Below are 72,089 nucleotides of genomic sequence, written 5' to 3'. Positions count from 1 at the left end.
GCAATAAAATTTCTGTTTTGGAATCTTTTTCAAGCTGATACAGAAATCGCTCTGCTCCTGTCAATGTCAAGCAATTACACTGTGATTCTCGTTTACGACTGGGAAAACTTTTCCCGTTGGCGGCCGTTGTTGCTCATCAGTCCTGCAACTGACAAACAATGGTGCAAGTGAGAAATAATCGCGGACGTCCCCTGTTGGGACCGCCGAGGGCACGTAATGCTGAGGCTGCTTCTGCGAAGCCGCCCTCCCCCGCCCGCGCCGCCTGAGGGGCAGATAGCAGGCGGCCAGCAGGTGGCTGTAACCCGAGCAGGCTGGCTGGCTGGCCGGCTAGCTCGCGGCCGCCGCTCACCCACGCTCACGCCTGCCTGCAGCAGACAGCGCAACGCGCAGACTCTCTTTCACCTAGCCAGTAGGCGTGACTCCCTGCTTACCTGCCCCTGACGGATGCGCGTCTTTTTCATGCGCCCGTTATTAACTGCACAGGTCACGGGCAACGTACATACGCGAGCACCGGTCCCCATATTGAGTCAAAGAGTCAATGACCTCTCTGACTACATTTCTTGCTACACACATTATCCGGAAGCGAAAGAAGCAGAAAGGAGAACACTTATCTCTGTTAATTCTTGCCTAACACATCGTCCCACATCCTGCAGAAAAACGATGGCAGTTGACAAAAACTGGTGGCACTCGTCACTGTTAGAGGCTCGAGGCACTCTTCCTGCATTTACAAACCAATCTTCCATTGTTAGATAAACACACAGGAAAGTACTTCGACAAAAAAAAGATAGAGTTGCGTGATTAAATGTGTACCCAAAAAAGCCTTTGCAAATCCACACCACCGTCTCATTATTGGTTTATGTCCAATGATGAAAGAAAACGCTACTTATGACAAGACAATAAGAGTTTAGAGACATTAAACTAGATGCTGTAAAGCGCGCCAGTAGTAGTAAGCGTTACATGTCGGAAAGCGTTCAGAAAACCACGATTCCTTGCCGACAGTAGAGTGGTTAACACAATAGGTTCGTATTCTCATGAGTACGAAAAGCAATCGGCTAAATTTCAGTTACACGATAAATCACACAGATGTAAAGGCTATAAATTCAACTAAATAGTCAGGGATTACAATAACGAATAACTTAAAATGGAACAATCACACACAAAACGTTGTGGGGAATGCAAACTGAAGACTACGATTTGTTGCAGAACATTTGTAATTCAACAGGTCTGCTAAAGAGACTGCTTATACTACGCTTGTCGTTCCTCTTCTGGAGTACTGCTCCCGCTATGTGCTGGGATCCGTATCAGATAGAGTTGACGGAGTACATCGAAGTAGTCCAAAGAAGAACAGCTCGTTACATATTTTCGCGAAAAAGGGGGGGGGGGACTGCCATAGATATGATACGCGATTTGGGGTGGCAATCAACTAAAACAAAGGAGTTTTCCATTGCGATAGAAACTTCACGAAATTTCAACCACCAACTTTCTATTCAGACTGTGCAAATATTTACATATCGCCCACTTACATAGGGAGAATGATCATCATAATGAAATAACAGAAAGCAGAGCTCTCACGGAAATATTAAATGTACGTTTCCCCAGCGCGCTGTTCAAGAGTGGAACGCTAGAGAAATAGCTTGAAGGTGGTTCGATAAACTCTCTTGCGAGCAGTTAATTGTGAATTGCAGAATAATCATGTTGCTGTAGATGTAATCGAAAAACGCTGATCACTAAAAGGAATAATACATTAATTCATACTGGATGCAAGTACGAAGAAAAGAGATGTTGCATTTGATAGTTCTTCTGCCTAAAAAAATGCTGGTATGATAAAATACTGTTTTACATCTGCACTTGTGGTTTACAATTGGTCATGCGAGTCGATTAAGGAAAAAACTCAATCGTGCAGGAAGCTGAATGAGGGATATTGACGTGAAACTTCATTGTTCCGCAATTAGCACGAGGGGTAAAGCCTGGTAAGTACAGCCGATAATGAATGGGATCGAGGTTCAATCCACATTGGAGCTGCGATTCTTTTTAACGTAACATTGTCGGTCAAAAATTACAAATGAGAGGAATGTCAAATCTCACACTAAACTAAAATAGTAGCTTAAAATAATAACAAAAATTGAAGGAACATACTTGCAGGCTTCACAGGCTTACAGTTAAACATACGCCACCATAATAGCACAGGCAAGTATAATCGAAGGCTAGGAGTACCTCCTAGAAGTACATTCCCATGCGGCCTAAAAAAATTAAAAAGTAAAATAAAGACGACAATTTCGTTTACTGTATGTGCCAGAAATTTCTACATACCTGCATCCATTGTTTAGACACTTACTGTGTGGGATTAGCTTTGATATACCGTTATCGCCGTCTTGGTGGTCACCGACTCGGGACAATTACTTTCGTTCGGCATCACTACGGGTATGAGTCATTCACTAATGCACGTACCGAGATACAGATAGGGATGACAAATCACGGACAGCCTTATCAGCCTTGTAATGACATCGAAGCCGTATGCTTCGTTTTCCGTAAATATTCTCAATTTCCGTGTTAAATGATGGCACCCGTACATGAATCATTACTCCACATATTGCGTCGCCCCTGTAAACCTGATTGACAGGGAAAATGTCTAGTGCTGTCATTTTGAACGCCTAAAATAGTCTTATTACTGCTCACTCTCGCATTTGACGTCTTTTTCCATTTTCTTTAATGTTATAAACGTTTCTTACTACGTGAAGACAGCGAACGACTAAATTTTAACATACACTCCTGGAAATGGAAAAAAGAACACATTGACACCGGTGCGTCAGACCCACCATACTTGCTCCGGACACTGCAAGAGGGCTGTACAAGCAATGATCACACGCACGGCACAGCGGACACACCAGGAACCGCGGTGTTGGCCGTCGAATGGCGCTAGCTGCGCAGCATTTGTGCACCGCCGCCGTCAGTGTCAGCCAGTTTGCCGTGGCATACGGAGCTCCATCGCAGTCTTTAACACTGGTAGCATGCCGCGACAGCGTGGACGTGAACCGTATGTGCAGTTGACGGACTTTGAGCGAGGGCGTCTAGTGGGCATGCGGGAGGCCGGGTGGATGTACCGCCGAATTGCTCAACACGTGGGGCGTGAGGTCTCCACAGTACATCGATGTTGTCGCCAGTGGTCGGCGGAAGGTGCACGTGCCCGTCGACCTGGGACCGGACCGCAGCGACGCACGGATGCACGCCAAGACCGTAGGATCCTACGCAGTGCCGTAGGGGACCGCACCGCCACTTCCCAGCAAATTAGGGACACTGTTGCTCCTGGGGTATCGGCGAGGACCATTCGCAACCGTCTCCATGAAGCTGGGCTACGGTCCCGCACATCGTTAGGCCGTCTTCCGCTCACGCCCCAACATCGTGCAGCCCGCCTCCAGTGGTGTCGCGACAGGCGTGAATGGAGGGACGAATGGAGACGTGTCGTCTTCAGCGATGAGAGTCCCTTCTGCCTTGGTGCCAATGATGGTCGTATGCGTGTTTGGCGCCATGCAGGTGAGCACCACAATCAGGACTGCATATGACCGAGGCACACAGGGCCAACACCCGGCATCATGGTGTGGGGAGCGATCTCCTACACTGGCCGTACACCACTGGTGATCGTCGAGCGGACACTGAATAGTGCACGGTACATCCAAACCGTCATCGAACCCATCATTCTACCATTCCTAGACCGGCAAGGGAACTTGCTGTTCCAACAGGACAATGCACGTCCGCATGTATCCCGTGCCACCCAACGTGCTCTAGAAGGAGTACGTCAACTACCCTGGCCAGCAAGATCTCCGGATCTGTCCCCCATTGAGCATGTTTGGGACTGGATGAAGCGTCGTCTCACGCGGTCTGCACGTCCAGCACGAACGCTGGTCCAACTGAGGCGCCAGGTGGAAATGGCATGGCAAGCCGTTCCACAGGACTACATCCAGCATCTCTACGATCGTCTCCATTGGAGAATAGCAGCCTGCATTGCTGCGAAAGGTGGATGTACACTGTACTAGTGCCGACATTGTGCATGCTCTGTTGCCTGTGTCTATGTGCCTGTGGCTCTGTCAGTGTGATCATGTGATGTATCTGACCCCAGGAATGTGTCACTAAAGTTTCCCCTTCCTGGCACAATGAATTCACGGTGTTCTTATTTCAATTTCCAGGAGTGTACAATACGTATGTACATACGTATGACTCCATACAATACGTAATCACTGGCGGTTGCATCCGCGTGTTGCCAGTGACTATCGAAGGAGTTCAATTTAAAGATCACGTATAGAAAAAAAAGAGGAAAGTAACAAATTTGGTAATGCGTAAATGGAAGCCTGACATTTATCTATTATGCAGCTCACTATCGCGCTGCAACCAATAAAAATACACCAAGTAGAGGTGGTGGATGCCTATTGGAAAAAGTCTCCGACATTGAAACACGCTGGGCATTAGCATGACGATACGTTTCAGAACTCTATCCATATTGAGCTCCTACACGAGACAAAATCTACATAACCGAAGGAATAACTAGTGTTTTGTCAACTCGAATGCGGGTTGTCTCATTCTTCTACGATTACATCGTAGTAACCGCATTTGGGATCTTCTCTGAGCTATCTTTCATACTTCCGCAAATTGTTTCAAAGTAATTCAATAGTATATTTCTTGTCCTGTGTTTTACAGACACAGTCACTGGGCCGAGAAGTTGCGATGCATCATTCAGCCAAGGCTGGCAATATTCACAACTCGGGGAACCTCTATGGTCCTTAACGAGACAGGGAGAGTGGGCGACCACGACTGGTCAAGAGGGATAACGTTTTTTGGGTGAATGAGGTTTCGTTCACGCGACCACACTGCTCTGTACATCGTCTGAGGATCCTTATAAGCGGACACATCTTCTGCGGGTATCACAGTTTGGTGTCTAAATACAGAATGGGATTTTTTTCCTCTCATATTAAGCAGAAAGAATTTGCCTGTTGTTCCGAAGTAGATTGCTTGCTTAATTGTTCAATTTTGTGTCACTTCTTTGTGTACTGAATCAGGTGGGTTGTATGTCAGCAACTTGAACCACAAGTGTAATAAGTGCTTTCGCAGTGTCCTTTCTTTCTTTCTAAATGCTACAGAGTGTTTTGCTTGCTATTTTGATGTAGACTCCTGACTTAACTGTTCAGTTTTGTGATACTTTCTTTGTATGCTGAACAAAGGAGAACCACTTGCATGAATATCAATAGCTTTGATGGAAACTCAGTTCTAAACAAAGAAGGGAAAGCAGAAGGTGGAAGGAGTATATAGAGGGTCTATACAAGGGCGATGTACTTGAGGACAGTATTATGGAAATGGAAGAGGATGTAGATGAAGATGAAATGGGAGATATGATACTGCGTGAAGAGTTTGTCAGAGCACTGAAAGATCTGAGTCGAAACAAGGCCCCCGGAGTAGACAACATTCCATTAGAACTACTGACAGCCTTGGGAGAGCCAGGTCTAACAAAACTCTACCATCTAGTGAGCAAGATGTATGCGACAGGTGAAATACCCTCAGACTTCAAGAAGAATATAATAATTCCAATCCCAAAGAAAGCACGTATTGACAGATGTGAAAATTACCGAACTATCAGTTTAATAAGTCACAGCTGCAAAATACTAACGCGAATTCTTTACAGATGAATGGAAAAACTAGTAGAAGCCGACCTCGGGGAAGATCAGTTTGGATTCCGTAGAAATGTTGGAACACGTGAGGCAATACTGACCCTACAACTCATCTTAGAAGAAAGATTAAGGAAAGGCAAACCTACGTTTCTAGCATTTGTAGACTTAGAGAAAGCTTTTGACAATGTTGATTGGAATACTCTCTTTCAAATTCTGAAGGTGGCAGGGGTAAAATAAAGGGAGCGAAAGGCTATTTACAATTTGTACAGAAAGCAGATGGCAGTTATAAGAGTCGAGGGGTATGAAAGGGAAGCAGTGGTTGGGAAACGAGTGAGACAGGGTTGTAGCCTATTCCTGATGTTATTCAACCTGTATATTGAGCAAGCAATAAAGGAAACAAAAGGAAAGTTCGGAGTAGGTATTAAAATCCATGGAGAAGAAATAAAAACTTTGAGGTTCGCCGATGACATTGTAATTCTGTCAGAGACAGCAAAGCACTTGGAAGAGCAGTTAAACGGAATGGACAGTGTCTTGAAAGGAGGGTATAAGATGATCAACAACAAAAGCAAAACGAGGATAATGGTTTGTCGTCGAATTAAGTCGGGTGATGCTGAGGGAATTAGATTAGGAAATGAGACACTTAAAGGAGTAAAGGAGTTTTGCTATTTGTGGAGCAAAATAACTGATGATGTTCGAAGTAGAGAGGATATATAATGTAGACTGGCAATGGCAAGGAAAGCGTTTCTGAAGAAGAATAATTTGTTAACGTCGAGTATTGATTTAAATATCAGGAAGTCGTTTCTGAAAATATTTGTTTGGAGTGTAGCCATGTATGGAAGTGAAACGTTGACAATAAATAGTTTGGACAAGAAGAGAATAGAAGCTTTCGAAATGTGGTGCCACAGAAGAATGCTGAAGATTAGATGGGTAGATCACATAACTAATAAGGAGGTATTGAATAGAACTGGGGAGAAGAGGAGCTTGTGGCACAACTTGACTAGAAGAAGGGATCGGTTGGCAGGACATCTTCTGAGAAATCGAGGGATCACCAATTTAGTATTGGAAGGTAGCCTGGAGGGTAAAAATCGTAGAGGGAGACCAAGAGATGAATACACTAAGCAAATTCAGAAGGATGTAGGCTGCAGTAGGTACTGGGAGATGAAGCTTGCACAGGATGGAGTAGCATGGAGAGCTGCATCAAACCAGTCTCAGGACTGAAGACCACAACAACAACAACAACAACAACATGCTGAACCACGGTAGTTTTAAGTCGGTTAAACTCGTCACGGACGGCACGAGTGTCTTCATAGCGTTTCGTTTTCCTTTCAAAATTCTATTGGAAGCTTTGCTTGTTATTATGATGTGGATTTCTAAGTTAATTTTTCGTTTTCGGGATATTTTTTCTGTGCGGTGAAGCGCAAGCGCGCGCGCCGGCGCCCGCGCGCGTATATATATATATATATATATATATATATATATATGTGTGTGTGTGTGTGTGTGTGTGTGTGTGTGTGTGTGTGTGTGTGAGCATTTCTCTCTCTTCACTGAATGCCACAGAGGAGAATTTGTCTGTCAGTCTAGTACAATTTATGGGGTTAGCTGATCGGTGCTTGCTTTGTCTGGAAGTCCAGATGGATTGCACCACGTAGTAGTCCCCGTATGAGGCCATGGTCCTTTGAATTCTAATTCACCGACAGGCTATCTCGGTTCATGTTGAATCAGCGTAACCATTGTGTGTAATATGTCATCTGTACGTCAGCCTCACCCTATGTTACTATAATGAGTCATTACTTCGAACAACGCCGTGTAACTAAGAATCTCAGCAGGCTCTTCTACCTCAACTTTACCTTGCACGTCTGGAGCCCGTATTGTCCCACTCAAACTAAGAGGAATCCTTCACAGGAATGTTTTATTATTTGAATTTGTTTCTGGTTTCTTGTATACACTGAAGCGGCAGGGAATGTGAGATTCCTATACAAAAAACGGCATGAGAGTGTCCTATGTTTTACTTGTTTCGCAAATCCCACCGCAGAGTCCTGAAAATAAACGCTGATCACTGTTGCTGTTACGATTGAGTTCAAAACCACCACACAATTTCAGAGACTTGTTTCATACAGATATGATTTTATGTATGTAGACTGAAGCGGTGAATGGAAACTTGTACCAAACCCGAGAATCGAACACGGGTCTCCTGCTTACTAGGCACGTCCGCTAACCACCAAGCCACCTTGGCACGGCAATTCGCACAACTGCATGAATTACCCTGGCGCGCCTAAAACATGGAGAGCCTCGGCAGTTCTATTCGTGTGTAAGGGGGAATTTAACGTAGATCGGGGCGGCAGTGAGAATTTGGATCGAGGAGGAAGGCGTGTCTGGGTAATCCATGCAGTTGTGCGAACCGCTCTGCCAAGGTGGCTTAGTGGCTAACGCACTTGCTTAGTAGGCAGGAGACCCGGGTTCGATACCCGGCTTGGTACAAGTTTTCACTCGCCACTTAAGTCTATGCAGATGAAACTTATTTCATATCCGCTGTTGATGAACGAGGTAGAAGCAAAGTGCTGAAATGTATATATGTGATATTAGCACCATGTATCACTGCTTTAACCTGTAATCTGCATAATGATTCCCTTTGCCAAAATTTCATTTAATGTAACTGCGAAGTAACTTGCGTATCATCTTTGCTTGCCCAGCTTTCTCCCCTTTTTTTTCATTTATAAAATAACGCAAGCTACTTCTAATGCTATGTTGCAAGAAAATGACAGCAAGCTACATCAGAGGCAAGGCGGTATTTGAAAATTTATATGCAATATCGGCTTTCGGTTTATCATTTCGTGGACGTCCGCGGCATTGAATCTATATGGGCAGCTGTCCATTATTTATCCTTTTAATCTGTTGAACAATGGTGAAAACATTTTTATGATAAATTTATGGCTTGGATAACAAATAATAAATATATTCCCAGAGGAAAGGTAGTTCGTTAATTTTCACCCAAGTCAAGCCGCCTCTAATATTTTTCACACTTGAAAACAACTCTTTGAAGACTGAATTGACCGGCTTAGAGTTCATATCCATGCCAGTAAAGCTCTTACACTACCGAAATTTACAGTCACAAAAGCGTAACTGAGGGAAAGATACGAGTGCGATTACCGCCCATTGATGTAAAAATCGTCGATGCGTAACTACCGTTCGGTTTTATCTGGCGCTTCCCGTTGGAAAGGACTTCAACCACTAATAGGGTGGTCTTTTTGTGAACCTGTATCGCCATAATTATGTCCGTCGCTTTTCTTCATTGCTTTACTACAGCAGCCTCTAGTCAAAAGTTCTTTTCTGATGGACTATCCTGCGACTGAATTATTCCGTTCTGTACGATTTTTCTGCAATTCGCCGACTGCAGTACCGAGCGTCATGTCTCCGTAAGCGTTTGATGGCTATATGGAAGCAGTCACTATTCAGCCACGACACAAACCGACATAGCGAATGCCAGTGCTGACATTACTTTCCACATTTTACTGCGTTTGTTCTCTTTGAAGCGCAGATCCTTCGTTAATCTCATAATTAATGCTAGAACAACAATGCTCTCACACCAATAAAAGTAAAGTATTGTCTCTCTGTTAGGAGGCACAAGAGACACCATTATTTTCCTCTACGCAGCATTCATTGTGTTTGCTGTGTAACTGAGACAGAAAAACTTGTTTCCAAATTCAACAACTTAAACGGAACCTAGGAAACTTTAGAAAGCTAACATTATTTCTCAGCTTGGCTTGCACTTGAGGGTTCCTTCCCTTATCTTCAAGGAACATCTAATGTACATAGCGTATAACATAAATAGTGAGGTAGCTGCCTTCTACCCCTTAATAAACAGAATGTCGCCTCTAAATAAGAAAAAAATTGACAGAGTGTTCGGAAAGTTGTTGTGCAGTTACAACATATGTTGGGAAATGACAAGGTTCAACACGATTAATTTCATTGGAAAACACTTTCTGCGGGTTTGATTGTGATATGCTTCTCACGTACTCAGTTATTTGTATTTTTAAGTCACAAAGCGTGCTTTGGCGACGGCGATACACTACATCTTTTGCTGCCCAAAAGGATAAAAATCCTGGTGGAGTAAGGACCGGCGAGTGAGAAGGCCGTTTGCTTCTTGAGATGGTATGACTCCCAAAAACTCTTTCAGAAAATGCATTGTATTATCAGCTGTGTGTCCAGTAGCGCAGTATTGTTGAAACCATGAGTAGCTGATTTCGTCTTCCTTTAGTTGCCAACGTAGTCGTGTTTCATTATTTAATAACGTTCATTCTTCACGATTTCTTCAAAGATTAAACATTCGGTAAATTGCCGTCTAGATATTGCTACTTACACTCCAATTTTACGATGATGCAGTGGCCCTGCGTGTACATCACGAGGATTTTCGAGGATTTCGTCAAATCACTTCTGCCTACCTGTCGTTTCCGCGAACGCCTGTGTCCCTGCTGTACACCAAGCCCAGTTTTGCGGTAGACCTTGCATCACCTGTCCTCAATCCATCATGTGTGCAATGCCAAAACTCTCTCAGAAAAGCAGAGGACAGCCGCACCCAGGCTAGATATGAAAATGCAACTTAACACAAGAAGTTACTAAGAAGCCAGTACATACAGTCACTGCAATCAAATTTACTCCTCAAAGGTGTTATTCTTAGAACCTGTCTCATCATCCTCTAGCTGAAATTTATTATCATATTGAATGAAACAGACAACGGAATGACTTGTTGCCTTTCAAGGATCTCAAGCTAACTTGCGGACTCAGAAAAAACCATGTCTAGTAAGGAACTGCAGCAAGAAAGCTGTGCTCAAGATGGGTGGCAATTCTGTGGTGGTTCCCTAAGCCCATTCAGCACATTCTGGAGATGCAGTTTGTGGGAGTTGATCCCTGACGCATAGCCGTGATGGTGCCTTAGACCTAAGCAACCATTTGAGATGTACCAAGTACCTATTCGTACCTATTCAGCATGGTTTTCCATTTGCTTGAAACGTGAGAAATTTAGCACCTTGTCAAAAGTGTTTTCTGTTCGGTCGATCCTGTGTATCGTCTTCCCTTCTAGATCCTGTGTATGCTTCATCAACCAATGGTAAAAGACGGGTCACATTTGGTACCAAACATAGAAATTTTATGCCGTATCAATGAAACGTTTGCAGCGTTCCGCCCTTCCCCCTCCCCATTTTCATGCTTCGAGGCACCTTTGCGTTCGTCATTTGGTCACATTGGCTACAAGCTTCCTGCCGCCCCTCCAAAGAGTGTTTGGATTTAAGACAGAAAACTTGTCATTCTTATCATTCGTTTCCTGGGAACAGTTCCACGCTATCATACGCTTCCCGGTTGTCGTCATGTGCTGGCTGCACAGTTTGAAGTATCACTTTTTGAAACAGCATGAGGCGTTATTTTCACACCTTAGAGACCACAAACTGAGTAGCTCGCATTTACCCCGTTATTTGTGCATCTTGGTTGTGGAGTTAATTTAGTTGTTTCTCTTGTTAGTTAGAAAATGCGAGCTGCGCAGACGGGAACTCTGATTTCTTCGTTTTTCTGTCTTACTATCGATGTATTGGAAAGCCTCACATAATTAGCTTCATTTTCATGTTAATTTTGTGTGTTTTTGTTTCCCAGGGGTAACAATGGAGTAAAATCTCATGCAGCTTTTAAATCTGAATAAAAATTTACTAATTTGTGCATCGACTTTCATTTATTAACCGTACTTCCTATGACACCTTCTACGAGTAAACGACTTTTATTTAACAAATATAATTAAGAATACACTAAGGTGTTATTTCGGCGTGATGGTGTTTCTGTTGTGCAAAATGGCCAAATTGTTAACGGAACGATGCGTAACATGTAAAGTTGTTTTGTTGTGGTGACTTGTGGGTAACGCTGGCAGGTTTTTATTTCGGAGTTGAAACCGTTACTAATGCAGGTTAGTTTCAATACAAGTAACGCTTAATCATGGCTGAGGACAGGTTCACGCATGTCTCCTTCCCTTTCCCTGTGCTCTAGTAGACGAGCCGCGGAGTTACTATCTTTGCAACGGTAGCTGCAGTCGAACGTCAACCTTGAGCGTGCTGGGTTCAACGTGTTAGTAAACGCTCAGAAACGATGCGACTTGTGCATGCAGTATACGCGATCGCAGCGCACTTCAGCTTGTATAAGTACATGACGAAAGACCCCCAGGATGCCGCTAAGTTAATATTTATTTAAGAACAAAATAAAAATTAAACACCGATTGAACGTAAGAGTTGGCACCGACGTTAATTGTGAATGCGCGGTGAGACGCAAACGAAGGGACTTTCATTCAATTATTTGTATATGATTTTTGTTTTTTTAGTCTTAGACACTCGTATGTAGGACGATAAAGATGTGCGACTTTAGATATGAAGTATTGCGAGCTTTATGCATCACATGTGTGCGTGAATAATATTATGAGGAAAAACATCAACTATTTTTTATTTATTGAAGTAAGTGAAGAGGAAAATTGCAGGAAGAGGGTTTTCGTGATTACGACAAGCGCCGGTGTTCCCGGAGTCCTCCGCCGCCTGCAGCTTCAAGTAGAAGGTCAACAAAGTCCGATCGCCAAGAAAAATTAAGATAAGCACAAATATTTTAACAACGCAGTTATATCTATTGAATTAAAAATTTTTTTATAATACAACCGGCGATTCTCGGCTGTGTCTGGCTCGCAAGTCACATTGATTACGAAATGAACGGATATAAAATTCCTGCGTTAGCTCAATCAAAACGCACATTTCCTCCACTGTCCACATGCTTGTGATGCCGTCCTGTCTATAGTATACATAAATAAAAACTTCAATATCCATGGACATGTTATATGGCAAAAAGAAAGTACCATGTCCATAAGGACATCAGATTATAAAATTTCCATTACAAGTATTGCGAAAAAAATTACAATAGTTCTCCGCATACGGTAAAAATTATTTCATATTTCTCACTTTTTAGCAAAATCCGGAGATCGTTCTCACTTGTTCACCGTTACTATTCAGCAGTAGAATTTTTACAACGCGTGAAGTACACAACGTAAAACAATGAAGTGCAAAATATCTTACTGCAAGTAGGCCAAGCTGTCTTGTAGGTCAAGCTAATCGAACAAACTCACTTCCCAGGAAGAGCGATCTTCTATTTACATAACATCGCATGTTATAAAATAAAGTGTTCTTCAACTAATAACAAAGCATCAGAACCGATCAGAAATTGAGAAGGATAATAAACAGTTTTTTGATGCAAAGGGGCTCTCTAACCAGCACCCGATCAGCAGTTATCTTACAATTCAACGACTCTGGCGTGACCATACCTTGCATATTACAGTTTCCTGAAAGCGTTAGTCGTAGGTGTGTTATTAACTGAAAGTTTTAATCGTAGATATGTTACTAACTGGTATTTAATTATAACAAATTGTAAGAACAACAATGCATTTTTATGGACCTTCGGTGTGCCGCCGCCTCGCTCGTCGTACTTCGCTATATGCAAGTTACAATAATTCTTTAACCACGAACGTGACGGTTCCCATCATTTTATTGCAACAAATCTTACAATTAACGACAGCTTTTCGAGAGAACCTGAATTTGCTGATGCTTAGAAATGGCATTTCAACTGAAAGCCAATGCGGCGTCCCGCTACTCTGTACTGAAGAGAGATGGCGTGCTTGTGACGTAGGTGGGGCTCTTCCATCTCACTGGTCAACGTTCAAACGCACGTTCAGAATATCTGACATGGTGCACGTCCGGAAAGACTCTCCAACGCGCATTTTCCACACTATGACGTCAGAAACTCGACACGCTCAACGTCTGAATGCACGGTCCGTGTGCCGACGGCCTTAGGACCGTACGTCCCCAGCGTGCAGCAAGCAGAAGACAGGAAGGAAGCGGACGTGGCGCCAGCGGCCCCTGGCGCCAAGGACGCAGGAAGCTGGTCCGCGGAACCCGACACATGTCTGCGCGCCGGCGCCGGCACGTGACTGCCATACGCGGCATCAAAGCGGCCGCCGCGACGGCTGGACTGGACCGGCGGCAGTCTTCATCCAGCGTGGCTTTCACCGCCGACTTGCGAGAGCCGGCCTCGAGTCGCGGTCGCACTGGCGCCGGTTCCCCAGACGCCAGTAATCCGAGATTTGCATCGGGCGCGCGTGGCGCTCCCTACCCTATCTCAATTAACGCCGGATGGGATTTCCGCGTCGTGCCCCGGATTACTCCGCCTCTGCCGCGTCAGCGCTCCCTGCCAGACAAATCGCCTAGCAGCTGCAGCCGAGAGGGGGTGTGGTCTACAAGGCTCACAGTGCAAAACCTGCCCGGGGCTCGGGAAGCGAGCTGCCAGCGACGAGTCCTGGCCGTAATGAACACGCGAGACGACAAAGCCCGCAGCGACGATGACGCCCGGCGCCAAGGAAACTGGGCCAGCTGATAAGTACACGCGCCCAGGGTAACTATCTTTCTGCGGCTGAATCATTCTCCTAAACCGTGGCGCCTGAACCATAAAATTAAGACAACCTAGTGAGGAATCCCAACGTCTAGAAGCACAATGAACACGTTTTCGTGCTTGATGATGATGAAGTGGTCCCATACTCCGAGGAGAGTAGGGAACGATGCTGGATACCCGCACCGCCGACTAAGGAAGGTCCTAGCGGAGGTGGTTTGCCATTGCCTTCCTCCGACCGTAATGGGGATGAATGATGATGAAGACGACACAACACCCAGTCATCTCGAGGCAGGGAAAATGCCTAACCCCGACGGGAATCGAACCCGGTACCCTGTGCGTGGAAAGCGAGAACGCTACCACAAGACCACGAGCAGCGGACTTTCGTGCTTGGACAGTACACAGATGTTTGCACGTGATTGTATTAACAGTCGAATCCCAAAAGCAACACTACGCTCCATGGTCGAGGCTGCTAACGCGGCTCTTGGACAGCAGGTAGCCTGTTCGGAGCCTGGAGGCAAAAGAAATTTTTTCACCAGTGCGAGGAGGAGTATTCATAATATTTCAATTACCACCTCAAAAAATAATCTTATGTACACTACTGGACATTAAAACTGCTACACTACGAAGATGATGTGCTACAGACGCGAAATTTAACCGACAGGAAGAAGGTGCTGTGATATGCAAATGATTAGCTTTTCAGAGCATTCACACAAGGTTGGCGCCGGTCGCCGGTGGCGACATCTACAACGTGCTGACATGAAGAAAGTTTCCAACCGATTTCTCATACACAAACAGCAGTTGACCGGCGTTGCCTGGTGAAACGTTGCTGTGATGCCTCTTGTAAGGAGGAGAAATGCGTACCATCACGTTTCCGACTTTGATAAAAGTCCGATTGTAGCCTATCGCGATTGCGGGTTATCGTATAGCGTTGGTCGATATCCAATGACTGTTAGCAGAATATGGAATCGGTGGGTTCAGGAGGGTAATACGGAACGCCGTGATGGATCCCAACGACCTCATATCACTAGCAGTCGAGATGACAGGCATCTTATCGCATGGTTGTAACGGATCGTGCAGCCTCGTCTCGATCCCTGAGTCAACAGATGGGGACGTTTGCAAGACAACAACCATCTGCACGAACAGTTCGACGACGTTTGCAGCAGCATGGACTATCAGCTCGGAGACCATGGCTGCGGTTACCCTTGACGCTGCATCACAGACAGGGGCGCCTGCGATGCTGTACTCAACGACGAACCTGGGGGCATGAATGACAAAACGTGATTTTTTCGGATGAATCCAGGTTCTGTTTACAGCATCATGATGGTCGCATCCGTGTTTGGCGACATCACGGTGAACGTACATTGGAAGCGTGTATTCGTCATCACCATACTGGCGTATCACCCGGCGTGATGGCATGGGGTGCCATTGTTTACACGTCTCTGTCACCTCTTGTTCGCATTGACGGCACTTTGAACAGTGGACGTTACATTTCAGATGTGCTACGACCCGTTGCTCTACTCTTCGTTCGATCCCTGCGAAGCCTTACATTTCAGCAGGGTAATACATGACCGCATGTTGCAGGTCCTGTACGGCCCTTTCTGGATACAGAAAATGTTCGACTGCTGAACTGCCCAGCACATTCTCCAGATCTCTCACCAATTGAAAACGTGTGGTCAAAGGTGGCCGAGCAACTGGCTAGTCACAATACGCCAGTCACTACTGTTGATGAACTGTGGTATCGTGTTGAAGCTGCATGGGCAGCTGTACCTGTACACGCTATCGAAGCTGTGTTTGACTCAATGCCCAGGCGTATTAAGGCCGTTATGACGGCCAGAGGTGGTTGTTCTGGGTACTGATTTATCAGGATCTATGCACCCAAACTGCGTGAAAATGTAATCACATGTCAGTTCTAGTATAGTATATTTGTCCAATGAATACCCGTTTATCATCTGCATTTCTTCTTGGTGTAGCAATTTTAATGGCCAGTAGTGTATCTGCACTAACACCTGCTACACCCTGTACACGCGACATGTGTTTACGCGGCTGAAACCACGTTAAAAAAATGTATTCTATAATTCACTGGAACATGTCGACCTATTACTTCGCATTTCCAGTTACCTACATGGAGTATGATTGACGCCAGCACTAGGCGCCTCGTGTTTGTGGGTGCGATGACCTCACTCTGTGATGCATTCTTATCCTCCGGCGACTGAAATTCCGGGACGGAGAGCGAAGCATTCTCCTGAATTCCGTCGGCACAGATTCCGGGACAAGCCGAAAAATGAGCCGTCTGGAATCCTTGGCGGTGCAGTTCACCCATTTGTTCCTCTAAGTGGAGACACAACTCATAGTTATTTAACTCGTGAATATGTACGTACAAAACCATGAAATTAATTATCATCTGACAGTCGCTGTTAATATTTTCCTTTAACTACAGTTTGTTTGCCGTATGTTGCGTTCTTTTCGTTAATCTGTTTGACGCAGTTCTGTACGTTGGTCTACAGTGGCACCACAAGGTACTGGCATACCTACCTTTACGTATACATTACAAACAAAAATGAAGGTGAAGCCAAAACACTGTTATATTTATTGAAATGTACAGTAGTAAACATAAGTTCCTTTCAGTAAAACCGGCTTCTCACAACAAAAATATTAGTTTAAAGACAGAAATTAGTTGCCCTACACATCAAACAAGTATTGCCACACTTATATAGAAATGAAGTTAAACTCTCTCTAATTTACGTTAATCAATGCTGGTGGGTGTTTGTGTACCGTTGGCACTGATGACAGCTTGTAGACGCCTTGGCATGTGAGTGGACCAAGTTGTGAATAATAGCTGGTGAGATCTTTGACCATTCCTTTACGAACACTGTTTAAAACTACCCCTTCCCTGTAGAACGACGTTTCCGAAGTTTTGTATCCAAGTGCAGCCAAAGATGCGCTATCGTGTTAAGATCATGGTTCTTTGGTTAAGTGAAAACCCTACTTGGAGTCAGAGTTTATCGTATTCATACAAGGTTCCTAGTATTTATCCATTTTGTGTTAGATCCGAAAAGGTGTCTGTGCCAGTACTTTTTGGTGCCACTACATGCTATAAAAGCCTCTTCATCTCTGCGTAACAAGTGCAGTGAACTTCCATTTCAACTGCCCACTGTAGTCAAGACTTGATCTTTTTACAGTTTTTACCTCTCAAGCTTCCTTCCATTACCATACTGACATCTCGTTGATGCCTCAGCATGTTTCCTATCAATGACTCTTTACTTTTAGTCATATTGTGCCACAAAGCACTTTTCTCTCCAGTTCGATTCAGCACCTCCTCAGCAATTATCAAATGTTCAAATGTGTGTGAAATCTTATGGGACTTAACTGCTAAGGTCATCAGTCCCTAAGCTTACACACTACTTAACCTAAATTATCCTAAGGACAAACACACACACACACACACACACACACACACACACACACACACACACACACACACACACACACACATGCCCGAGGGAGGACTCGAACCTCCGCCGGGACCAGCCGTACAGTCCATGACTACAGCGCCTAATACAGCTCGGCTAATCCGGCGCAGCAGCAATTATCCAATTTATCCGTCTAGACGTTAGCATTCGTCTGTAGCATCACATTTGAAAAGGTTCTGTTGTCCTCTTTTTGTCTGAACTGTTTATCATACCAATTTCACTTCCATACGAGACTAAAATCCAGATAAATAACGTCAAAAGGTTGCCTAATACTTGAAGTTACATCCAACGTTAACAAATTTTTCTTTGTCGTAACCACTCTTTTGGCTGTTGCCATTGTGCATCTCATGTTGTCTCAACTTCGGCAATCATCAGTTACTTTGTTATCAAAATAGCAAAACCTCCTAGTACTTGTAGTGTTTCATTTGCTAATAAAGTTCCTCAGTCTTATTATATTTCAGAGTTTTTCCAACTCCGCTCAGAAACTACGTGAGCCGTGTTACGCCAGATGCCCTTTTGTATTAATAACTCCAATGAGAACCCTTAACTTGTACAACGTCGTCAAGAAAATCAAAGCTCGTTTACAAAAGGACGTTCGTGTAGTGACAATACTTTTTGCAGTAAAATGTTTTTACAGTAAAACGAGAATTTCAGCTTGGAACCCATATTGGTTTAAAAGTATTTGAAAAATATTGAGTATCAGTGTCCATAAACCGCATCTCGTAAGGTCAGTCAAAAGCATGTATCGTGAAATAAGCCATTAATAAATACAGGAGAGGTAAGAACAAATGAGATAAAAATCAGAGTGTGAGACACAGGTGCTCTTTTTCACCCACTCATTCTACCCATATATTGACAATGTCCTTAAAAATCATGAGACAATTCAGGAATTAAATTAGGTGAACTAATCTCAGGGCATTACTGTTTGCAAATGATGAAGTATTAACAGAAGTGAGTGAAGATGACCTCTAGTTAGCAAAAGATCGGCTAGACCAAATATATACTGAATGCATCTTATAACTGTATTAAGTAAAACGAAAGTAATGGTATTTCAAGGTAAATACCTAGTACCGTCGAAAATGGTAATTAACAACGAAATACTCTAAAATGTGTCACTTATTAAATATCTATAAGGGGCAGTCAAATGAAGACGAGGCAGAAGGGAAAAAAAAGTGAGTAACCCGTTTCGTATTTCAAAGGTAATCGTCATAACTGTTAATACATTTAGCGCACTGTGAGACAAGGTGGTCAGTGCCTTCATGGAAATGTGTTTGCGGTTGCCTATGGAACCATGACAGTACCCAGGGGTGCACCTCTTCGTCCGAAGAAAATCGACTGCCATGAAAGTCTTTCTTCAGGACACCAAAAATATGGAAATCGCGTGGGAAGATCTGTATGGCCTTCCCAGCGAAACTTCTGCAGCGTAGGCGCAACAATCTTGGCAACATACTGGTCCACTGCTGAAGTTTCGTTGGGGAGGCCTCACACAACCTTGGGTGCAGTCATAGTTCGGTAGGAAACAGCAAACATTCTTCCATGAAGGCACTGACTGTTTAGTCGCTCAGTGCGGTAAGTGGATTAACAGTTATGGCACTTGCTTTTGATATAGTAAACTGTTTACTTATTTCTATATTTATTTATTTATTTATTTATTGTTCCGTGGGACCACATTTAGGAGAAGTCTCCATGGTCATGGAACGAGTCAATACATGAAATTATAACACGATTGTAGAAACAGATAAAATGAAATATAAGAAACATATTCAGGCGACAAGTCGTTAGTTTAAATAAAGAAAATCAAGAATGTAACACTGGAATTTGCTTAATTTTTTATCTCTTCCAGGAGCTCCTCGACAGAATAGAAGGAGTGAGCCATGAGGAAACCCTTCAGTTTAGACTTAAAAGTGTTTGGGCTACTGCTAAGATTTTTGAGTTCTTGTGGTAGCTTATTGAAAATGGATGCAGCAGAATACTGCACTCCTTTCTGCACAAGAGTCAAGGAAGTGCATTCCACATGCAGATTTGATTTCTGCCTAGTATTAACTGAGTGAAAGCTGCTAACTCTTGGGAATAAGCTAATATTGCTAACAACAAACGACATTAAAGAAAATACATACTGTGAGGGCAATGTCAAAATTCCCAGACTATTGAAAAGGGGTCGACAAGAGGTTTTCGAACTTACACCATACATAGCTCGAACAGACCGTTTTTGAGCCAAAAATACCCTTTTTGAATCAGAAGAATTACCCCAAAAAATAATACCATATGACATAAGTGTATGAAAATTTGCGAAGTAGACTACTTTTCGTGTTGAAGTGTCACTTATTTCAGATACTGTTCTAATGGTAAATAAAGCGGCATTTAGTTTCTGAACAAGATCCTGAACATGGGCTTTCCACAACAGCTTACTATCTATCCGTACGCCTAGGAACTTGAACTGTTCCGTCTCGCTTATAACATGCCCATCCTGTCTGATTAAAATGTCAGTTCTTGTTGAATTGTGCGTTAGAAACTGTAAAAACTGAGTCTTACTGTGATTTAGCATCAAATTATTTTCCAAAAGCCACGAACTTATATCATGAACTACATTATTTGATAATGTTTCCATATTACACACAAGATCCTTCACTACCAAGGTGGTGTCATCAGCAAACAGAAATATTTTTGAATCACCTGTAATACTAGAAGGCATATCATTTACATAAATAAGGAACAGCAGTGGCCCCAGCACCGACCCTTGGGGAACGCCCCATTTAACAGTGCCCCATTGGGACTGAACATCATTACCACTCTCAATATTGCGGAGGATTACCTTCTGCTTTCTGTTCTTAAAGTAGGAGGCGAACCAATTGTAAGCTACTCCCCTTACTCCATAATGTTCCAACTTCTGCAGTAATATTTTGTGGTCAACACAGTCAAAAGCCTTCGTTAAATCAAAGAAAACACCTAACGTTCGCAACCTTTTATTTAATCCGTCCAAAACCTCACAGAGAAAAGAGACTATAGCATTTTCAGTTGTTAAGCCATTTCTAAAACCAAACTGTACATTTGACAGCAAATTATGTGAATTTAAATGCTGCAGTAACCTTGTATATACAACCCTCTCGATAACTTTAGCAAATACCGATGGCATAGAAATAGGTCTATAATTGTCAACATTATCCCTGTCTCCCTTTTTATAAAGTGGCTTCACTACCGAGTACTTTAATCGGTCAGGAAACCGACCACTCCTAAAGGAAAAGTTACAGATATGGCTAAGTACTGAGCTAACATACGTGGAACAATACTTCAGTATTCTGCTAGATACCCCGTCATATCTATGAGAGTTCTTGGTCTTTAGTGATTTAATTATGAACTCAATCTCCCTCTTGTCAGTATCATGGAGGAGCATCTCAGGTAACAGTCTCGGAACACTTTTTTCTAAGAGCGCTATATGATTCCCTGTTGGGACTAGGTTTCTATTTAGTTCACCTGCTATATTCAGAAAGTGATTATTAAGTACTGTACATATATGCGACTTATCAGTAACACGGACATCCCCACTACGCACTGATTCTATATTCTCGACCTGTCTCTGCAGACCAGCCACTTCCTTTACGACTGACCATATGGTTTTAATTTTATCCTGAGACTTAGCTATTCTATCTGCATACCACATACTTTTTGCCTTCCTAATAACTTTTTTAAGCACCTTACAATACTGTTTGTAATGGGCTGCTGCATTTAGATTTTGACTATTTCTAACGTTTTGATATAATTGCCACTTTGTTCTACAAGATATTCTTATCCCTTTAGTCAGCCACCCAGGCTGCCTGTTTGTGCTAGTACCCTGTTTTGAACGTTCTAACGGAAAGCAACTTTCAAAGAGCACGAGAAAAGTCTTGAGGAAAGCATTATATTTATCGTCTACTGTATCAGCACTATAAACATCTTGCCACTCTTGTTCCTTGATAAGGTTTACAAAAGTCTGTAAGGTTTACAAAAGTCTGTACAGCAACTGGATCAGCTTTCCTAAAAAGTTGTAACTATATTTAACATGTGTTGCAGCACAAAAATCTTTTAGAGTTAAAATTTGTGCATCATGATCTGAAAGGCCATTCACCTTTTTGCTAACAGAATGCCCTTCTAATAATGACGAATGAACAAAAATATTGTCTATGGTTGTTCTACTGTTCCCTTGCACTCTCGTTGGAAAGAATACGGTTTGCATAAGATTATATGAATTAAGGAGGTCTACCAGCATCCTTTTCCGTGCACAATCACTTATACAATTAATATTGAAGTCACCACATATAACTAACTTTTTGTATTTCCTATAAAGTGAACCAAGAACCTCCTCTAGCTTTAGCAAAAATGTTGTGAAATCGGAGTCTGGGGATCTATAAATAACAACAGTAAGAAGTTTAGCTCCACTAAATTTAACCACACCTGCACAACACGCTTTCATTTGACTGCCTCTTGTAGGATGACGATAACGATATGGATGTGAAGCTGTACAAATTGAGAACAATAAAACTACAAAAACCGTAAAGGTACAAAAATTTAATTTTATAAAACTATAACTGTACCACTATTATTATGTGTAGAGGAGAGGTATGTAAATAAAAAGTAAGGTGACAGCAAAATAGAAGCAGCGGAGATGAGATTCTCGAGAAGAATAAATAAACGACAACATTCGAAATCAGTTAAATGTGCATACTAATTATGAAGAGACAGGGGGAGACAACATGTGAACAGAATTGGAGATGAAAGAGTATCCAAAAAAATACTAAAGTAAAACGTGAAATAATTCCAGTACCTGGTTCCAAACTGACTAGGTAATAAAAGTGAAGTGTCGGTAGAAGTGCCTCGACGATAAACGCCAATAGCATGTACTTTAGTCTGGACAACTTATTCAAGTAACGATTGATGTCACAAAAGAATACGATCCACCCGTATACGATACTCATACGGCCGGTACTTTTATATGGCTGTGAAACCTGGACGACATCAGCAATAACTGAAGAAGCAATGTGTGCCATCGAGAGGTAGGGACTTCGAAAGATCTATGGACACATCTGCAATATCATGGAAGGTAAATCAGAAGGAAGGAGAGACCTGTACCTGCAATTTGGAAAGCCACGCACAGGCCAAATGTTAGAACACAAGAGGGTACAGTGGCTTGGCCACATTCTTCGAGCTGATAGCTCCCTGCCATACGAGTCCTTCATTCTCGGCCTGCTTGAAAACGCCCAATGCGATGTCCAAGCACGAGATGAAAGTGTAGGGCATTAACAATCCTTAAAGAAGTGCAGTCGACAGTTGCGGAAAGTGAAGCTGAAGACCGGCGATGGACCACCATATGCAGTAGATATCATCTCTGTTGTGACTGACCTACCTCCTTTTTAGGGTTCCGTAGTCAATCAGTAAAAACGGAACCCTTATACGATCACTTTGTCGTCCGTCCGTCTGCCGTCCGTCCGTCTGTCTGTCCGTTCGACTTGTCAACACTGTTTATATCGGGAACAGGTCGACGTATTAAGTTAAAATTTGTGTCACATTTCGAGGTCTACAGTCTCTTGGCGATGTAAGAAAGTGAAGCTTCTAAATCGGTGCAATCAAGAGATACAACTACTTATCTCATAGTTTGACACTCGCAAACTCACTCGTCAGAACTTACAGGGTACTTTCCGTTGGCCTAGAATCATGAAATTTCCCAAGAACCGAAGTTTCACATTACGATTGAAGGCAAAAATCCGATAAGTGTTGATTTATAATTATTCCACGCGGAACAAGTTTTTGCCTTTTGTTATCAGAGAGTCAGTCTGTCTGTCTGTCCGCCTGTTACGACCTCTTCTTCTCACGATCGGGTAGACGAACCAGGATGAAATTTATGTCACATATTAGGATCTATGGTCCCTTGGCGGTATTATAAATGTTAGCTTCTAATCAATCAAAACATACGCTCATTGATGTCATATACAGGTTGTATGGACTAACTGCCGTCCATTGCAGGTGTAATGAAATTCATATTAAGACTAGACGCATTTCGCAGCTGGCCGCTGTGGCCGAGCGGTTCTAGGCGCTTCAGTCCGGAATCACGCGGCTGCTGCGGTCGCAGGTTCGAATCCTGCCTCGGGCATGGATGTGTGTGATGTCCTTAGGTTTAAGTAGTTCTAAGTCTAGGGGACTGATGCCCCCAGATTTTAAGTCCCATAGTGCTTAGAACCATTCCAACGCATCCGCTTTATTCTAAAACATCTTCAGTGAACACTGTAATAATATGGTTCTTTCATTTATAATTTTCTTTGTGATGGTCATGAAAAAACAGGCCGAATCGCCAAGATGGAAACGTGTTTATGTCCCATATTTTGACACCCGCAAACTCCTTATCAAAATCGTGTAGGCTACTTCCCGTTGACGCATAATCACGAAACTTGCGAGAAGAACGGTTTCACTGTACAGATAAAGAAAAAAATTCGAAAAATATGGATCTGTAATTATATCACACGAAAAACATATTTGGATTGATTGATAGTTCCGTCAGTTCTTGGTAGAACACCACATACATTATGAATGAAGGTCATAGTTACAAGGTGAATCGAAGAAGAGCCTATAACATCACATACACAAACGAATGAAAATGAACCATCTTGAAATCTGGAAACACGTGTCCATCACCCCATGATTATTACTGAATCGCCACGCGGTTAGGGGCGACATGTCACGGATTGCGCGTCTCCTCCTGCCTGAGGTGCGAGTCCTAAAAAACAATGGTTCAAATGGCTCTGAGCACTATGGGACTTAACATCTGAGGTCATCAGTTCCCTAGAACTTAGAACTACTTAAACCTAACTAACCTAAGGACATCACACACATCCATGCCCGAGGCAGGATTCGAACCTGTGTCCGTAGCGGTCACGCGGTTCAAGACTGAAGCGCCTAGACCCGCACGGTCACACCGGCCGGCTGCGAGTCTTCCCTCGGGCACGGGTGTATGTGTTGATCTTAGCATGAGTCAGTTTAAGTTGTGTGTAAGTCTAGGTAACGATGACCTCAACAGTTTGATCCCTTCGGAATTCATACACATTTGAACTTTTTAGTACTGAATGACCAGACACAGTTCCCTTACCACTTCTACCTACTGATACTACTCATAATCCCATCCAGGGCATGTTGTACATTACCTCTTTTACTCACATCGCCCATTTCCTTTATTTCAGTTGTTATAATTTCTCTCGTTGTGTTAAAAAAATTTTACTTTGAGTTATCACAGCTACTTCAGTCACGTGCTTAATATCACTGTTGTATCTTATCTACATGTAATATAGGCTCTATTAAAGAGAAGATTATTTTGTCGAGCTACATATTTGGAATATGTCACGAAATTTTACTGTTCCGTTATATTATCCTATGTACAACTGTTGTAATTTGTCTATAGTTCAGCGGGCCGGGGTGGCCGAGCGGTTCTAGGCGCTACAGTCTGGAACCGCGCAATCGCTACGGTCGCGGGTTCGAATCCTGCCTCGGGCATGGATGTGTGTGGTGTCCTTACGTTAGTTAGGTTTAAGTAGTTCTAAGTTCGAGGGGACTGATGATCTCAGATGTTAAGTCCCATAGTGCTCAGAGCCATTTTTTTGTCTATAGTTCATTAGTTAATGTGTCACATATATTATCTCAGTAAAACAATCTTACATCGAATTTACACTATACTAATCCCGCTTGTTTTTTTCCTAACTCTAAAATTAATGTTTCTCATCTCTGTAAATAGATACTCTGTATGTGCACTAGTATAAAATCTTTGATCCAACAAAATTTCACAGCACCACGTACTTATTTTCTACCGGATGATGGAGTAACAGCCGAAAACCACTTGGTGTAACAAGTAATAAATATTGTAGAATAATACACCAGTCAACTTTTGTGGTCCTGTCCTCCTCAGTTGCGCGTAATACTACGGTATGTTGATGATTTTCACTTATGGACCGTCTGACAGCAACTGAATAAAACACAATTTTAGTGCCATATGAGTTTCGCCTTTATTTTCTGCAAGGCATCATCAGTGGCAGGTTGCGTAGACAGTTTCTTACATATTACGCTCCTGTTGCATTTTTGGTGTTGTTCTTCTTCCTATGAGCGCCAATTTGCTGTTTTTTCCACATTCCACAGCACTATGCACTGAACGCTTGTTTTAATGCCAAACATTATGGCATTAAAACAAGTGTTCAGTGCACTATGCAAACATTATGGCATCAAAACAAGCGTTCAGTGCATAGTGCTGTGGAATGTGGAAAAAACAGCAAATTGGCGCTCATAGGAAGAAGAACAACACCAAAAATACAACAGGAGCGTAATATGTAAGAAACTGTCTACGCAACCTGCCACTGATGATGCCTTGCAGAAAATAAAGGCGAAACTCGTATGGCACTAAAATTGTGTTTTATTCAGTTGCTGTCAGACGGTCCATAAGTGAAACTTATCAATATACCGTAGTATTACGCCAGTATTTTGATAGTTTCATTCATAACATTTTTTTTGTCATTTGCTTTCCGACTTCCAAGTTGAAATTAAAATGTTCTAGAAAGTCTTGGAACCCCTCGGACCGATATCTTGCCAATACCAGTGACGATAGCAGGAAAACATCGCAGAGATCCTCGACTTCTAGAATGCATAAACAGTGTGTGTACATAATTATGTTTGTACGGAAAACACAGTGCGCGAGTCCTAGTCGCACCTGGCCAGTTTTTTATTGTGCTTTTTGTAATGTGGTCTTCTATAATTCTTTTGTAGAATGCTATTTTTTCTCCTTTGTAATTTGGTTATTTCTTTTGTTTTCTGCTGCAGACCCTAAAGGCCAACTAATTCAATAAATGATGATGATGAAAACCTGAAAGGAAGGAGATACCTAGGCTGACCAAGGAGATGATGTACATGAACTGTGTGAAGAGCGAGCAAGTAGATCCCCAATCCCCGTACGACAATTTTAAGGCAATCAGTGTTTATTTCTAGTGTCTCACGCAGCATGACTCCGCCGCTTCACCCTATGAATGAGGATGTGGGCGGTGATGGAGAGGTTGCTTACTCCCCGAGCCGGGGCGCCGGTCAGCCAGCGGTAGCGGGCCATTACGGGCGTTGTGTGTTTGTGTGCAGTGGCCTCGCGAAACAGTAAACACGCTGGCTAGGCGGGGGGCGCCTACGCCGGTCTAAACAGCACGCCCGGCCCGGGCAGCCGCGCTAATGTTTTGAGGGCCCTCGGCCGCCGCTGTTGGCTCAGCGCCTCCGGAAGGGTTTGCCTTCCGCAAACACGGCGCCGCCGCGAATACTCGCCTCTTCCTGCTGCTCGCGTTACACGTCAGGCCAGGTAAGGTCGAGAGCGAGGGTGGGCCGTACCCGCCGCTGATCTGATAAACCCATCAGCTACTCCCTTCGTCGACATTGCCCTCAACGTAATCAAACCATAACGTTTTTTCACATATTATAATCATATAGCACAATTCATGGTCAGCCCGTAATGTCGCGTGCGGTAGCGTTCTCGCTTCCCACGCCCGGGTTCCCGGGTTCGATTCCCGGCGGGGTCAGGGATTTTCTCTGCCTCGTGATGGCTGGGTGTTGTGTGCTGTCCTTAGGTTAGTTAGGTTTAAGTAGTTCTAAGTTCTAGGGGACTGATGACCATAGATGTTAAGTCCCATAGTGCTCAGAGCCATTTGAACCATTTTTGAACCGTAATGTCGTGTACTTCTGTCTTTCTGCGAGTCCAGTAGTAAGCATACTCTGTAATACCGCTGCCTATCCCTCAGTGGCATCGAAAAATACAACAGAGTAATTGTTGGAGGGGGGAGAGAGGGAGAGGGGGGGGGGGAGAGAGAGAGAGAGAGAGAGAGAGAGAGAGAGAGAGAGAGAGAGAGAGGGGGGGGGGAGTCGTGCCTGCATAGTTTCGAATAGCTATATTTAATGAAAATGTTTAAAATTTTCACCACGAAAATTATGTTCAAATGGTTCAAATGGCTCTGAGCACTATGCGACTTAACTTCTGAGGTCATTAGTCGCCTAGAACTTAGAACTAATTAAACCTAACTAACCTAAGGACATCACACACATCCATGCCCGAGGCAGGATTCGAACCTGCGACCGCAGCGGTCACGCGATTCCAGACTGAAGCGCCTTTAACCGCACGGCCACACCGGCCGGCGAAAATCATGTCTCTTGCGTCAGTTCCAATTAGATTTGCACTCTAGCAAAACTATTCTTCGGTAGTTTTCGTACACTACACAAATGATGATGTAAATTGTAGTGTTACCGGTAGTACTCACAGAACTGGTAGGGACATCTACATCTACATCTGCATCCATACTCCGCAAGCCACCTGACGGTGTGTGGCGGAGGGTACTTTGAGTACCTTTATCGGTTTTCCCTTCTATTCCAGTCTCGTATTGTTCGTGGAAAGAAGGATTGTCGGTATGCTTCTGTGTGGGCTCTAATCTCTCTGGTTTTATCCTCATGGTCTCTTCGTGAGATATACGTAGGAGGGAGCAATATACTGCTTGACTCTTTGGTGAAGGTATGTTCTCGAAACTTTGACAAAAGCCTGTACCGAGCTACTGAGCGTCTCTCCTGCAGAGTTTTCCACTGCAGTTTATCTATCATCTCCGTAACGCTCTCGCGATTACTAAATGATCCTGTAACGAAGCGCGCTGCTCTCGGTTGGATCTTCTCTATCTCTTCTATCAACCCTATCTGGTACGGATCCCACACTGCTGAGCAGTATTCAAGCAGTGGGCGAACAAGCGTACTGTAACCTACTTCCTTCGTTTTCGGATTGCATTTCCTTAGGATTCTTCCAATGAATCTCAGTCTGGCATCTGCTTTACCGACGATCAACTTTATATGATCATTACATTTTAAATCGCTCCTAATGCGTACTCCCAGATAATTTATGGAATTAACTGCTTCCAGTTGCTGACCTGCTATTTTGTAGCTACATAATAAGGGATCTATCTTTCTATGTATTCGCAGCACTTTACACTTGTCTACATTGAGATTCAATTGCCATTCCCTGCACCATGCGTCAATTCGCTGCAGATCCTCCTGCATTTCAGTACAATTTTCCATTGTTACAGCCTCTCGATATACTACAGCATCATCCGCAAAAAGTCTCAGTGAACTTCCGGTGTCATCCACAAGGTCATTTACGTACATTGCAAATAGCAACGGTCCTACGACACTCTCCTGCGGCACACCTGAAATCACTCTTACTTCGGAAGACTTCTCTCCTTTGAGAACGTAACTAACGAAAACATAAATGAATGTGAAAGGGAGAAAATTTAAGCCCACGACTTGTCTCTCTTTTTTCGCTTTAGCACACAACTAGAAACGCACATTTTTCAGTGTTAATCCATCGTGTATTTTCTATCATTGCAGAATACATGGCGTTTCTCGGCGAAAACAAGTTCTCTGCAGGACCTGAGGACTGTATTTCATTTGTGCGTCAAGTAGGAATCTTAATGAAAGAAGTAATAAAGTAAAATCTGACATACAATAACGAATACTTGTTCGTGGTCTATGCGTTTCTATACCACGCATCCTACGACAGTGAAGGCTCATAAGAGTGGGGGTGCAGAGGGAGTGATATAGAAGCTGATTAGAAGCTTAGCTCACGAGCTTCATTATCGTGACCACCACTGCCAAGAATCACGTACAGTGGCTTCTGCATTATTGCAGAAGGAACATCCAGCTTCTCGTAACCCCGCTAAACGACTAGTTCGAATTCAGTGACGTGTTGACAATGACATCTTTGTCGCCTTAAAGGCATTCTTGACTAACATGAACTCACCACGTCCAATCTCAAAGCTAACTAACGCTCACTATCGTTACAGCGTGTATTTGAAACAAACCTCATTTGTATCCTCTTATTGGAGCTATTAACGCCTGTTTTACGCGACTGGCGAGTACTTGAATACACATCATGTTTCAGATGTGGAAACACTCCTAGCAACTTTCGTTTATGTCTAACAACTCCTCTTTGGTGCTGCGATTTTTTCCGTCAGTGCATGATGGCTGTTATAGTGCAAAGGAATTCTGTTATATTCGAGGCGCCGTGAGAAATTCCTTGACTGTCAATATTTAGATTCTGAAGTAACTGATGCTATTCGAAGTAGAGAGGATATGAAATGTAGATTGAAAAGCAAGAAGCGGTTATCTGAAAATGAGGAAATTGTTAGCATTTACTAAAGAAGAGAATCAAAGGGATTGTGTTGTGGTGGTGCAGAAGAATGTTGAGAATTCGGTGAACTTATAAGACAAGAGATGATGAGGTTCTCCGCAGAATCGGCGAAGATACGAACATATGGAATACACTGGCAAGAAGAAGGGACAGGATGGTAAGACATGTGTTAAGTCATCAGGGAATACCTTGCATCAAGTTAGAGGGAGATGTAGAGGCTAAAAACTGCAGGTTAAGACAGAGACTGGAATATATCCAACAAGTAATTGAGGCACAGGATGCTAGTACTACTGTGAGACGAAGAGATTGGCACAGGAGAGGAATCCGTGGGGGACCACATCAAAACAGACAGTAGATAGAGGACTAAAATGTAAACAAATGAAAATAATAATGAAAAAGTGCGGTAGGTAAAAACATCACAGGGAAACCGAGACTCGAATACATTAAGCAGGTTCAAATGGATGGAAGTTGCTGTAGTTATTCGGAGATGAACAGCCTTTCACAGGACAGACAGCATGGGGAACTGCATCAAAATACACTTCGGACGGAAGAGCATGACAACAACTATCTTTACTATCGTGACACAAGCCTTCTGGGAGGAAGTAAGGGCGCGAGCGAGCGGGTAGGACAGCCATTAATCACGTGTCACGAGAGCATTCACACGGTGTTGCGCTATGGGCCCGGCGGACTTTGGACTTGGAAGCGGCCGTGTCCCACGGGTTAACGAACCGCCTGCCGCCCATTCAAGTGGTGGCGAGTAATCCCTTCGTCAGTGCTATCACCGCGGCGCCGGCAAACACCGGCAAGAAGCTGGGCAGGGCCCGATAACCGAGCCACTGTGCGGATAGGCACGGCGCCGTATCGCCGCCTCTAATTGCCCCTGCTACTGCCGCGGCCACGGACCCTGTCAAACCGTGGCGCCCGCTCCCTCGTTAACCGACGTCTTCCTCTTGGCGTGTCTGGCCGTCTAATTAAACCGACGCCCTGACATGGAGACAGCCCCTCGTAACACCTCCGCTAAGAGACTTAGCAGTTCCTAACGAACCAACGGTAGCCGTCCAGGGAAACGGACAGAGCAGTCGGAAAGGTAATCATTAAGTCTAAAGCCTGTTACATACAAACTAGGAGACGCACCAGGCTCGTAGGTAGATTAGTGGATGCGATAGTTGGAGATCCCACTTCATCGCGACAGGAGAGGAAGAAGATGAGGGTTCATCGCCTTTTGGTCTCGATGAGGCACTGGCTGAATCGATGTAGGAACCATATAGAACGAAGGATAGGGTTTAACGACAAGTGGACACAAGATCGGATTTTTGCATAGTCCCAAACCTAGTGGCTTAGACGACAGGGGCACCGAGGGACCTCGTTCGAAGCTTGTGTTTCCTCTATACTAGGTCAGAAAAAAGATAGGTACTGTATGCTGTTTCAAAACATGGAAGGCAAGCTAGCTTGTAGGAGCACTGTTGCTAGCGTAGCATTCGGCTCATTGTCGAGTTCAGGTGGGGGACGAGAGTTAATGTAGCTGGTAGCAAGTGCTGTATACACTATCTGATGAAAAGTATTAGTTGATATTAGTATGGTGTGTGCATCCTCCGCCTATACGACGATTTGAACTGTGCTGGAGACACCTTCAGTGAAGGGTCTGAATGTCTTTGGATGAATGGCAGCTCACTCTTACTCAACAACAAACTGGGGAAGGTACTGACGTCGGATACTGTGGTCTGGAGCGAAATCGTCGATCTAGTTCATCCCGAAGGTGTTCCATTGGGTTCAAATTGGGACTCCGGGCAGGGCAGTCCATTTAAAGAATATGTTGTCTCCGAACCGTTGCCTCACAGACGTTGCTTTACGACAGGGTTCACTGTCATGCTGACACGATCATCCTCTCCCTAATGTTCCTCTACGTAGTACTGTAAAATGTGTTCAGTAATTCCGCATATAGCCTTGTCTTCAACCAATAAGGGCATCACACCCTAACCAATGAGAAAGCCCAGTTACACTAACACCGCCCCTTCCGTACCTCACTGTTGGCAGTTCACATGATGATAGGTAGCGTTCGCCAGGCATTAGCCACACCCAAAGCCTTCCATCTGATTCACGCAGGGTACAGCGTGATTCATCACTCCAAATAACTCGTTTCCAGTCACCCCCATTTAGTGACGTTGCTCTTTATAACACTTTAAGCGCCGCTTACAATTAACTAGAGAAATGTTTAGCTGACGAAGAGCTGCTCGACCACTAACTCGTTACACACAGTCATCTCGTTAGCTGGACTGTTCGTAGCACTTTGGAGCTCACGATTCAGTCCTAATCAGGATTCATGCGATTATTTACAGTCACCTTCCACAATATTCGACGGTCCCTATCCGTCTGTGCTGCGGATAGGGACCATCGAATATTGCGGAGGGTGAAAACAGCACGGTTTTAGTTTAGCTGTGGTTATTTCTTCAAGTTTCCGTTTCACATTCACGTTACCAACAGTCCACTTGGGCACCTTTAGATGGGCTCAAATATCCGTACTGGATTTGTTACTCAGACGACATCCAATGACTTGTCCAAGCTCTCCTGATCAACGAATTCTGTATTTACTGCTTCTCTACTCACCGTGTACTCCCTGCCTCCTTTTTATGCTCGTGAGTCTGCCTCTCCAGGTATTTAGTCGTCAGTTCTGCATCAGAAAGGGGTGTCCACATGTTTTCGATCGCGTATTGTGCTTTTGCAGCGATTCATGTACAAGCTGACATTCTCTTAGTTGTCAGATAACACCACAGCTCCTGTTAAATCTAAACCTTTTTTTAAAAAAAGTTTAGTTTCCCCTGTCACTCATCACCTGAAATGCGTAACACATTAAAATGTCACTTTACTTTTACACTCTGTGGATAATTTTCCGCAACATTGGTGTGCGGTTGATGGATATTAATGAGTATATCGAGCGCGTGATTGTCAATTATCGTCAGAGCAACGCTCTACATGGATATTGCGTGACCGCCATACTCGTCGAACACCTGTCGAATGACGCAAAATCTATTGAAAACGCTAGTAGTTCGTGGCTAGGAAATTGCAACGCACTTCGCTCCATAGGAACTGTTGGTTCGAAGTGATATTGTACAAAGACTACTGAACAAAGATTACAATTTAAGCTTGAAAGTCTCTTTGGGTTTGCTGCCGGATACTAATTTGGAAATTTGTGGTAAGTTCCTATGGGACCAAATTGCCGAGGTCATCGGTCATTAAGTTTACACACTATTTAATCTAAATAAGTAACTTACGCCAATGGCAACACACACACACACACACACACACACACACACACACACACACACACACACATAGCCGAGGGAGGACTTGAGCCTCCGACGCGGAGAGAAGCGCGAACCGTGGCAAAGCACCCTAGAGCGCGTGGCTACCCCGCGCAGTCCGGATCCTAAAATTCGGCAGCAACCCCAAAGAGACTTTAAAGACTTACTACGCCGGGAAAGCCTACGAAGTTACAATGTAAGCTTTCAGTCACATCAGTTACTACGGAATTTACGCAACGAAACTTTCTTAAAACTGTACATTCTTTGGGGTACACTCAACACATTTACACAATCTTGACAACATAACATTTCATTAATAACATGTGATGCCATCAGGTGCTGATTTTGATTTTGGAGACGGAGTGAACTAAAAATACTTGAAACCAAAGTAAACCAAAAGGAATATCTTGGTCTAATTCAAAATGAGAAGACCCAGTTTAGTGTCTCACCACTACAGGATTCCGGTAGAATAGAAGACAGGCTAATTTTTCCATCTCAGAAGCAAAGTGGGCTCTGTTAGTGTATTCGCATTGTCCAGTGCACATCCTGCAGTTGAACATAATCAGTTCCGACTTCTTCTTGTGTGACCTGCGGCTGGAGGAATACAATTAATGACTTTTGCTATGCGGGTGTGATTTGATTTATACTGTAGAGAGACTTCATTCCGTTCCATGTCTACGAGAGGATCGGAGTAAATACAGGGGGTGTTCAATAAGTAATGCAACACTTTTTTCTGGAAACAGGTTGTTTTATGCAGAATTCCAGTGCTCCATTTTATTTCCTACTCTTCTGGCTACAAAATCCTATTTTTCATCATAATCTCTGTTCAATCACTAGGAGGACCCGTATGCCCGCATGGTATCACTGTACTGGTCGACGTCAGAGCCATCGTCTTGCTGCATCAATGACCTCCCCATCATCCACATACTGCTTACTGCTGAGAGCATCCATCATTATGTCAAACACATGGACGTCGGAAGATGCGAGATACGGTCTGTAGGATGGGTGACGGAGAACAGTCCAATGAAGTTTTTTTGTGAGCTCCTCTTGGGTGCACAAACTTGTGTCAAGCCTTGCGTTGTCCTGGAAAAGGAGAAGTTAGTTTGCATTTTAGTGGTGACGAATACGCTGAAATCGTTTCTTAAATTTCCTGAGAGTAGCACAATACGCTTTAGAGTTGACCACTCCACCAGGAGGGAGGACATCAAACAGAATAACCCCTTCAGAGTCCCATCGACTGTCGCCATGACTTTACCGACCGAGCGTGTAGCTTTGAACTTTTTCTTCGCAAGTGATGAACCCATACTTCATCGCCTCTGACGATGTTCGACAAAAAAAATGTGACGATAAATCTCGCAAAGCGCAAGCAGTTCTGCCCAAATGGTCCTTTGTTGCTCTTTACAGTCTTCTACTAGGAGACGGTGAATCGAGCGGGTACACACCTCTGAGCACCCAACCTGCTGGACAAGTATTTCAGCACTACTAACAGACGTACAGTTGTGTAGTGAGGTGTGTATTTGTGATCCATCGGCAACCTCAAATGAGAATGTCCGCACATTTCAGGAGTAACAGCTGTGTACGGCTGGCCGGTACGTGGGAGATCGGACAGGTTTGCGCGATCTCGTTGCAATGCTGATGCCTCTCCCAACGATTCATCATTCACTGTCAGGTCTCCGTAGACCTTCTGCAAGCGCCTATGAATATTTTCGATACTCTAGTTTTTCGCCAAAAGAATCTCAGTAACAGCCCTCTGCTGCAGAACTGAAGAGCCGTAATAACCTTTTTCAGCGTCCAGTTGGTACATCATGGGGAGCTGACGCCAACACATTGACAACATCTGCTCTAGCACTCTTCTATTCCTCAGCAGAGTACTGCTCTGCAGTATGGCTTAATGGCTGCCATACTCACCTTGTGGACATTCAACTTCGTCACACTATGCGTATTATATCTGAAACATTACTTGCTACTCCAGTCCAATGGCTGCAGGTTTTGTGTAACATACCACCCCCTCACATCAGAAGACAGAAACATTTTGGTCATCTGTGGTCAAGAATATTGAATAACTCGTCGTTCCCAATTCAGGAAGATGTGAGACAGCCAGTATCATCCAGGTTGAAGTCCCGTAAAGCGGCATGTAAAACGGCCATGGAATTGTTAAGCAACCATTTCGACCCCAAAGACAGCTGGCGGAAAGAATGAACATTACTCCACAGGGCATCTTGAAAGTTGAAGATCCAACAGTAAGGCTCAATGGTTTCAGCTTGCCAGGATATACTCTGAACAGGCCTAACCGTTTCAGATTTGGTGTGGGAGGAAGTGCTTCGATTCTTCATAAATGGCGTTGGGTGGACACCCCATACTGTGACTGTGCTGACGTTCCACAAACAATGAAGCATATAGCAGTGGACTGTCCCCTCCGTGCCTTCCCTGGAAATCTAGTGGATTCCAACCTGGTTACTTCCGAAGTGGTGGATTGGACCAATGGCTTAGATATAAAGATCTAAACGTTATTTTAATGTGTTTGTGGTACTGTATTTTATGTGTTATTGTGATTGTTATGTATCATACGCTTAAAAAAAGAAGCCCTCTGCTTGGAACCCACATCCGTTACTGGCGCCATTTTGAAGGCTACGTATAGCGCCGCCACTTGGAACTTCATGAAACTATAGGGACTGAAGCGGAAGTACTCCATAACGTCTCACAGCAAATTCCGAATTTTTTCAACCGAAGCTGGCAGAAAGAAAAATGTATTGCATTACTTATAGAACGCCCTTCGTTTCTAACTAGCCGTCTCAGAATAATCAGTCATCAGTCAACAAACATTTGGCGCACATGCTCCCCAGTTTTTAAATTTCACTAATTCTTCTCACAATTTTCAGCGATCGTCAATCACACCTACGACATGCTAAATCTGTCGGTAGGTTCCACTAGGCTGATTTTGGAGCAGTTGCCTGTTTCTCTGTTTAATGACGTGGCATACCACCAGCGAGAGTCCTCTGCAGTTTTTGGAGCCGACAACGTTACCAGCTTGAGTAGGGTTCGTTCCTTCTTTGGGCAGTTTCCATTAAACGCCCTTGTTTTTAGTTTCTTCGCCAGTGACGGAGAGAGTGAAATTCACTGAATCACTGAGCTTTTCTGCGGCTGGAAACCGGAAAAAAATGATATTTATCCTTCACATTGCACCCAGGTGTTTTGTACTTATTGTGGTGCGTACTGATCTTCAGCAGCAGTGGCAGGGCAGCAGCTGGTCGCTGCAATTACGCTGCGGCGACCTGCATTCGGTGAGCGAAGCGTGTCTCGTTCTATATATAGTCTCTGATGACAGGCAGTGCCTGGACGCCTGAGGAATTTTCATGGCCGTAATTAATAGGTATCAAGGGCGTGCTGTCTACCAGTACCGCCCCTCCGACGTCTCCCCCCCCCCCCCCTCTCTCTCTCTCTCTCTCTCTCTCTCTCTCTCTCTCTCTCTCTCTCCCCCCCTCTCTCTCTCCCACACGCACACATTCTTCCCTAATGCTGCACATGGAGCTTCGAGTACAACAATGTGGGCAAAATGACACTGGCTATCAAAGTGGTTTTGGCAAACATATCATCAGAAATCGGGAAAACATCTGCGCATCGACGTCAACGGTGGCCATTTCCAACATCATCATCATCATCATCATCATCATCATCATCATCATCATCAAAAAGACCGTTTTTTCTGTTCCTTAAATCGAGCAACTATATTATTGTCAGATTTGGTCTTCCATTAAAAGTCAACGCATAAAATTTAAAGGCAGAATAAATGAAGTGAAAAAGTGCCAAAGCAACCAAATTCAATAGAAGTGCTAAAAGAGGAACTGAAAACGCATATTCGTATCTTTCTGTTTCGTACAGTACTGTAGTAGAGTTCACATAGATAAATTAAGAAAAGTAGGATAGGAGATAATGTGAGGTCCCATCCACGGATCACGAACTTGGCAAAGATGGTGAGAGCGCGGCGGGCCAACAGCATACCATCGCTGCTTTCTGACGGCATATTCCAGGCGGCTTTAACGCTAATAAAGAGACATACGCCTTAGCCTTATTCACTTCGAAATATTCATCCTCTCTGGCATTCTGAATATTGTAATACATTTGGTAGGCTTCTCATTGCTCCTCAATCTAAAGGAATGCTTCATCCGCAATAATAAGTTTTAAAAATGAAAAAGAAACACGAAAAGCTGTTAAATGACTATTAGTTTCGATTTAGGAAACATAAAGGTATGAGCGAGGAAGTTATGACGTTGCGCTTGACAATTGAAACAAGACTTTAGAAAAATCAGACTATCACCCGATTTTCAAACTTAAGAGAAAAGCTATAGGGAAAAATGGGTAATACACAGTATGTACAGATTAAAGAGGGAACAATAAGAATGGAAAACCAAGAACGAAGTGCTCACATTAATAAGGGTGTAAGACAGGGATGCAGTCTTTCTTCCCTACTGTTCAATCTGTACATCGAAGAGACAATGACGGAATTAAAGATGTGTTTAAGAGTGACATTAAAATTCATGATGAAAGGATATTAATGATAAAGTTCGCTAGTGACGTTGCTATTCACAGAGAATGTGAAGAAGAATGACAGGATCTATTTCATGGAATGTAATGAGTATATAGTATAGTTCGAGGGTAAACCGAAGAAAGATGAAAGTACTTAGGGTAAGCAGAAATGAAATCACCGATCAAATAATCAAACTTTGCGAACACGAAGCAAAATAATACGTTATGAACGAAGCAAAGGTGACATAAAAATTAGTGTCACTGGCAAAGATGGCCTTCCTGGCCAAAGAAGTCCTTACTTTGAGGAAGAAATTTCTAAGTAGGTTTGTGGCACAGCATCGTATAATAGTGAATCATAAAATGTGGGAAAACCAGGAATGAAGAGAATCGAGGCATCTGAGATGTAAGAATTATATGGAAAATACTCACAAGAATCGGTGGTTCACATGTCGCAACGCGTTGAGTAAGTCCGATGGGCTTCATTCTGCTGTTCACAATCGGAAATGCCTAGCAACTGCCCATTATGATGTCATAAAAATTGTCATGGTCTACGTTCATGTTCATATTCATCTTGTGTGTAATTACAACTTTATCAGTGATTTCTCTTCCCGAGTTTCTTCAAAAAATTCATGTTGTCTAATCCTACTGTCTGTCGCAGCACACAATTTCGTATTATCAGTGGTCTTATCGCTGATGGGTAATCAAAGCAAATGCAGTGTCTACAACGAACCGTCCTATGTTCAAACACATGCAAGTTCTCACTTGCCGTCTGAGTGGAATGAGTATTCTTGCTGTCTGATGCTCTGCCTCATCGTAAGGCGACCGCAAAACCGAGTCATGCGTAAATTTCTGCGCTGTGAACGTAATTTGTGTTCACTTCTTAAAACGCCACATTGCATCTGACGTCAGGTCGAGGTGAAAGCGAAAGCGTCGATGATACACATACATATTTATAGACACTCTTCTCTGTTCCATTAAACCTGTCCTTGAGGAAATGCAAATGTCGGCTGTAGTGGGGCGGTAAGGTGAGGTAACAAACCGAAGAATGAAGGTAAGACGGCCGAATATTATACATAAAAAGGAATGCAAGTATAGCGTAGTGTAACGAAGCGTAACCACGTGCCTCTTTATAACGTGATTGCACTGCCATGCAGCAGAATGTGGCTAGAAGAAATAATTTCCGCTATGTTTTACATGAAATTTGTACCTCGTAACTGCGCTTTACGCCTCTGTTGATAGGAGCCGTAATGAAGCTACTGCCAAAATTTAGCAATTTCACGCAAGTTTACCGCGCAGATTAGTCACTGGGCAATACAAAGAAAATAGGGGGCATAAAAGGTACACAGCGTGGTGCTATCTTTACGTATACAGCAAATACATGCAAACGATTTATTTTTGTGGTATCTGTAAAACAAAATATGACGGCGAAGTTGAGCATTTTGACGTAAAACAGTGAGTTTTTTTTAACGTCAGAATCCCTGTGCTGTTGCCTTTAAAGCAAGGTCCTAATATCTACACTGTATTTAAATACCATGTTACAGGTATCAGTGATAATAATATGGCGTTATTGCACTTCTAAAATAATAAAACCAATAATTATTCCAACTTCCAAGTCTTATTGATTGTAGAATGCCAGCTTCATCACATAAACTTTGTGTTCAGATTTGTTTACTTACTTTTCACGAGTGCTGTCGATGGTTTCACCTTGAATGCAACAATGTCTTTTTCCAGTTTTTTATTAAACTGCGTACTGATTGCATAATGACACAGAGGGATTAAAAACTCGCTGTCCATGACCAGCAAACAATAGTATCAAATTCTCGAGAAGAGAGGCTATATGAAGAATTTAACACTTTCTGTACCGTTGGCGTCAAAATCTTAAAAAAGACTTAAAACAATCGAAAACCTGAAAAGTCGAGTTTCAGCGGCTCTGGCGTAAACCAATAAAAGTGATCCTTGGAGTTCTTCGCACATGGGATGCAGTACCTACTAAAATATCTCAGTGGGCACTTGAAAATCATTGGTAGCCCACAAAAATACATCTACGAATTACAAATAGCCAGTTTTTGCGGTCTGCGCTCATGATTCGCCCATATATAACACAACCCTTCGCTCTTGTGAAGTGGTCGACATGCATAAAATCCAGCAGAATAGTCACGTTTGTTGTATTCACTATTGTCTTTTATAAAAAAATGGTTCAAATGGCTCTGAGCACTATGGGACTCAACTGCTGTGGTCATCAGTCCCCTAGAACTTACAACTAATTAAACCTGCCCGAGGCAGGATTCGAACCTGCGACCGTAGCAGCAGCAGCGCGGCTCCGGACTGGAGCGCCTAGAACCGCACGACCACCGCGGCCGGCCTTGTCTTTTATATTAATAAATAATAATAATGGTAATAATAACCATAAGACCTTTAGGAGTAGCACACCTCTCCAGTGAATGACACAGGCTCACTTCTAAAGTAGTAATGATAGGTGGATGCAACACTATATTGTGCGATCAATAAATACATACCGACCAAAGAAGAGACGCTAACAGCGCCACAGATAAAAGATCATCTCTCTTAATAGACCTGTCAGTCCCATGTGAAGAGAACAGTCATAAATCGTATGGCACTATTACAATGCCGAGACCAAATATTACACAGTACTACGTGCACTGCAGTCACTGGAACCGCAACGTCATGAAGACCTTATGCAACAAATGTCAGACTGGCAATTGCAAATGATAACATTTTCAGCGCCACCGTTGATAACAATAGGGCCACCTACGCCCTGTGTTTAAGTAAAGATTGCACAGTGGATCTCTCATTAAGAAATTGCATTTGAATGTTGGTTGTCTGCGAGAAGTTCGTGTTATGACTCATGTAAGGAGGAGTCACGTCTACCAACACGTGTCTGAATCCAACAGCGGGAGGACCGTCGCCTAGCGGGGCTACAGTATCGTTTCGCGATGTTGCTGCTCGCGTTGGTGGGTATCCGATGTCTGTCATGTGAATGTGGAATCGATACCTTCAAGAGACCATACTCGGCGCTGGATGTACTCTCAGCAGCCTCACGCGACTAGCGCCCGAAAGAACAGACATATTGGTGGTTCGGCCATGCTAGATCGCACAGGAGCATCATTTATCTTAAATCAGGAAATGGGCTTGTTTGCAGCGAGACATGTATTTACATAGATAATGTGATGACATGTGGAGCACCACGGACTGCAACCATGACGACCACTGTTGCAATTCCCTTGAGGAGACAACAGAGGAAGGCGCGCGGACAGTGGTGAGTGCAATGACGACACTCGACGCAGGAGTGGCACCACATCGTCTTTCCAGGAGAGTCCCAATTACACATACAGCATCTTGAAAAGCGTATCCGTCCCCGGGCGCTCTGAGAAGAACTAACGCTGCTACCACGCATTCTTCGTCGTCATACATGTTCAGCACATGGCCTGACAATGTTTAGGGGAGGGGGGGTCATCGATTACACAACATGTTTATTACAGGTCTCATACCGGTAATTACATTTCGTGGGCATTAATACCGGTGGATATTGCCCATATTCGAGGTCTTTATAATTGTAACTTTTAACAAGTTTAGTAACGCACTACTCTGCTGTGGTAGTGAGTGCCACGAAACGGTTTCTAAGGAAAGGCCCGAGTGGACGACGGCAAAAGGTACACAAAGGCAAAACGTACGAAAGGCAAAACGAGAGGAATCCAAAAACTGAAAGCCAAGAATTCTCAACATCGTAAGGAGAAAGTCACAATATCAAACCGAGAGAGATAACAAAGAGTAAGTGATAGTGTCCAAACAATAACGTTGGCGACTGGAAAGCTTCGGATAGATCTACACGAGTGGACAAGGAAAGGGCGCGCTCTTTCCCCCTAGCGTACGCCGCCAGAGCGACTTGCCAGTGGACGCGAAGTCCATGCAGCTCGCGTTCGATGGTGAACAACAAACAGCTGGACGGCCATCGCCGGTACGTTTATCTCGATTTCTATGTTAGAGCCTGACGATACTAAAACAAGATACACTGAAGCGACAAAACTCGTGGGATAAAGATGTGCAAATATACAGGTGGGGGTGGTATCGCGTACACAAGGTGCAAGAGGGCACTGAACTGACGAAGCTGTCATCTGTAATCAGGTGATTCATGTGAAAATTTCCCGATATGATTATGGTCGCTCGAAGAGAATCAGCAGACATTGAACGCGAAATGGTAGTTGGAACTAGACCCAGCGACATTCCATTTCGGAAATCGTTAGCGTATTCAGTATTCCGAGATCCGCAGTATCAAGACTGTGCATTACCTCTCACCACAGACAACCAGCGGTTGACGGCGATCACTTAACGACCGAGAGCAGCGGCATTTCCATAGAGCTGTCAGTGCTATCAGACAAGCAACATTTCAGAAAATAACCGCAGAAATCAATGTGGGACATACGGGAAATGTAATTGTTAGGACACTGGGGCGAAACTTGGCGTTAATGGGCTATATCAGCAGACCACTGCCTTGAATGTCTTTGCTAACAGCACAGCATCGCCTGCAGTACCTCTTCTGGGCTCGTGACCACATCGGTTGGACCCTATACGAGTGGAAAACCGTGGCCTTGTCAGATGAGTCTCGATTTCAGTTGGTAGGAGCTGATGGTAGAGTTCAAGTGTGTCACAGATCCCATGAAGCCATGGACCCAAATTGCCAACTGTGCAAGTTGGTGGTGGCTCCATAATGGTATGGGCTGTGTGTACATGGAATGGGCTGGGTCCTCTGGCCTAAATGAACCGATAGTTGCCTCGAAGTTGTTATGTTCGGCTACTTGGAGAGCATTTGCAGCCATTCATTGCCTTCATATTCCTAGACAAAGATGCGCCATGTCACAGCGCCACAATTGTTTGCGACTTGTTTGAAGAACATTCTGCACGATTCGAGCGAATGATTTGGCTACCCAGGTCCCCCGAAATGATTCCCATCGAAAATTTAAGGGACATAATCGAAGGGTTAGTTCGTGTACAAAATCCTGCACTGGCAATACTTTCACAATTATGGACGCTATAGAGACAGAATGGCTCAATATTTCTGCGGAGAACGACTAGTTGAGCCCATGCCAAGTCGAGTTGCTGCATTTCTCCGGGCAAAGGGGAGGGGAACACTATAGTAGATGGTATCCCATGAGTTTTGTCCCCTCAGTGTGTAATCTTTAACAACACATTCCTGTCCGGAGAACTATGAACGAAGAAGGCCTGGTCACACTGCAATCCAAGTAAACTACTGGCCATTAAAATTGCTACACCAAGAAGAAATGCGGATGATAAACGGGTATTCATTGGACGAATGTATTATACTAGAACTGACATGTGATTACATTTTCATGTCATTTGAGTGCATAGATCCTGAGAAATCAGTACCCAGAACAACCACCTCTGGCCGTAATAACGGCCTTGATACGCGTGGGCATTGAGTCAAACAGAGCTTGGATGGCGTGTACAGGTACAGCTGCCCATGCAGCTTCAACACGATACCACAGTTTATCAAGAGTAGTGACTGGCGTATTGTGACGAGCCAATTGCTCGGCCACCATTGACCAGACGTTTTCAATTGGTGAGAGATCTCGAGAATGTGCTGACCAGGGCAGCAGTCGAACATTTTCTGTATCCAGAAAGGCCCGTAAAGGACCTGCAACATGCGGTCGTGCATTATCCTGCTGAAATGTAGGGTTTCGCAGGGATCGAATGAAGGGTAGATCCACGGGTCGTAACACATCTGAAATGTAACGTCCACTGTTCAAAGTGACGTCAATGCGAACAAGAGGTGACCGAGACGTGTAACCAGTGGCACCCCATACCATCACGCCGGGTGGTACGCCACTATGGCGATGACGAATACACGCTTCCAATGTCCGTTCACCGCGATGTCGCCAAACACGGATGCGACCATCATGATGTTGTAAACAGAACCTGAATTCATCGGAAAAATGACGTTTTGCCATTCGTGCACCAAGGTTCGTCGTTGAGTACACCATCGCAGGCTCTCCTGTCTGTGATGCAGCGTCAAGGGTAACCGCAGCCATGGTCTCCGAGCTGATAGTCCAAGCTGCTGCAAACGCCGTCGAAGTGTTCGTGCAGATGGTTGTTGTCTTGCAAACGTCCCCATCTGTTGACTCAGGGATCGAGATGTGGCTGCACGATCCGTTACAGCCATGCAGATAAGATGCCTGTCATCTCGATTGCTAGTGATGCGAGGCCGTTGGGATCCATCACGGCGTTCCGTATTCCCCTCCTGAACCCACCGATTCCATATTCTGCTAACAGTCATTGGATCTCGACCAACGCGAACAGCAATGTCGCGATACGATAAACCGCAATCGCGATAGGCTACAATGCGACCTTTATTAAAGTCTGAAACGTCATGGTACGCATTTGTCCTCCTTACACGAAGCATCACGTTTCACCAGGCAACGGCTGTTTATGTATGAGAAATCGGTTGTAAAGTTTCTCATGTCAGCAAGTTGAAGGTTCAAATGGCTCTAGGCACTATGGGACTTAACTTCTTAGGTCATCAGTCTCCTAGAACGTAGAACTACTTAAACCTAACTAACCTAAGGACATCACACACATCCATGCCCGAGGCAGGATTCGAACCTGCGGCCGTAGCGGTCGCACGGTTAAGGTGTCGCCACCGGCGCCAACCTAGTGTGAATGCTCTGAAAAGCTAAACATTTGCACATCACAGCATCGTCTCCCTGTCGGTTAAATTTCGCGTCTGTAGCACGTCATCTTCGTGGTGTAGCAATTTTAATGGCCAGTAGTGTATTTCCGCACTGCCCCGTTGTTCTCCCATGCGAGTGGTTCTAACAAGGAATATGCACAGTTTTCTTCTTTAGGGCGTAGACCGCCCCTGTGTCCTGAATAGCTGACTCGCTTCTAGCAAAGAGGCCACTGTTGCTGACACGACAGCCTCCATCACACTCTGAGGCAGGGATCCGTGAAGCGAGCATGCGGACGCGGCGGCACACCAGTGCTGGACTTAATGGCCACTCGGGTCCTCTCGGCAGCCGGTCATAAAGCCGCCGTGACTGACAGTTCCGACAGATACGCCAGCCCGCCCACTGGCGGACAATTACCGGCTCGCCGGGCCACTTCTCAATCACGCCGTCGCAGGGGAGTCGAGGCGCCCACCGCCGCCTATAAATAGGCGCGAGCTATGCGCCGCGTAATGGCAGTGCAGTACATCAAGCGGCCGCCAGTGGGTTACTTAACCGAAACGACCCGCCCGCCATCCGGTCCGGTCCGTCCGCTACCAAATCGGACGAGCCAGCCGCCAGCCGCCTGCGGCCGCTTTTCCGGAGGGCGAGGACAACCACGAATTCTTCCGCTGCCAGTCTGCCGACGCCGCACGTCGTCCGCGCCTTATGTGGAGACAGCCCAGACTCCCTACGCCTGTTCCTTTTTCTCCGCCCATGAGTTACGACCACTGCGGTTCGCCAAACCCGGTTCGTCGCGTCGGTTCTACACGCACGAAGTCGAAAAGTGCATACGTTCGGACGCGGTACTACATCAACGTCGGTTGTCCGTCGTTTCACGACGACAGCTCCGAACACACTCAAATCTTGTGGAAAGCCATTGACAGTCAATTGATGCACTGACTGAGAAAAACCAAATCGGTACGAGAGATTCTAATCTCGGTCACGTTCTGCCTTAAGTCATTCCTTCAACGTGTATTCAAACTCTCTAACAACTCCACTAACAAATGACGGCTATCTTCATCGTAGCCGTTCGCCCTAGTGCGCGAGATAAATATCTGTTCCGAAGCTGTTTCGCCGTCGATGTCAGCCTGCGATAGTCTGCGACGACAAGTACAGTGCACATGTCGAGCAAGTCACCGATTTTATTACGAACACTCATAAACAAATACACACTGATATACATTATAGCCCGATTTAATACACTTCCCAATTGACTGCTCCCGTCACCAATACACCTACTGGACCTCGACAATGCCGACTCCCACTGAGTTGCCACTTCCGCTGCTCAACACGCTTTCCCTGCCGGTTCTCTGCAATAGGATTTCGCTGTAGCATTTAATTTCGCATGCCTTATGGTGTGCCGTCGAAGTAGTCGCAAGGGAGACGTTTGAGAGACATTATAGAGATGTACACCAGAAGTAAATTTCTGATTTTTGTAGGAGACAAAGGTTAAAGCGATTTTCTACCATTGTGGAAAGGGGAGCGCAGTGGTGGCTGCATACAGACACTATCGCTCATGACGTCGTCTCAGCTTCCGTCCTTAAAATTCAGGCGCCAACTGATTTAAATTATAGGCTCTGCTGATTTCTGAGTGCGATATACCGTCCCAGATTTGTAGTGCCTGATAAAAGTGATGCATACGGAAGAGAACTAGGGAACGAAATGAAACTTCGCGGTTTGAGATAATATGTGATGTTACTTCATTGATTACAAAATTGGATCATATTTGCAAAGAACTTGGTAGTATGAGCCCACTCATCTGTATGAGGTTGCATCCCCTCTGGTCTGGATGCATGCACCGATCAAGTTCAAAAGGATACCATAAAGCCGTTGTATTCTCTCCGGAGCTAATGTGGCCTACAATTATTGTCACTGGCCCTTTTATATCCTGGATATTGACACTGAGATGGCGTTTACGTCCGAGCTAGTCCCGCACAAGTTCTATCCCCATAGAGGTCTCAGGATTTTGCTGGTCACGAGAGTACTTCAACACGGCGCCTAGACACTTGCCATGTGTACGCGAGCATTATCCCGTTGGGAAAACTGCTCCACGATACTGTCGCATGAGAGGTAACATATGAAGAAGCAGGAAGTCCGTGACGTACCGTTGTGGCGACAGAATCCCTTTCATCACTACTCGCCGTGACCTGAAATCATCGGCCACGGCTGCCCACACCCATGAAGCCAGAACGTGGTAAGAACGAGACCTTTCCCCAGGTCACCGCAATACACGCCGGTGATTGTCACCCGGGGTGGTGTATATAAAAAGGGTAAAAGAACGGAACCGCAAAATTACAGACCGATATCCTTAATATCGGTTTGCTGCAGAATTCTAGAGCATGTTCTGAGTTCGAACATAGTAAGTTTCCTGGAGGCTGAAAGGCTCAAGTCCACGAATCAGCACGGCTTTGTCCGCCCTGGTAGCTGAATGGTCAGCGTGACGGTTTGTCAATCGTCTGGGCCCGGGTTCGATTCCCGGCTGGGTCGGGGAATTTTCTCCGTCCAGGGACTGGGTGTTGTGCTGTCATCATCATCCTCATCGACTGCAGGTCGCCAAATTGGCGGCAGATTGAAAGACCAGCACCCGGTGAACGGACTGCCCGACGGGGGCCCTAGCCATACGATTTAATTAAAAAAGCACGGCTTTAGAAAGCATCGCTCGTGCGAATCGCAGCTTGCTCTTTTCCCACGCGATATACTGCGAACTATGGATGAAGGGCAACAGGTAGATTACATGTTTCTAGATTTCCGGAAAGTATTCGACGTGGTACCCCACTGCGGAGTGATAACGAAGGTACGTGCATGCGGAACAGGCTCCCAGATATGTGACTGGCTCGAAGACTTCTTAAACAATAGAACGCAGTATGTTGTCCTCGACGGCGAGTGTTCATCGCAGACAGTGGCAACATGAAGAGTGCTCTAGGGAAGGGTGATAGGACCGTTGCTGTTTTGTACGTACATGAATGATGTGACGTACAGGGTGAGCAGCAGTCTGCGGTTGTTCGCTGATGATGCTGCGGTGTACAGGAAGGTGTCGAACATAAGTGACTGTAGGTTAATACAAGATGACGTAGCCAAAATTTCTAGTTGGCGTGATGAATGGCAGCTGGCTCCTAACGTAGCAAAATCTAAGTTAATGCGGATGAGTAGGAAAAAGGAACCCTTAATGTTCGTATACAGCATTAGTGTCCTGCTTGACACAGTCACGCCGTTTAAATATATGGGGGTGACGTTGCAAAGCGATATGAAATGGAACGAACGTGTGAGGATTGCGGTAGGAAAAGCGAATGGTCGATTTCGGTGTATTGGGAGAATCTGAGGAAAGTGTGGTTCATCTGTAAACGAAACGGGTATACGACGATACTGTGACCTGTTCTTGAGTACTGTTCGAGTATTTGGATTCCGCGCCAGGACGGATTGAAAGAAGACGTCGAAGGAGTTCAGAGGCGAGCTGCTAGATTTGTTAGCGGTAGGTTGGATCAGCATGCAAGTGTTACAGATGTGTTTCGGGAGCTCAAGTGGGAATCTCTGGAGGGAAGAAGACATTTATTTTGAAGAACACTGCTGAGAAAGTTTACAGAACCGGCATTTGAAGGTGACTGCAGAACGATCCTGCTGCCGCCAACATCCACTTCGCGCAGGGACTCGAAGATAAAAGTTCACTATCTGCGAGTGGAACAGAAAAGGAAACGACTAGTTGTGGTAAAGGGTACCCTCCGCCAAGCACCGTACGATGGCTTGAGGAGTATGTATGTGGATGAAGATATTGTGCAAAACGGCAATTCACTGCTGAACACAATGCGACGCCATTCATCAGCAGTCCATGCTTTCCAGACACGGCACCGCTCCGAACGCAGCTGTTTGTGTTTTGCCGTTAATGGCGGCCTACGCATGGGTAAGTAATTCCTCATTGCGGCTGCTGATAGTCTCCGACCAATGGTGCGGAATGACACAGAATGTTGCAAAAACTATATTACTTGTTCAAAAATGGTTCAAATGGCTCTGAGCACTATGGGACTTAACATCTGAGGTTATCAGTCCCCTAGAACTTATAACTACTTAAACCTAACTAACCTAAGGACATCACACACATCGATGCCTGAGGCAGGATTCGAAACTGCGGCCGTAGTGGTCGCGCGGTTCCAGACTGAAGCGCCTAGAATCGCCCGGCCACAACGGCTGGCTATATATTACTTGTTCTCAGATCGCACGCACTTACGTGAAGGGTGACTGTGTGCTTGGTGCACAATACAGCAATCCTCTCTCTTGTCAGGCGTGGTCCACAAGAACCTGGATAATGGGCATGCGTGTCACTACATTTCCATGCAGTTTCGCATCGGGCGACAAATGTGCATTCCCCTAACCCCTAAAAGGGGACCTGTTTAATAGAGAAAGGCTGGTGCTCACTCTGGATCCGTGGCTACATGGATTGTCCCTGGTAACCACAAGTCACATCTGGGACAGGACTTCAGGTATATTCTTGCCCCACATTGTATTTTATTACCAGAATAGATTTTTCTTATTTTATGTCGCTAAAAAGAAAGTGCAAATCAATATACATTTGAACAATAGTCTGAAGTATACGAATACATAGGAGCAGCGCCACATTTTCCGACACTGAACTTTAACTCATTATCTGCTGCTCTGGAACAAGTTGTGTTAGAGCATCAACAAACAAAGAAGGACGCTGACTATGTATAATTCAATTCTCATCTACGCTTACGATGCGTGACATAATAAAAAAAAGAAACCAGCATAATCACAGCTAGTTAAACCCAGTCTTGAAACTATCATTCTTATCGTCCAGCCATCTGACTACATATATATAATAACTGTGTACGTAAGTAAGTAGTAAGTCCACCTCCTTAGCTGAGAGGTCAGCATACATGGCTGCCATTTGGAAGAGCCGGGTTCCATTCCCGGTACTGTAAAGGATTATTCCTTGGTGGAAGGAGTGACAGCCTGGCGGGAAGCTCGTGAAGTAGGTACTAAATCTTATTTCTGCAGTAAGACGAAACGTATTGTTGCTATTCACTTTCCTTGACCATTTAGAAAAAATTGTTCAAATGTGTGTGAAATCTTATGGGACTTAATGCTAAGGTCATCAGTCCCTAAGCTTACACACTACTTAACCTAAATTATCCTAAGGACAAAAACACACACACACACACACACACACACACACACACACACACACACACACCCGCGCGCGCGCACGCCCGAGGGAGGACTCGAACCTCCGCCGGGACCAGCCGCACAGTCCATGACTGCAGCGCCTGAGACCGCTCGGCTAATCCCGCCCGGCGACCATTTAGATATAAGAACCTCCTCCTTTTCGGTGATCACAGGTCCTGTAGACCACGCGCTGCATCAACGATCTGCTTCCTTCTTCTATCCCTCGCTGCCTCTCTTGTTCAAATGGCTCTGAGCACTATGCGACTTAACAGCTGAGATCATCAGTCCCCTAAAACTTAGAACTACTTGAATCTAACTAACCTAAGGACATCACACACATCCACGCCCGAGGCAGGATTCAAACCTGCGACCATAGCAGTCGCACGGTTCCGGACTGAAGCGCCTAGAACCGCTCGGCCACCACGGCCGGTATAAAAGTTGTTAAAAAAATTGAATGTTCAAATGTTGTTCTAATCAAAAGCTCCCATTTTATTACTATATGCAATACGGATTTTCTCCAATTCGCCCTGGTCTTCAAATATCTTCTTGTTAGCTTTATCATCAAGAGTTAGACGTTCTATCCTAACATTAACCCTATACACATACGTTACAATCTCTCAAGCGAAATTGAAACAAAAGTTGTTAAAAAAATGAATGTTCTCCGGAGATTGTTCTTTTTATACAAAGATAATTTTAAAAGCCTACCTTTGCTGTGTTCTGCGGCAATTCACAAATTTCTTATTACTAATGAGGAAAAGAAAACATTCATAGAATTTATAAGAGAAAAAAATTAAAAAGGTATGATATTGCGACAAAAAATAAACAAGGTATTACACACTCTCCACCCTGCTGGGATTCCTAGTGCTGTGGGGTCCTTCTTTGTGTCGTCTTCCTACAGTGTGCGAGGTCGGTCCAATGGTAGTGTTGCTTGGATACTACCGTCAAATGCCTCCTTAGGAATTCTGTTAGTTTCCATTCTAGGCACATGCCCAGCCCATTGCAGTCTTCTAATTTTTAATGTCTGGAATAGTAGGATGCTTCATTAACTGATGAATATCAGTGTTTTTTCGAACTCTCGATATGTCACTCTCCAACAGAGGTCCCCAAACTTTTATCATCGCTTTTCTTTGGAAAACATTCGGTTTTTCTCTTTCTTTCTTGGTAAGCGTCCAGCTTTCCGAACCATACACTACTACTGGGCAGACGATGGTGTTATGTATCTTCATCTTAGTGGTGATTGACAAAGCTTTACTTTTGAGTGGGTTGTTTAGAGCATACATACATCTTGATCCTGATGCTGTTCTCTCATTTATAACAAGTGTTGTTTTTTACTGCTTGAGCGCGATCCAAGGTATTTAAGCTGATGAACTTCTCTAAAACTAAAATGGTGGTCAATTTCAAAGTGTGGATTTGGGTTTATGACTCGACCTATTTCCATATATTATGTCTTTCCTTGATTTATCAAAAGTCCCATTTTTCTGGCACTGTGCCTGAGGGATTTGTACATGTCTTCCAGCTCTTCTTCTGTTTTGCTGAGTATGAATATATCATCTGCGTATGCCAGGAGTTTTACTTCACAGTGTTCGAATCCGAGACTATTGTATAGCTGTAAATTAATCTCTCGAACCACTTCCTTCAGTGCAAGGTTGAAGAGAACACATGAAAGAGCATTCCTTGTCGGAAGCCTATTTGACTGGGAATTTGGGTAGATTTCAGTGGTAACACGTACAATGTACAAGTATTGCGACTTTTATTTTGCTGTTTCACGTTTATTGACTTTTTTGCGCAAACTATCAGTTTAACAGGTAGCGATGAGTGAGAGCAACTGTGTCTTACGGTGTTTAAAACCCAATTGAATTGCACATACTCGTTTTTACAAACGGACCCAATGTGTGGATACAGATAAATGTGACGTTAAGTAGTGATATAGATATCAAATTTATTCTGCACTGAATGTACGCTATAGCTCTGAACATATCTTGAAAACAACAGCTGATACAGAGAAGGCAAAAAATTATGTAGAGATTTCAGCTCCTTCTTACCCAACTTTCATAACCGTGGCCACGTCAGCATCATACTCACCTGAAACAAAGAGAAAAAAAATTAATTCTGCAAACAATGCTAAAGTTACTCGTTTCGAATACTTCTGTTTCCCGGCCATAATGCCAAACTGTTAAGCTGGACGGCGAGGTCATTAAAGCAAGAAAATTGTAACAGTCTTCATATCAGTACCCGACACAAAGCTCGTTAACCGTTGATCTGATCTGATCAAGCACAAATCCAGTTTCAGAAAAATCATGTAAGAAAGCCATTAACGGTGGCGCAACTGTGGAGTAACCTGCTACGGTGTGTGTGTGTGTGTGTGTGTGTGAGAGAGAGAGAGAGAGAGAGACACAATTAAAAATCTATTGAAAATAAATACAAAAGAACAGGATGACTTCTTAGAACTAGTGCCTTAGAAGGCAATCAAAACATAACAGTTCCTCCAAGCGTAAAATATCAAATTACGTTAGAAACGTCTCGATGAAGTGTGTTTTCAACTGCAAAGAGAAGACAGAATTATTAGACAACAATGATATATGCAAAATTCCACTTTTGACATTGATACTTTTTATATTGGTCAGTCAGCCGGCCGGAGTGTCCGTGCGGTTCTAGGCGCTACAGTCTGGAACCGAGCGACCGCTACGGTCGCAGGTTAGAACCCTGCCTCGGGCATGGATGTGTGTGATGTCCATAGGTTAGTTAGGTTTAATTAGTTCTAGGCGACTGATGACCTCAGAAGTTAAGTCACATAGTGCTCAGAGCCATTTTTTATTGGTCAGTCATGTTGGTTGTCTGGTTGACTGCTTGGTTGAACATGACGTAGCTGGCGGTTGCAAACGTCTGATCCTGAATTTGCTGACTGACTGTTGAAGGTGCTAGACATTACACCATGTCGATCACTTCACAACCAATGGCCGAAAATTGACTCTGATGGGAAACCTTAAAATCAACATTATTTGGCGCTCAGCCTGAAAAATTTTAAATAACTGAGTTCAGTATATCTTTTCTGTCTAACGATGATGGGCTGTATTTTAGGGTAGCCACTTGAGGCGTCAATAGTTTGCTAGTATCCGTTATACCTTTGAGGCCACGATATAACCCGTATGCAGACTACACGGCGTTTACCCACACTTTCGCAAGAGGGTAAGAGGCGTACACTAGCAACATGAATGTGTTTTAGAGGCAATTCCTAAGCGTCCTGGCTGAAATTCGTCATCGTGCTGATGAAAATTTCCACAACACGGATGCTCTACAGCATGTACTATAGGGTCGACGTAAAATCAGAACCTAGGTTCGACAGTAGGCCGATCCTGAGTTCAGGATACCTGCGCGCATGTTAACGGCGTCACCGCCTCCGCGTGGTTGCCTGTGGGCACTGGTTGGCGGCTGTCTCTAATGGCTAAGGCTCAGCTGCACCTCTCTGTGGGGTGAGACCCTCCATCATGGTGACTTTTCTTGTCTAGTCTCCGGCGTAGTCTGGGGAGTTCGCATTAGGTAGCCCACATTACACTACCGACACATTGACCGACAGCTGGTTTGGAAGGATTTACTACGGTCGTTTAGCTTCTATGCACAGACGGGAAGACCCACTACCCTCTGTAAACGAAAAAACGTACTGTCACTGTATGGTATACGATGGAATTCCGTTGCGTGCGCTGACACGGCTTGGCCAAAATAAAAGTGGCCCAAAAAATAATTAAGAGCAGCTGAAGGTATCGCTAATTTCAAGACGCCGGCCGGGGTGGCCGAGCGGTTCTAGGCGCTTCAGTCTGGAACCGCGCGACCGCTACGATCGCAGGTTCGAATCCTGCCTCGGGCATGGATGTGTGTGATGTCCTTAAGTTAGTTAGGTTTAGGTAGTTCTAAGCTCTAGGGGACTGATGACCTTAGAAGCTAAGTCCCATAGTGCTCAGAGCCATTTGAACCATTTGAACCAATTTCAAGACGAATTAAAGTTTGCTGCATTATGGAATGTAAATCCATAGCGTATCGGGATGTGAATTTATTTTATAAAACAAATATTTTGACACCAGACCTTGCAATTAAAAAAATATATTTATCAGTGAGAATGTGTGATGCTGAGCATTTTTGTTTTTGAATTCTCTGTTCGGAGTAGCAGAACAGGCTGTTTGTGATCCGGTTCTTTCTAGCAAACTAACAGGGAAGCTGGAATAAGTGCAGAGGAGTTGTGAATTGTAAATAAAGAAATAAACAGCGACGGAAGGGGTTACCAGTTCTGGTATTTTCTTTACAATCAATAGAAACCATCCGATGTTTGGAGTCAAATCGCACGGTAAATACGGGCTGCTTAAAAACAGTCACACATTCCTGCAAGAGGTAGTATTGGTCAACACTAGAAGTTCCTCAACGCCTGTTGAGACATGAGCCGTTCTGTTTGTGACGAGTAATGTGTAATATTCGGTTGTATGAGAAGGATTTACAAGAAATGGCATAGTGCATTTATCGCAATACGCAAGTGTGGACAGATGCAAATAATCTAACCGTCATGATGATGAATTAGGATCGCTTCGAAGTATGATCACGAATTGTCTAGAGGCATATTCATAGGGTCACATACTTTACTAAACAGATTAACAGGTGCTCTGTATCGCCGATTTCCGCGCGTTGAATTACCAGCGCTGTTGGTGGACGTTGTCCTAGAAGAGAGACAAAAACAGTCGTTTATGCAACACTTCGTGGGTGACAGATTGGTACAAGTGGTTCGGTAGCATGGCCTCCCCTTTCACCGGATCTGAACCCGTCGGATTTCTGGCTATGGCCACATTTACAGACTGTGGTGTACGCTCAGCCCATCGGTAATTCGCAGACGTTATACGAGAGTGTGACCAGTGCATGTGAGGCAATCCTAATGGTGGCAGGTATATTCGCAAGAGTGTGAGATTCACTGCGAAGGAGAACTGAAGGTTGTGTCAGTATGTGCGGCAACCAAGTATTCCACTATATATAGTGTCTACTTCTACGTAAAAGACACAAGGGAATGGGAGGACACATTGCCCCATATAGCAACAACTTTTGGCTTCCGGAGATATAGGAACTTTTCTTCTTGTTTTGTCCGATACTACCACCTGTAGGAATATCTGACACTCTTTTTAAACAGCTTGTACTACAAGAGAAGCTTTTTGTGAATATGGGTAGGCAGGATCGTTTGATGCACACAACCTGGGTGAGAAATGACATCTACATCTACATGACTACTCTGTAATCCCCAATTACGTTACCGTTCCACGCTTGACCAGAGCGCGGAAAAACGAACATACAAATCTTTTGTGCGAGTCCTGCTCTTCTTTTATTAATTATTATAATGATCGTTTCTCCCTTTATATGTGGGCGACAACAAACCTGCGACCGTAGCGGTCACGCAGTTCCAGACTGAAGCGCCTAGAACCGCTCGGCCACAGCGACCGGCAATAAAGCGTTTTATTTGAGGTTATTCAGAATGTTCGAGCACAGTACATGTTCGAAAATCCTAATACAAGTCGACGTTAGTGATTTGGGTCAGCAACTCAATGGATTACTCCTATCTCCTTAGTTGACTGTTGGTGTAAACTGTGCAGCTTTCTAGAGGGGCACTGGAAGACGTGAGGAACTTACTGGTGAGGAACCGGACTGGATTCAATTGCGTACTGAGGAAGTTATAACGACATCTAACAACGAGTGCTAAGAGCAAAACGTTATTTAACGTTGTGTTTTAAGTGTACGAGAACAATGCAGTGAACCAAAGAAATTACGATGTAATCTTGCAGTGGATCGTTCGAAGAGCAGCTCTACCTGTACTGTCCGATGGAACCGCGCATTGTTATCCACGAAAATGAACCTAGGGCCGAAGACAACCCTGAAAAGAGGCGCATACGAAAGGAGAACATTGTCATAACATTTACAGGTGGGTGTACAGTGTTTCAAAGATTTGGAGATTCGTTCGCCCATGCAACATTATACCTCTCCACACGACATCTGGAGCACGAAAACGATCACGTTCGACACTCAATATCTACGTCTACTTATATATTCTGCGGATGACTGTAAAGTGCGTGGGAGAAGGTACGTCCCACTGTACCAATTATTAGGGCTTTTTGCAGCTCAATTCATGAATGGGACGCAGGAACAATGATTGTTTAAATGTCTCTGAGTGTGCTATAATTAATCTAGTCGTATCTCCATGATCTCTATGGAAGCAATATGTAGGACGTTGTAGTATATTCGTAGATTCATAATTCACAGTCGGTTCTTGAAACTTCATTAGTAGACCTTCTCGGGATAGTTTCCGTCTATCTTCAAGAGTCTGCCACAGCACTTCTTTCAACATCTCAGTGACACAAACATGTGACCATTCGTTCAGTATCCCCTACCAGTCAGTCCTCTTTGGGATGGGTCCTTTACACTTTAATAGTATTCTAGGATGGGTCGCACATGTCATTTGTAAGCGATCTCCTTTGTAGACTGACTGCATTTTTCTTCTTATTCTACATATAAACCGAAGTTAGGAGACTTGGTTTTTTAAGTTGAATACTAGAGACTCCAATCAGTCTGCTTTACCCACTGCTAAGCCTATTTGATGGATCCACTTTAAGTCGCTACTAAGTGTTACACCCAAGTATTTGTATGAGTTTACAGATTCCAAGCTGTCAATCACCGCCCCACTCTGAGATCTTAGCAATGTCTGCTCGAATACTTGTGCAGCTTCGTTGAGACTGGTTGCATTAAATACAGGATATGGCGAGAGGTAGGAATCGTGACGCACCCAGGAACATTATCGGACATGAATGGAACGCTCTATTACAAGAAATCATTACCAAGCTTGTGACCAACATGAGAGCACCTTGCAGAGCATGCATTTCCGTCCACGGTGATCACACATCCTATTAAGAACCATGTTCCACCTTCTGTAACGTGGACCTGCGTACTTCTTTCAGTAGTTCTTTCTATGTATGGACCAAGTTCCATCAATCTATGTTACTTGGCAGTGACACATCTTGCGAAAGTTACTTTCGTCCTTAAATTGTGCACACCAGTGCATAATTCTATCCTTGGGCAATTCTATAGAGTATAAATATCTAACGAGTGAGCATTCGGATGTACGAAACGAGAATTCTGTCCACAGCATCTGCTGCAGCTCAGATCACGTTATTTTGGGATAGCGCATTTTAGCCCATATAGCGCTTAGCGTATTTTGAGTGTTATTACTTCGCTGTTACAGATAAATCACCTTCAGAAGTACAGTGAAACTTTATGTACGCCTTTCACAGACATCTTAACAATTTGATACCAGGAACTGAAGTTGGCTTCAAGATCTGAAGGGTTACGGTATTGCGCTTTTCCGCCACAGTATCACAGCTCCGGTTCCACTTTATTTACTTTTTTCCGGTAACGGCATAAGAAGTGACAGCCAATAATTTTTTTAACGTTTTCTGTTGCAATGATTGATATTGTCGAATCTGCCCTAATTTATTACGTTACAATGGCACTGTATAGGAAACAGTCTCATGCAGGAATACTTGCAAGTGTTTGTGAACCTGCACAAACTGGAGGAAATTGATCAGTCACGTATAAATTTTATCTGCATATGAACATACCACCGAATCTGTACCCTGACTGGCAGTATAGTCACACTTGAAAATTTATGTAGCGCTTGTCTCGGAAGGACGTAGCCATGAAACAGCAGAAATTATCTCTGCAATGCAAGACTTTACAAAACCGTGTCTCGATATTTTGCAACATAGAAAGTGCCTCTCATCAATCCCACATTTCCAGTTATACATTTGTTGTACACATCTATGAGAAGTAACTGTTTCTCCTTTCAAATACTTCTGTTTACATCCGTAGTAACGACAGCATGTGCAGCGGCTGTTACTAAACTCAGATGTGCAGGAACGTATGTAAAACAAAGCGAATACGTGTAAAATGCAAGCTCCGCTATTACCGCAAATTATAGAAAAAGCAGCGTCATCCCAGAATCGCGTGACTAACCCGGTTTGATGTTAAGAACATGCTCACTACTTATATATATATAGTCCATGGGCAATTCCAGGGACTACAGCGCAGCACAACACTGATAACGACATTGTTGTGGAAAAAGTGACTCAACAATTGACTTTGCCATAATTGTTCTTTCTTCAGTGTTTGTGTGGAGACGACTACCGCGAACCGACGGGAGAAGGAAGGCACTCTCTACTTAGCGGGCTGGCAACAGCCGCGCTGCAGGCAGTGTTTGGTAAATCTGGCTGGCCGCTGCCTTTTTTCCCTCCCAGCCGGTCGGGCAGCGCCAGGAACAACAGTAGCGGTGCTGCTCTAGTGTGCTCGCTCGCGGGGTGAGAAAAAGCCGAGAGGCCCTCCGTATGACGTCATAGGCGCGCACATGTGAGGGCGGCGCGACAGCGCGTGAGAACAATGCGCTCCTGCGGGCAACAGCGTTCCGGGTCCTCCCGCCGCTCCTCGCGCCGGCACGGTCTGCCGGCACCCTGGTCATGACGTAACGCTGCGCTGGGCTGGGCTGGAGGCGCCGCTGCGGCACGAGTCTCGAGTAGCAGAACCTGCTAACACGCTGCAGGGGAGGGACAGTAATGTCTAAACACGGATTTTCGTGTGCGACAACACTGACGCCACCCGAGTGACGTCACTTTTTAGTCATGCCACAAAAGTTAAAGGCCGCTGTAACCTTCTGATGCCATTTTCCTTCCCTCACAACCGATTAACGTCAGAAGTGAAACAAACAGCTACCATGTTGATGCCATTGCTTGTGGAGCTAACTTGCATATTTGCTGGTTTTGCTCTTCATGTGTATTACGAAAACACGCAGATTCAAGGATACATCGCATTTAAGATCTCTCGACAATGCGTCGTTTTTATTACGGTCTGTTTTACGGTGGTAAGAAGTTCAACTTCGGATATAAAACCTTAATGAGTACATAATGCTTAATTTACGTGGTGAAAGTATGTGATCTTTCTATTATATAATGCATGGATAAGGTTTATGTACGAGTGAGCAAGTATTATTGAGTAACTAATGAATAATAAATAGTTTAGACAAAAAGAGAATACAAGCTTTCGAAATGTGGTGCTACAGAAGAATGCTGAAGATTAGATGGGATCGGTTGGTAGGACATATTCTGAGGCATCAAGGGATCACCAATTTAGTATTGGAGGGCAGAGCGGAGGGTAAAAATCGAAGAGGAAGACCAAGAGATGAATACACTAAACAGATTCAGAAGGATGTAGGCTGCAGTGGGTACTGGGAGATGAAGCAGCTTGCACAGGATAGAGTAGCACGGAGGGCTGCATCAAACCAGTCTCTGGACTGAAGACAACAACAACAATGAAAAGTCCTACATAGTTTCACAGCAGCTCACTTTATTCTATAAATGGTTAAAATTAATGCAATACTAGCAGTATACTCAGACTCTATAACACGCAATTTCAATGCTCTTAAACACTTGCTCGGTGGATTTGAGAAAGGAAGTGATGTCTATGGTGTCAGTTTAATTTAAGAGTGAGCGTAGCTTTTAGTAAAGGAAATCAACTATATTAAAGTGTTTTTAGTGCACATGCACAAAGTATAAATCCAAAATGCGGTATAGAATAATTTCAATATTTCGTCATTATTAACTAATGGGAGCTGGAAGAGTGAATATATTAGCTTTCAAATGAGTGTCCAGGGAATTGTAAATAGGATCCATGATATCACAATATTGAAATTGTATTTTTTTAATGATTTCATGATACCTTCAGCTGCCAGTTTCTTTATTTAATGTAAAATTTCGGTCTTCGGTCATTCCAAGTATCTAAATCGGAAGTATTATGTATTCCACACGTTAGTGACACTTGCGATTTTGAGAAAGGAACAAGTCATATCTGTAGACATACTACAAATAGACCCATTTTAACTTACTTTATGGATGATTCTTTAGTAGTATATTATTTCATGTACATGATTGCTCCTATTACTGCATGTAATATTCACAAAATAAATTAGAGAGATTTCTTGCTATTTTAGGAGCATGTTACTTTCGAGAAGTTGTTACAAAGCTTTGCAACACCTTCTCTAAAGTAATGTGCTACTAAAATACCGAAAAACCTCTAATTTATTTTATGAGCATTACACGCAATCACAGGGGCAAGGACGTACATGGCATAATATACTAGGTGCATATATAACTTAATTTATCAATGATACTTTAGTAGTATATCTACAAATATGACTTGCTCCTATATTAAAATCGCAATTGGTACTAATGTACCCAATGGATGACGCTTCCATTTTAGATACTTGAAAACGGCCTATGACTGAAATTGTACAATCGTACATGAAGTAAAGAGAATGGCATCATGAAATCATTCAAAAAATTCATCGCGAACCCTATCGCATTGAAAATTACTGAAGTTGTAACTTTGAGAACGCGGAATAAATATTGGAGCGAGGATGGGTAATACCAGATATCAAATATGGAAATGTCACTTCTAGTTACCCACGAGTACGTACTGCATCTCCAAGGTGAGTCTGAATATTTTAATAGTACTCGATATGCCACTTAATAAGTACTCGAAATTTACTTTTGTTATCCGAAAGTGGCTGAAGTATGGATTTTCGTTTGTGTGTGTTGCTTCGTTTATAATTGTTTTTGATATCCTTGTGTAATTTCTGCACAACAGACATTTCCAAACCTAATATTTATGCTTTCTCTTCTTACTGGATTATCGTCTCTATTTTCATTCCGTAACAACAACAACAACAGCAGTAACTGTCCGAATAAGCTTAATTGATGAAGTATTAAAAAGCGTGCAACGAAAATTTTGACAGCAGCATGTGGAAGCAGTAGCAGACAGCACTTATGCCGTATCAGCCGTCACATCAGTTCCCGTGACGTCGTTTTAGTTGCATATGGAAATCTGGCTTAACTCTCTGTCTGTTATATGAGTGTATACTGACGGAAATGAGAGGTGTTACCCCACAAGGCTGTGTACAAAGTACTGAGCGACCTAGTTTGTTTGATGACAACGTTGTAGAACTCGTTCCAAACGGTCTACATGACCCGAGGTAGTGTCGCTGCCTCTTGAAGTGAATTGGAGGTAGCGGGTTCGCCTCTGCCTCAAGTATGTGTGTCGCAATCGGTTATGTTACTGTGTACGTCTCGTGTATAAGATGGTTACTCGTGAACCGTGCCGGCATCGTACGGGCAGCACACAGCAGGTACAATCGGACGAAGTGTTTGGGGTAGCGATAGTAGACTACACCAATAAATCCCCAGTGCTGTGAAGAATCCAACTCCCATGTATGAAAGAGATTAATAGCTTTGATTAGTTTAAAAATGAGTTAATGTGTTAAATATTTTACGTTAGGGATGTAATCGATAAAAAAATTCGTACGGTTTTGGAATGATGTGTAATATTTGTTGGAAGTCGCAAAGTGCTCTCATTCTCCAATAATAGAGCATATACTCTGAGTAATCTGCGCGCTCTGAGTTACGCTGCCACGAAATATATAGACAGTTTCTAACTTTAATACCCGAATTATTGTGTTAAACATGTAACATCAGATTATAGGTACTAATGAGAAGATTGTAACCATATTTTAAATGTTTAAATTCCGTCAGTCATTGTATGAAATATTGAACATGAAATTTTTGATGCTCCTGGAATCCGTCAGTGAGGCAATCTGTAGTTCACCAACCAAGTTGATTGTTAAGTAGTATTAAATACGCAAACCTTCCTTCTGAATCCGTCCATCTACTAGTGAAAATCTAATCCAAATCTCTACAGTAGTTCTGAGGTTAGCCTTCACATATAGACAGAAAAAAAACCACGCCGAGGGACTTTCATATAGTAATATGGACAGATTCACATTTTTTGTGGAGATATTCATCACATTAACGGCTATTAAAAAATAGAACTTTCATTGCATTGTTAACATTGGTAGCTGCCGCCGTTGCCGTATTGTTACTGTATTGAAGTTTTCTTTCATTTTCCTGTTACTTCTTTGAACCTACGAGTCAAACAAAAATGGCGAAATTATTATCTAACGATCTGATTCTCGATTAATACGCCTCTGTTTCTCCTATGTACCCCGATCCCTGTCACCAACGTAAACCTTGAAACAAAGCCGAAACAGTCGTCTGCAATGTGGTCGTTACATTGGAGTTCTTTACAGATTCTACTCATGTTAGTATGACTTGCAGCAACTGTTCCCCGATGAAGGTCGTCACGAACTTTTACTTTAGCCCAGATACCACTGTAATGAACGCTCAAACGGTCGCACAAGAGGGCAAACGATGCGCTCCTCGAATTCAAGTTCCTGACGTGTCAGGAGGTGTACTTATTTCCCCAGCAACTGCCATTGTTCACAGTTTGCAGTAATTCGCGGAGTTCTCCGAAATGGCTGCATGAATGCTAGTTACGAAGATCGTAAAGGCGAAAGAGTCCATAAACGGTGACCTCAGACCACCTTATACCGTCGAGAAGCAATGCACGAGTCTCGTAGATCCAGTGGAGTCCAGAACAATTACCTACCAAGTGTTGCTTCCCGCTACCGGACTACGACTTCCGTATGTTGTTTTTCTGAGCTAACAGTTCTCTGAAATTACGACGGGCGCCTCTATGGGTGACTTTCCAGTCAAGGAAAGAAAAATATCGAACACATGCCAACGACATAACCATTTCGCCAAAGTGTTCCAAGGAAATATTCAGATTAAGAGTATTCATTAGGCAGATTTGTTCCTTTTTCTTCTTTTCCCTGGCCTCATACTGAGTCTACGCTTCACGGGCTCTGGATGTTATTGCAGATATCGCAGTGTTGGTGGTAGAGGGTGGATGGATGGCTTGCTTCCCGTCACTCTTGTCCTACAGAACGGAATTTATGTCTCCCGTCTGTGTGTGTCTAGTGTTATACCATGTGAAAGTGAGAGAATGTTTTCGAAATATTTGCGAATCGTGTAACTGAGACAGGACGTGTGTATCTGCCCGTTATTCACACAATCTGTTCATCTACATCTACATGGATACTTTGTAAATCACACTTAGGTGCCTGGCAGAAGGTACATCGGACCACGTTCACAGTAATTCTCGATTACTCCACTGTCGAGCGGCGCACGCAAAAAAGAACACCTATGTCTTCCGTGCGAGCTCTGATTTCCCTCATTATATTATTATGATCGTTTCTCCCTATGTAGATCGGCGTCAGCAAAATATTTCCGCATTCGGAGGAGAAAGTTGAATATTGAAACTTCGTGAGAAGATTCTGCCGCAACGAAAAACCCATTTGTTTTCTGTTAATCCTATCTGGCAAGTATCCTAGACCGCGCAACAATATTCCAAAAGATGAAGGACAAGTGTCGTGTAGCAGTCACTTTAGTACATCTGTTACAGTTTATAAGCATCTGACGATGGTGAAATGTCTGATCGCCGAAATATTGTGCCCGTTGGACACTATGGACCGGCAGTACACCCGTGGACTGTTCGACCAAGAAATACGACGGGAGAAACTGAAGAATCACATTATAAGTCTTCTGTCTATAAAACGCCGTCTTTGGTTTGCCTTCCCCACAACATTTCTGTATGTTATTTCCAATTTAAGTTGTTCGTAATTGTAATTCCTAGGTATTTAGCTGAATTTACAGCCTTTACATTGGCAGATTCATCGTGTAACCGAAGTTTAACCGATTCCTTTTAACACTCATGTGGATGATCTCACAATCATCATTTAGGGTCAATTGCCAATTTTTCCATCATACTGATTATCTTTCCTAATCGTTTTGCAATTTGTTTTGATATTCTGATGACTTTACTAAACGATAAACGACAGCATCAGCTGCAAGTAATTTAAGACGATTGCTCAGATTGTCTTGTAAGTCGACTGTATAGATAAGGAACAGCAGAGGGCCTATAACACCACCTTGGGGAAAGCCAGAAGTCACTTCTGTATTACTCGATGACTTTCCGTCAGTTACTACGAACTGTGACTTCTGTGAATCCAATCATATAACTGAGACGATATTCCATAAGCACGCAATTTCATTACAAGGTGCTTGTGTGGTACAGTGTCAAAAGTCTTCTGAAAATTCAGAAATAGGTAATGAATTTGAAATCCCTTGTCAGTAGCACTCAAAACTTCGTGTGTCTAAAGAGCTAGTTGTGTTCCCCAAAAACGCTGTTTTCTCAGTCCGTGTTTAGTGTGTGTCAATAAAGCGTTGTCTTCGACGTAATTCAAAATGTTCGAACACAATATATGTTCCAAAATCCTGTTGCATCTCGAAGTTAATGATACGTAAGTGTAATTTAGTGGATTACTCCCACTACATTTCTTGAATATTGGTGTGATTTGTGCAGCTTTCCAGCCTTTGGATACGGATGTTACGTGGAGCGAGCTGTTGTATACGATTGTTAAGTATGGAGCTATTGCACCAGCATACTCTGTAAGGAACCTGATTGTTATACAGCCTGGACCAGAAGAATTGCTTTTATTAACCGATTTAAGTAGCTTCGCTGCCTAAAAACCATATCCTGGTTGGCCAGCAACTCGGCCCTCATCGTTAATCCTCCAGGCGGCTTCGATTCTGTGCCCTATTGTCATTTACATTATAACAAAAATACAGAGCACGAATACAATGTCAGGGTGTTTTTTGAGGAAGGGCTTGTAGCTGGAAACCCTATGCTAACAGGTCGTCAGATTCTAAACTTTCATTTTCCGTTCCAAACAAGGATACTAATGAAACTGGCCCAGTATCTACTGTTTTATGTGTGTCAGCGATACTGCAGTGTGGCACAAGGAAACTGGAAGTTTTGAAAGCAGTAGTGGCAGCCATGAGCAGTTGGTAGTAAAAGTGGGAGTGGCGGCTCTCTGTGTGCAACTTAAAAAAATGGTCCAAATGGCTCTGAGCACTATGGTACTTAACATCTGAGGTCATCAGTCCCCTATAACGTAGAACTACTTAAACCTAACTAACCTAAGGACATCACACACATCCATGCCCGAGGCAGGATTCGAAACTGCCACCGTAGCGGTCGCGCGGTTCCAGACTGAAGCGCCTAGAACCGCTCGGCCGCGCCGGCCAGCTCTGTATGCAACTCTTTGACGTCTAGTAATCACGAAGCAGTGGGTCGGTTCACAGAGTGCAATTGCCATGAAGGCAGTTTACAACAATGGTATCAGTCTGACCGCTGCTCGATGGGAATTCCGACATCAGTGCAAGTTTGAATATCATGGTCTCGTTCCATCTTGCCACGCCACAAAGACGTGCGTTGACAATTGGGAGGAGAAGGGTTTAGCTCTAAAAAAGAACCTAGCAGGAGGTCAACGCACTCATTGGATCTCTGAAAACATTATAGGACATCGGACGTCAGGCGGAAGGAGCGAACGGTAGGGAAACACGCGGCAACATTAAACCTAAACCCGAGAAACCGATCGTCAATATTTAACGACTTGAAGTTCCACCCTCACAAAACTGAAGTTGTACGGGAACTTAAACCGTCAGACCACATGGTATGGCAATTCAGTGGGAAAAAGAATGGAGGAGATTAACGACGACGACAAATTTTGTTGGCAGTTCTTTCATATCCTATGAAATTCGTGTCCGTATCAGTGGACAAGTAACCAAACAAAATTTCAGAAATTTGGCGCATAACACCCTTGTAATTTGTACAAACGACCATTACACAGCATAAAGATTACAGTTTGGAGCGTCGCATTAACGCGAGATGTGACGGGATTGTACTTCTTTGAAGATTAGAGGGGGAATGCAACGACTGTAATACGTGGGAAATATGTGGATATGCTCGTGAATTTTTAGTCAGAAGGGATTCATATCTTTCACGACCTTCTCTGTGTGACTACAGCAAGATGGAGTAGCTGCCCGTCTGTCGCAACATCAGTGATAGCCGTTCGCCAGCTCTTCGGTATCTACGTTAATTTCACAGCATGGCGACCCCCAAGTACCACCAGATTTGTCGATGTGAGATTTTTTTTCTTGTGGGACTACCTCAAAATCAAGTTGTACACCACTTGCCCAACTCGCTGGGTTGAAAATGAAAATCCGGGAAGATATCCCTCCAATTGTCATGAAAATGTTTCGAAGTGCCATGCAAAATCCCAGCATTCGCTTCCAGGAAACCATTCATTCGAGCGGCCATCGCCTTGTGAACCTTAGTTTTAGAAATCAACTTTTTTGTTGTTGAAAGTCTTAACAGAATGTAATTTATTCTTGCTGATGTAGCCCTTCGGTGGTTGTTAAACGTGCAGTTTGCGGTTCAGATTCTGCGAACGGCGAGAAATTTCCTAATTTTATAACGTATGGAATATGCGATCTCTATTGTAGGAGGCTTAGCAGAATACTCATTCCCATGGACACACTATCCACGGTTAAATAACGTGTGTAAGTATGGTAGTGACAAAATGCAGTTCATAACAGGTGTAAGAGAAGTAGGGTCGTAAGGGGCCGAAAACGCAGCGCATCTGCTATGGCGCTTCCGGCAGCTTCTTACTCCTCGCATACAAAAAGCGCTGAGACGACCGCTTGTCTTACTGTCTGTTTACAGCGCCAGCTTAACAGCCGCAAGTAACTTCTGTTCGTCACTATAGATATGGTTGTAAAAATTGTTTATCTGCTGGCGTCACACTGCAAACTTTACGCATGCTTTTAATTCTCTCCCTTAGTAGGTAGATACACTAAAGTCACGCAGACCATTACTATCAAGTCCCCTGTCCACAGTTGTGTACTTAAGAGAGAGTCATTTTAATGATTATCGTAGTTGAGTTGTATGTATTTATTTTATCTTTTGTTTCTTCCACAGGTGACCCAATTTGCTTAATTCTATTCCAAAACACCAAGAAATACAGTTTATTCCTTTGGATGTTCTCGCATCATCAATGTAATTAGAAAAATTAACGTCGTGGCACAATGCAATAATTAAATGATTCAAATTTTCCTTTTCGGTTCTTACGTCTACTTTATTTTTGGACAGAGTGAGTCAGTAAGGGACAAATCTTTGGATTTAGAATAAAAGGGCAAGATGAATGACACTGACCAGATTACTGAGATACTTGTCGCAAGATTATCTCCATAATCAAAGCTTTAGCACTGACGTCTTCCTTTAGAAAATGCACGACCAACTCCAGCGGGGGTGGGGAGGAGGGGAGGAGAACTTAAGTTGCAGCTACAATAACAGTAACAAAGATTCACAACAGCCATTGCGTCATGTCGACAGAACACCAGTTTTACGTGTTCCATCACTTTCATGAGCCGATTTATTTTTGTACGTTGGCGGGATGAATTTACAATAGCTCGGTGACTAGAAGGAACCATTAGCAGTCTGCATGCTGTAACTGCACTGCTGTTGGCTTCTAACGAAAATTAAGTAGTTACATAAGTCACAAGGAACGTGTCTGTTAAAATGTGAAGTATCTACCATGAATAACTAAGCTTTCTATCTTCTGGTCATTCTGCAGGATTTATTATACATTTTTGTCGATCACTTCCCTAGAGTTTCATCTCCAGAACAGACGCCACGTTAATAATTCAGTCATCAAGCAAGTGGAGCAATATTTATAATATTAGGACGGTAGCTGAGAAATGAATTTAAAATCCCCGTCCGACAGTGCTAATTTAGGTTTACCGTCGTTTGCCTGGTTTAGTACAGGTGAGCTACGGGGTGATCTCATCAATAAAGCCATGGTCTTTTCCGTCATCAGTGATTACCTCGATTTTAAAACGTTAAATCGTAGCAGTCCACCCTTCCGCTGGTCTTGCATCACATGCTGTCTTCATTTGTCACCAAATGGTGCATGCAGTATATAAAATTGACTTAATCAGTGTATATTAATTAACAGTTAAGGAAACAACATCCAATATGAACAGAACTAGTTGCTCTTCTCAAGTAGTTCAGGAAATTTTCTACAGACGAAAGTTTGGAATCTCTGGTGTGTACAAACATAGAAAACTAATTCGTGTAGAGGATGTAATCAGTGTCTAGCTTGATAGTTCAGCATTTCGAATTGCAATATGTTAAGTAATATTTTAGGATGTTACAGTTTTTAACAATCGACAGTGGTGAAAGAGTTTTCAAGTATCTGATGCACTGGTCGATTGTTTTATTGGTCAGTTCAATCAAATGCACCTACCGACATCGCCCCATTTAGCAATTCACACCACAGTAGCGAAATACACCTTACAACGCGCAACATGAAGGGTAGTGTTGGTGGTAGTAGGAAAAAAGAAGGAAGGAAACAATTGAAGATAGAAACTACGTCTCTGATTAATATGAAAGAAGTCAACAAACGGTGAGTCCCCTTGGTCAATATACATAGCAGAAAGGTGTGAACTTCAAATCCACGGCATTACGGCGCAGTATAAGGTGACTCTGGTCACCGTGGTGTCATGTTTTCACATCGTTGCAATTTATGGATCTCGTCTACTGAGGCGAGTTACCCTTGTGATCAAACCAGCTGGTCCGGTTCACCTCCGTGATTTGTACATTATTATGATCTCGTTTCCAAAATACGCAATAAATCAGTGGGCGTCGTGAAGGACTACGACTTTCAACGTCATTCTTGGCCTCCACTCGTACAGCGGTTTGTTTGATACGCAGGGCGTGGCGGCTTTAGATCAGCAATTATAATTATCATGAATTCTAGGAAGCTGTGGAGGGATGTGACACAATAAAATGACAGATCAGAGGAGCGACGACACATGATTATACTGTTTCCGTTTGTAACCTCCCCCTCACTTATCGACCTTAATGACAGTGAAAAATTAAACCGCGTGTACCTAATGGAAATTTGGGAAAAGCAATCGTCACCGAAGTTAATCTGTCGGTAAAGAGGGAGGAAAGGGTTACATCTAAATGAAAGGAAAAATGCCAATGAGACTGGTGGAAATTAATTTTGAAAAGGGGTAAAGTTAATAAAGAAAGTAAATGTGCGGCCGTTACGTTAACAATTAACTAGCGGTAATTAGATATTTGAGATTTGGGGGAAATTACGGTCGCCAGTCCTATGGACAATTACTATAGTAACTGAAAAAGAAAGGTTATTACACATATAATTAGCACTAGAAGCGTGGCAACTGAAGGTTGACACGTGTAGTGTGAAAACTGAAAGTTTGTCAGAAGTAATAAATTTCGCTACACTCTGACTTAATTCAGCAAAAGAATTAACAAAACCGGAAAATTGAAAGTTAATTTAGTGACTGAAGTTAATAGTGAGCTTTCTTTCTGAAGCACATCGAAATTCAGTAAAATACTGTTAGTCTTGGACTACCTCAACAATCATTTCAAAAGCAACTTGAATCTACGCAATTTAGAAATAAGAGATTTAACTTTGAACTTGAATTAAATGATTCTGAACAACTAACAATAGTAAAATTTAGTATGTACCAAGCTGAGCTGCAGTCACAGGTAAGCTAAAATACGGTAACAAAACTCGCACTCTTAATTTGTGCTTGTGTAATCTAACTATTGTAGCCAGCTATGAATACTTAAATTGAACTTTGAGATTAAAGCAGTGAAATGGAATTATGCTGGCGTTTGAATTTCAACGACACTCGGGTTCATTTCGGAAAAGGAAGGGACCCTGCTTGGCAATGCAATTGGGACAATGAGCAACAAAGGTTCATGCTAAGTTGCTGTAATTTTGCGAGGCAAATGGAACAATTTGAAAAGCTGAGGTCTGCCATACAGTTCTGAAACTTTACGTGCTTTTAGTCTTCCTTGTCGGTTGATTGAAGGTTTGAAGCCGTCGATGGAGGAGGTGGCGACAGTCACTCATTGTCGGCCGTCGCTGTTGCAGAAGCTGGATGTTGGCGCGCCTTCTCGACACGGTCACCAGGCGAAACGGGCTCTTGATGTGCGCCAGCTAATGCTTCCCGTCCGCGACACCGTGTCAGAAACTACCATAGCAAGTCGAGCGCAATTACATGCTGCCCAACCCCGAAAGCGCGGCAACTCGCGGGAGCGTCACACATCACACCTGCTCCACTGCCCCACCCCAGCCAGACTCCTTCTGCCCGCGCTCCACGCGGCAGAGTTAACACTACCAAAGATCCTAAACACTTTGGTTCTCCACACGACCTATCGATGTATTCGTTCGATAGCATAGTTTTCCCTAGGCCAGACCCAGCGTGTAAATACAAATAATATTCACAAAACAAACCAACATAAATGCATATATATATATATATATATATATATATATATAAACAGTAAAACAATTACAATATATAAAGAGACAGAAATGTTATATCTTCAGGTGACAAAATAAGGAAAAATCTATAGTACAATAGATGGAAATAGAGGGATATGCATTTCTGGCGTTACACGTTTACATTGCACTTTCTCAAAACCTGTCTAATAACTGAAGTTAGTAGTTTAATTTTATCTTGCCATCATACCTGGATGTTAAATTTTTCTCGTCAACTTGACTTGCAGCTTCTATATTGTGAAGTGTGTGAAGTTTAACTATCATGTATGTCGTTAGAGGTTACATGCCGACGCCTACAGCAAGAGTTGACAAACGGTTATGTGAATACATCAGACTGCTGAGTTCTGTTCGAAACACCTATAAACGAAGTTTAAAATAACTGTTGCGGTGGGCAATTACTAATGGCTTTAAAGGAGAGAAAATTAATAGTAAGGGATCTCTAAGTCAGACTAAAGAAATTGAAATGGATGACGTTATGGTCTCTATAGCAAAAATGATCTGCTTATCTGCAGCAAACTCATTCTCCTCGTAGCACTCAGTTCTTTTTCAAACACACAAAAGTAAGTATGGGCGTAGTCATAAAGTTCTTCGAATAGTTCGCGGTGTGACCATGGAACTTGTTGTTAGCCCTTACGCACACATTCACACTTCAACAAGATACATTTTTCCAGACTTGGCGCAGATTTTAATTGCAGAAGAATTCGGCTGTTAAGAAAACGCTGAAAGGTCTCTGTTGGATTCCTTTCATGTTTAATTTCTTAAATCTGTTGCCATTTATGGAATAAATTCCTCTTCTAAATGTACTGTGGCGTTTCTGACTATCTGGGAGGAGACTGAGCAGTGGAACGTGTTACTTTTACACATAAACAAGAACGATCTGTCACACTACTACACTTTAAAGCACAGTTTATATGTAATTCTTATATGTAATTCATGTCACACAGTTTCATACGGAACCTACATCCGCTTTCTTTTATATACTGTATATGATAAGATACTGTCATCCCCCTTCCCTTTTGTGTGAGAGGATGAATGAGCATATGTATTTCTAGTTACATGCTTGAGGGTAGCAGACAAGGCTGTCTGCTAGAGAACAGTAGGACCAACGTCGGAACAGGTAGCTACGCTTCCTAAAAGCAAAGACGTTTCTATCCTTAGTATGGTCCTGTCCGTCCGTTGTCATGTTGGTATAGGAAGCTGCCCCTCTGGCCACTTCCGTTGGTCTTTGTGAGCCACCCTGCAGGAAGCACGCTGGGCGGTAGGACAGTGGCAGTCTGGCGGTGGCGAGCGTCTGAAGTAGTAAGATCTCCGGCTAAGCGCGTGTCTGCTAAGACCATAGGACAATGGATTTGTTAAGTTCAGCCTAACTGAAAATTTAATCATCTTTATCTCGGGTTTAGCTCTAAAATATCTAAGGTTATCTTAAATTGCAGCGTAGTGTAATTCTCGTGTGAAGTTCAGATTATTTTGGGGTAGTTGGTTTGTCATTACTTTGCGAGTAAAGTGGAACCACGTGTTGATCAGTAACTCTAACTAAGTTCATCAATCTTAAATGTGAATGCTTGTGTGATTATAACGTCTCGTCTGGACAATATTTTACAATATAGCAACTTTTCTTTATGCTTTTCTTTATGTTCAACCCACGTGGAGTGTACTTTGCAAGACCAGTACCACGTGCTTATATAACTGTTTGACCCATCAGGTTAATAGTAAGACGTTAGTAACCAGTTCAAGGTTTTGCTTTTGTCAATTGCTTTTCGATCTAATGTATTTTAATTATCAAAATTATTGTGGAGTTGTACGCTTGGTGTAAACCAAATTGACCACGTGGAGCATGTGGTGTAATCATCAAAGTAGCCCTCAGCTATTCTTTTTGCGAAGACTTCACAAAGAGTTAATATGAATTTAGTATACCAGTGTGTGGTAATTACATGACGGACAGGATTGTGGTATGAACGTAACTTCTTTGGGTATAAAAACTGAATCTGTTGGTTGTGGTTAATTTCTTCTTGCTTATGTTTCAATGTTCTTCGTGAGTTATTTTATGAATGCAGTGTCGTATGCAGTCTCCCAATCTTGGCTCCATATTTTATGTGTTCCGTAAGATTACAATCTCACATTTTTCAATCGTAAATAAGGCACCAGCTCAGTTATAACTCACGTATAATATGCTGAAATTTCAATGAACAATCTTAAAATAAATTTCCAAATATAAACTGATTTCTTTCTTTTTATTTAAATTCTCTTTATATATATATATATATACATATATATATATATATTACCGGTTTTGTATGACTATTAAAAGATTATCATTAATGTTAGTCTGCTTGGT

The sequence above is a fragment of the Schistocerca piceifrons genome, chromosome 2 (genome assembly GCF_021461385.2).
Source record: "Schistocerca piceifrons isolate TAMUIC-IGC-003096 chromosome 2, iqSchPice1.1, whole genome shotgun sequence".
Classification (NCBI taxonomy): Eukaryota; Metazoa; Arthropoda; class Insecta; order Orthoptera; family Acrididae; genus Schistocerca; species Schistocerca piceifrons.
This window is presented reverse-complemented; position numbering follows the sequence as displayed.